Raw genomic sequence first — 72,089 nt, 5'->3', positions numbered from 1 at the left:
TCTTTCTATATATCTCAGTTCAGATATCCTGCCTAGCTTTACTTTGCTGAGCCATTGAACAAGACAGCTTTATTCATCAACCAATTAAAGCAACACATATACAGAAGGACATCCCACATCGTCTCCCCTATTCTGTCTAAATAAAAAGAAATATTTCAACTTTAATATAGTAAAATTACAAATAACAAAGTAGGTCAAGCAAAAATTACAGTTACAATATTTTTTGTGAGTCTAAAGCTTTATATCTAATTTATCCTTTATAATAACTAAGGAAAACTATAATCATAACTATCTGTTTTTCAACTCCATCAAAGACCCCAGAAGGATATTATATTACTTAAGTAAACAGGAAATGCATTATAAGCAACTTCCAAAACTCTAGAATTGACAAAGACATCTCACTGCATGGACTCAAAGTTCTTCTGTAATGTTGGGGCATCAATCTTCAGCCTACAGGCCCATAATATCCAGCAGACTTTTCCATGAATCAGGAAATCTGAAAGATTATTTATCCTATATTGTTAGTTTGTCAGTCACTTTCTTCCGTATCATGAAGAATGTCTGGCAGACTCTTTCATGAAGTATTCATGAAGGACTGTCTCACCTTATTTGGCAAGTTTAGCAGTCATTTTTCTGTGGGTCCTGCATGTCCAGCTTATACAGAATACCAACAAGAAGTACAGACAAGAGGAAGAAAGGAAGCTAAGCTATAGTGCCAGATACTGTGAGAATAAGGAAAATAATTGGAACAACAAAAAAAAAAAAAAACATGATCCAGGGTAATAAAAGGGTAGACGACAAGAGTATTGTGACAGCACAGAGGAAGGGCTTGATGTTTAGACAGAGAAACTGACTGTTTAGAGGAGTTAGATTTGGGACAAATTCTTAAAAATGAATAAAAATCTTGAGTTTGAAGAGACAGTGGTTAATAGCTTACATCACTCTTGCGGAGGACTCTGGTTCCGCTTCCAGCACCCACATCAGGAACACGCAACCATCTATAACCCAAGTTCTAATGAATCTGGTGCACCCCTCTAGACCCCATGGGCATTTGCGTGCTCATGCACAGCCCACATACATATGTGTCTACATACATACAATGGTAATGATAAATAAAATAGTTTTAATTGACCTAGATGGAAAAAAACAGGATGAGAAACTGAAGCAGAGGAGGAAATGTATGTGGGAACTCAGACAACTGACGCAGCAAACTTAAAGCAAAAGCTTCTGCATTGCTGGGTTGCAAATGCTAGCCAACTTTCAACTAGGGGGAAATGTTTTAAAATAATTAAGTAGTGTCATCCTTACTTTATCCACAACATCCTCACCTTGAACTCCACACAGACCATGGCTCCCTCCAAAAATAATCTGTTATAGTACATACAAATGGTTTGTTTTCTTCTCCTATGAATCAAGACACAGTCAATAAAGTGTCTGCATCAACATATGCAAATTATCCTTCTGTTCTTTCTCTCCTCACTCCTGCCCCTCAGACTTTATTGGCTCTTTCTTCTCTTCCAGTTCCTTACTGCAGGCATGGGGTTCGTCCCTGAGCTATACCTATGATGGGAAGTCAAGGTCTTCAAAGTGAGGGATCCACATGACAAACAGATCTTGCCAATCTTTACTGCCACTCATGCTGTCATATGACATATTGTTATTAAATTATCTGCCTTTCCAAAAAGCTCTTTTCTGTCAGTATGAGATGGAGAGGGGAAAAAGACAAGGATGTCTTTTTTAAACAGAAAGACGTTCCTTCCCATGCACTGTCTTCATGAAGCTGTATTCCTCTGCTCAATCTAAAGTGCAATAATTTATTCAATTTATTCTACATACTTATCCAGAATCCATAATTGTGTGCATTACAATGTTCTTTCTTTTAGGAAACACTGGCAAACATTGCTAATAAGATTTTAATGGTTTTCTTGGAAAATTAATAATTTCCAATCCCACATCATTATTTCCTTTTCAATATCTTTTTTGGGGAAATCCATAAATCAGAGAATTAGATAAGATTGTGTTCAGGATGTTATCTTTGGGTACTAGAGTCTGAAGATAGCCAAGTTTCTTGTTCTATAACAGAAAACATGGGCAAAGACAGAGGCAGAAATCAAAGAAGACAGTCTATATAAATACCACACACTTCCAAGGGATAAAAGGCCAGAGATAGAAAAATAGCATCTGCAGTGGTCATAGTTCTTTTTGGGTGCTTAGCATGCACCCATCTTCTCACAGATTTTTCTACAGTGATTTTTCCACACTTGTTCTGTTGCTTGTTGACCTCGTTAGGAAGGTTTCTGATTATCTTCTCTGTCAACTGGTTTCTTTCACATGCTTCTCTGACTGCTTCACTGTCCTCCCTACTCTCTGGCAAGAATATCTTCCATTTAGTCAAATCCTTCAGAGCCAGGACTATATTCCCTGTTATCGGGGGTCTAATCTATTATCTTTCTATCATTCTCTACACGTTAGGAGTCCAGAAAACTGAGGCTCATTAGTGACAACTGAGAAATATTAGTAATACAAATAATGCTTATTCTCATGCTAAGAGATATAATTTCAGATGCACCTTTGTTTTATATTAATCCACTCATTTTTAATCATAGTATTCATACTAAATAAAAGCATCTCTATATTTTCTGACTAGAGACTCTGAACAACTTAAGTGGGTACACAAACTTGTTTTAATAACTCAGTGATTATGTCCTAGTAAATTCAATTGCACTGAATCTAGGTAAAAACAAGTGGGATGTCTTTCATTTTTCTCTCTCTTTACAAGCAGATCGAAAAATGTGAGACCCATGTTTGGTGGGAGCAAAACATTATACTCAGTATTCACGGGCACAAATGAGTTTGTAATGATTCCCAGACCCACACTTAAAAAAATTTAAAATACTTTAAAGTACCAAAAATTGAAAGTCAAACTATTTAAATTCAAAATAAAAGGTGAATCTGAGAAGCATGAATCCTTTCATTTTCATGAGATTTTTAAAATGTATTTATGCTGCCATGTTGAAATTTTAGAATTAATTTAAATAACTAACACCTTAGTTTGATAAACACATGGACTATGTTCTTGTTTTTTCTAGTAAAGTACCTTAAACTTACAATAGAAAAAGGCCAAAGGAAAAGCACAGTCAGAGCATTGAGCTCACTCAGGACTCCCAGGCCTCTTAAGGCACTAGTAACTGAAGTAGTGAAGATTAAACAAGGCATCTGTTCTAACTGGATTTCAGATAACCTTTTTTGTTGAACAATAATGTTATTTTTAATTGTTGGGCAATTAAATTTCACTCAACACACCAATATAATAAGTAACACATTGTGTGGAATGTTTCCCGAAATATATATTAAGTGAAATAAATGAAGCACAACACAGCTTATGTTTACTTTTGCTTATAGAGAAAAAGCAAAATACATGAACATATGCCTTCATTATAAAACAAATACTACATTGTTACATGTAAATAGTGGATGGGAAAGGGTTACTCAGCATGTGTGGCTGAAGCGCCAGTCTTTATAGAGACCTTTGTATACAATTGCAACTTTTAGAAGGGTGTCAATCTTCTATATATTAAAGGAATCAAAATTAGCAAGGATGAAAAATATCCAGGATAAGAAATGAGATAGGACTAAAACAGAAAACTGAGAAGTTAAAATTAAAATAAGCAAATGAATACAGCTGTATTTCTGTTGAGTAAGATAACCACAGGGAACATGAGCTCAAGCACCACAATAAAGCAAGAGCAAGATGTAGATGGGAGGTCTGGCACCATTTTCCCACAGGTTCTGTTACTAGTTGCAATGGAAGCAAAGTTTGCAGTTGAGAAGTAGAGCATTGCTGTACCCAGGCGAGCAGATCAGTGAGCATCAGCAGTGAGGACCGCACAAGTCAGTGTGATTCAGGATGCATTGTCACAGACAGATGCTACCACACACTTGTGACTTCTTCAGGGACATCACATGGCCTAACTCTAATTGTGAGGGAGCATTAGTGAGCCCCAAATTAGGAAAGGTTCTAAATGTGAGATATGATGGAGGAAATCACATTCTTCAAGAATCGTAAGTTTGGAAAAATCAAAATTTATAAATAGTCCTTTAAAAAAATCAAATAGCCTCAAATACCTGATAAGACCAAGAGGTGATAATAAAGGTGCATAAGTGGCATTGATAGGTCAGTTGGCAAAGCCAGGCTATATCAATAGATTAGCAAAACTTACCATTCTTAAATTGTTCTTAGTGTTGGTATTGTCACTCTTTAAGAATAAATAATTCAACAGGCCTTTTCTTTCCACAAATTGCAGGGTTAGCTGGGTGGGGCCTTTCTCTGATGGTACCAATCCTTTTATTTCATTTCTACTTATCTCTTTCAGTACAAGGCACACCTCCAGCATTAAGTTTCCTGGTGGTTTTTTCCTCCTCAAACTATACATTTTGAAGGGAAGAAGACAAAAAATTTTCAGACCTTCGTTCTCCCTTCCTTCCTCTAAATCCCCCAGTCTCAGTTGCTACTCTGTAGAAGACTGTGGCTTCTCCTCACCCTCTGCCCCCATCCCCAGGGATCTAAGCAGATCCTGGTGGCAGATCCTGGTGGCACTCTGTGGTTTCCTCCCTCCTGTAGACCAATGCAGTACCCTCCTTCTTCCCATCTCCATCTCTTGGTGTCAGCTTTCATGCTAAGTAACCCCAGTGTTCACACCTGCAGGATCTCAGGAGCATTCCCTACCAGACAGCCCACAACCACCAAAACTCTTCTAAGAACTAAAGGGCAACTGAAACCAAAAAACAAGACACCCATCCACTAAAGGGAAGACTAGACATAATCACCTCGAATTATAATAATCTCAAATCCAGATGACAGTGTAAAAACACCATCAATAATAGTCAAGACAACATATTTCCACTAAAGCCAAAAAGCTCTACTACAGTAGACTCTGGGAAACGCAATGTAGGTATAAAACACAAGACAAGAACTTCAAAATAGGCTTTATGAATATGATAGAAGTCCTTAAAGAAGAAATGAATAAATCCATTACAGAAACCTATAAAAATGCAAACAATGAAGAACACGGCTAAAGACAGGCAAGTAGAAATAGAACCAATAAAAAAAGCAAAAGTGAGGGAAAAATGAGAATAAAAAGTTCAGGAGCTCAAATAGGAAACAGAGGCAAGCCTCACCAACAGACTACAAGAAATGGAAGAAATAATCTCAGTCATTGAAGATGTAATAGAATATATGGATACATCACACAAATAATAAAAAACAACAGGAACAAACCTCCAGGCAAAAGCAAAATCTGTAAACACTAGAAATAAAGGAAGGAGAAGAAATCCAGGTCAAAGGCACAGAAAGTATTTCCAACAACATCATAGAAGAAAATTTTCTCAACATAAAGAATATGCCTATCAAGGTACAAGAAACATACAGAAAGCCAAACAGACAGAACTAGAAATTTCCCTCTGCAAATAATAATCAAAACAATAAATACATAGAACAGAAAAGACTTTCTGAACAGAGCACTTATAGCACAGACACTAACAACAACAATTAATAACTGGAACCTCATGAAACCAAAAAGCTTTACAGCAAAGGACACCATCATTCACACAAAGAAAAAGATCCCAGTATGAACAAGAGTAGGCCCATAGGCCCTACCCTTGTCAGAGGAGCTTTTAGCAGTAAATGGTTGGTAAGGGAAAGAGTGTCTCTTTTGGAGTACAGCTACTAATGATTTGCCCATGCCTGAGCAGATGGCCCTGCCTCCATATGTGTATGAGGGAGATGCTAGGGAGAGGGAGGGACTGACGGACTGGTATGATCAAAACATCTTGTATAGATACCTGAGATTTTCAGAGGATAACTAACAAGTGTTTAATTTTTAAGTTTTATATTACTATGTGATAATGAACGACTAAGAGAGTCCTGTTCAATATTTGGCCCAACCATGGTTAGAGCACCAGGCAGTTTCTCGAATGCATCAACAGTGATCCTCAGCAAAGTGCAACTTTGACAAAAGAGTCACATAACACAGTTATGCATTCTGGAAGGACATCGGATAAGCATAAAATAGATTAGGAGTGTGTTTCAAGGATAGAAGTGAGACATCCATCTTGGAGTTTATTTTTTTAATTACATGGTAAACTGTTGTCACTAATGATTGATATTTTGACATCTGGTTGTTGAAATCTTTTAAAAATGTTTTATTAACACCTATTAGTTATATATAGTAATGGGTTTCATTATGACACTTTCAGATACATTCATCATTTATTTTAATCACATTCCCATCATTACCTTCTCTTGCCCTCTCCAACTCTCCCTTAACTACTTCTTCTAGCCACAATTCTGCTTTCATGTCTCTTTCAAAATATCATTAGAGTTATTAGGGTTGCTTACAGGACAGGGGTCAGGGGTTGCGACAGGAGCTTGTTGCCATATCTGTGGCGACTTCCCTAATGAAATGGCTTTCCCTCCTCCACCAACTTCATAAATATCCCAAGGGATAGGTAGGACCTGATACACTCTCTCCTACCCATGACAGGATGTTTATGTGCCCAATTTTGCAAAGATCTTGCAAAGATAAGCATAACTATTGTGAATGAATTCAACGGTCATATCATGCCTGGAAATCAGTGGTCTACACCACTTCCACCCCTTTGATGTTACAGTCCTTCTATCCCTTCTGTGATACCTCCTCCTAAGCTTTGACTAGGGTGTGTGTGATATATCTGTCCCATTTATGGCCTAGGCATTTACAGTCTGTTGAAATCTTTTACCACAACAATTTCATGTGTAAAAGAAATGTAACGTTTTTACAGCCACAACATGCTAAGCAGAAAGAGAGAGAGAGAGAGAGAGAGAGAGAGAGAGAGAGAGAGAGAGCAACAGAAGAGGAAGCCAGGTGCTGCATTCCTCGTGAATATGAGTGTGCTGGATTGAAAGGTGACAGTGATGATTTGTAGTGACACACACAGATGGCATGAGGTTTCCGGGAACCAGCACAAGTCTCCCACCATCTTTTCAACAGGCTGAGTAGCAACAGATAAATATGCCAAATAAATACAAATCCTCTCCAACATGAGCCTTGGGAAATAATTGGTTTCCACCCAAAGGAGCCATGAAGAATTAGTCTCCTCAAGCAAATATGAGGTAGATGAAAAGAACATGTTTGTAATGGAATTGGAACCACATAGCATATTTGCTGCATGCGGCTACTGTAGGCATAGTAGGAATCTCTGAAATAGAAAACAGGAGTCACACGATGGCTCGTACTGGGCAATGTGGTGCTACTGTCAGAAAAGAGTGACACTGGGAATTAAAGTTACAAGGATTTCATATTTTACGTGATCTCTGAGAAGAGCAGAGAAGAAAAAGGTGGAAGTTGTCCTGGAGGCACTAAGCATGGTGACTGGCAGTGCCAGAGGCCTGAGATGATGGGACCCCATACTGCCACCTCTCAACTCTCCCTTCCTTCTTATTAGGCCACAATGGTCACGTGCATTTTTATTATGTGACTTAAATGTGACATGAGAGCAGAAAGGAAGTGTGTGTCTTGGCGGAAGGAAGTGTTGTTCCGGCTCCTTCTCTTTCATCAGTGCAACAGGACACAAATTCTAGTTCCTTTGCTCTCACAGTGTCTTAGTTATGGTTTCTACTGCTGTGAAGAGACAATGTGACCACGGCAATTCTTAGGAAGGAAAACATTTAGTTGGGCAGATTGCTTACAGTTCAGAGATTCAGTCCATTATCATCATGGGTGGATCATGGTGGCATACAGGTAGACATGGTGCGGGAGAAGGAGCAGAAAGTTCTGCATCTTGATGTAAAGGCAACAGGAAGTAAACTGGGTCACTGAGGGTGGCTAGAACACATATGAGACCTCAAAGCCCACCCCCATCGGGGCACACTTCCTCCTACAAGGCCACAGCTACTAATAATGCCACTCCTTAGGAGTTTATGGAAGACAGCTACATTCAAACTACCACACAGAGCTAGGTTTAAATCCTGTATTATTAGACTTCCTAGCCCCTGCTCTTACCTACCACTGTACCATGCTATCTCTCACACCAGAAACCAGTTTGAGAAATTGCCAGGAGGAACTAACAAGCATGATGACAGCTCTCTGCAATAGTAACTTGGTGTATTTAGGCACACTCTGGAATATTTTAGAGAGCTAAAAATGTTTTAGCTAAAAAATTTTAAATAATTTTTAAAATTATACATGGTCAGGCAGTGGTGGCACATGCCTTTAATCCCAGTCTCAAAAAAATTATTTTGACCTCAAGAAACTGCTGAGCCCAAATATTTGATCTTTTTTTTCTTTGTTTTGCGGCAGAAGAATAGGGAGAGAGTGAAGTCTAGCCATACTAAAAAAACAGTTGGCAAAAAGGAAGTCTAGATAACCCCAGTCAAGGATGAGCACATCTGACTAACACATCTGGCAAGAGCTCAGACAGAGGGTTACCCTAGAGTACCTGGAGGTCACCCGAGACTCATTATAATGCTAAGATGCACACCCCTCCGTGGAGTTTTAGAACACTAATGAGGCATGCAATGCATGAAGGTCTACTTGGAACTGCATGGAATCCAGACTGTCTGAGAAAGCATTGCTATGCAATGAGCCAAAAAGCCATGTTGCGTGATACAAAAGTTCCCACATTTGTACAGTGGGTCCCTGATACTAAGAATCTCTCTTTGCTGTTTCCTGTTCCCTGCCTTGGAAGAGCATCTTTTTCCAATAAAGTGTCCTGCTTCTATAACTGTGTGCCTCTGCTCAAACCTTTGTTTCAGGACACAGAGACCTGGAACTTGCCTGGAGGTGCCCAGTATTTATGCATTTTATTCTCATGACCTGCCAGAACTATTTGCTCTTTTTTATACATGAAAGTCATTGTTGGAACCATTAAATAAATAGCCACGCAGCAAACAGAAGAACTAGCAGTGAACCTCTAGACCAAACTCACACCCCAATGCCTCGTGAAAATAATCTGGAATGTGTTAGAATTACTTTTTTGCACAGCAATTTCAGAACATGTTGTTTGGGAATAATTATGTATGCTTTTTTCTGGGAATGTATATTCAGATTTTGTCTGTTGTGAATCTCTGTTTTTGAACATTACACTTCAAAAATTGGAGACGTTTTTCTTTCTCTAAATAAAACATATATGCAGTTTGAACCTGAGATTAATTCCTCTATTGATTTTTAGTCATGTTTGACATTTATAGGCAGTGCATAAAGCAGCTTAATTTAATGAGATGGGCACAAGTTTAAGATAATATACATGGATCACCTGAGTTCTCTAAACAGCAGATTTACTGTGTGATATATTTTTAGGCATAGACTAAGCCTTAAAAATTAAAAATACCTGACTCACGATGACCAGAAACATACACTTACATATATATGAATGTATCATCAAAAGGAGCATGAATAACTCACTCTTGTTAATATTTGTGATGGCTAAACTTGGTTCTCTCTTTTTGCATGCACAGATGCACAGACACACAGACACACAGAGACACACACACACAAACACACTTCAGAAATGTGAAGAATGCACTGTGGCCCACCTAACATCCTGACCAACACATCTTGTACTCCAGCCAGCCTATTGAGTCTGCCTGACGTTACCCGGGCTCTGCCCTCCCTAGCCTCAAGACCTATTCAAGGTTCTACAACCAGGGTCTTACTGCTGAGCCTCCACTTTCACACCCATGCTGGAACTAGTTGGCACATGCTGTGTGCCGGTCCAACCTCCTATATCCATATCAGACACACAGTCAACAAAGGAAGTCCACATGTCCAGGTCTTCTTACTTTTGTAAGAAACAATATGAAAAGCCAAGACACTACCCATCCCCCACTCCAAAGCCACCAGTTTGATAGGGTTGTTGCTCAATGAGAATTACCTAAATGAGTGACAGGACACAAAAGTTTAAAAAAATTAAAAAAAAACATAAACATAAACACCAACAAATACTTCAAGGAGTTTTAAAAAGTGACAAAAAAAAAAAACAGCTCAGTGAACTTAAAGAAAGTAAACTCAGATAGGATAAATGCCTGAGTGATGCCCCCCCAAAAAAACCAAGCAAACAAAAGGCTGAAATGGTGAAGACAAATCAGGATTTGAAAACAGATTTCACTGAAGAAAAATTAAGATGGAATTGAAATGAACTTTTTGTGCTTGTTAGTCATTTTTAAATGTTAACTTAGCAAACCTGATTGAGTATGATGCATTTCTTAGCTAATCAAATTTAAAAAGTCTTAACCTGTGAAATACTATTTTTGTTCATCAAGTATTTATGAATGTAATGAATTCAGTCTCTAAACATGAGTCTATTTTAGACAAGTAAGCACTGGAAAATAGTTCCCCTTTTCCTGTAATATCAATGGCATTTTCTGAATTAACAGAAATACATAAGGTTAAAACTTTTTTTTCAAAAAAAAATCACCTAAAGTAATATTTGAAACAGCAAAGATTATTATCAGAGAATATATGTGCTGTTCTTGCTACTATATGAAAATACATGAGACTGTACAGTTTATAAAGAACGACACAAGGCTGGAAGCTAGAAAATCAGGAGCATGGTGCTGACAGGTTTGAAGTTTGGTGAGGTCTGTTCTCTGCTTGTAATGTGACACCATTTTGCTGTGTCCTCTGGAGGACAAACACTGTGCCATCCCATGATAAAAATGATGAATGTGCCAGAGAGTTCTCTGCCACCCCTGTTTTAAAAGCATTACTCTCACACATGAGGGCAGAATCCGCATGACTTAATCACTCCTTACCAATCCCATTTCTTAAAGCAATCAGGACATGGGTTCAGTTCCAACATAAATTTTAGAGGGATAAAATTATGTCTGTATTTTCACTGTATTTTAAAACATTCCACACTAAAAACTATATTTTATTGAGAAGTCCTGAAAATTCAAATGTACCAGCTTCAATTTTTCATTCTATGTAAAGTGTTTTAATGCAGGTTCTATCTGAAAGTTCTTCCCCAATCCCCAAGCCTGCTCACGCTCAGTTTTTGGAAGATTTTATAGGACCTATCATTTTTTTGTTGTCATCTCTTCAAAATAAAGTCATGGGCAACAAATGGTGTCTTGGTTTCCATCAATGATGTTAACCAAGCTTCATGATACAGCAGGATTTTGTATAGTGCTGCATTCCGATGGGTGGAGCATGGAACGGAAAACCCAGTGAAGGAAGTGACCGTCACTAGAAAGCTGCAAGGATGTTAGTGAGGCTGGTTTCTTCCAGCTTACCTACAACCATCTTGAGACTTCACAGAAACACATTAACTTCCAGGATAATTATGCAATTATTCCACTGTTGGCTATGTATGCAGTCATGACTTCAGACAGACCTTAGGAGCAGTTCCCAAGGTCTCCATAAGCATAAACACTGGCACAAAGCTGGCTGTATTTCTTACTCTATTTCTGTTCCATTAACTCTATTGACTAAATACCTGCTTGTTCTCAACTCTTTAAATTGAGGACTAGTTTAGTTACATGGATTTCCACATTTGATGCCTCTTGCAGCTTTCCAAACATGCGATAAATTTGGCATCACAAAAGAACAGGAGCTGGACAAGGTGGTTTCTGCCCATAGTACCAGTGTTTGGGAGGCAGAAGCAAGAGGACTGTCTCCACTTTGTGGCCAGACAGGGCTACAAAGTGAGCTCAGAAAAGAATGAGAGAGAAAAAAAAAACAGAAATTAATTTTGTGGTGGTCTGGGGATCCTTTCTCACCAGGCTAAAGTTCAGGTGTCCTCAGGTACTCACAAGGTCCTTCATGAAGCTCTCAGGAATATCCAATCCATACTCCCTGCAGCTTGTGGCCAGCACGCCGTCAAATGTAGGGAACTGGTTTCACTTTTAATTTTATGTTTAAGTTAGCATGTAAAAATTTTGTATATTTACGGGCCATTGTGATATTTTGACACGCATATGCATTGTGCAATGTTAAATCGCAGTAAGCATTTGTCTCTCATGAAACTTTAATCATTTCTTTGTCGGTGAAACATTCAAAGTCCTTTCTCATGGCACACTGACACATATGGTACAATTGTTACCCGGCCTCCATCCTTATGACAACACTACAGCATGCCTTGATCTTGTCTGTCACTCAGCGCCGATTCACTTTTCCCTCCTGAGTTCTTAAAAGACAACGTTAAGACTAAATGTCCGTGTATACCGGTAATTTATTCAGTGAAGAATTCCATTTAGTTAAATTGCGCCCGTGTAGTTGTTGGGACTATGCCCCAGGTCCCTTTGATAGTAAGAAAATAACAACCTAAATTGTTTCTTTCATGAGAAGTAAAGGAATTCTGGGGGTTGCTGAGACAAGGACCTGTCAGAGAACTGTGTAGAATTTCTAATGTAGAATTTCAACTTTTCCCAGTAGTATCACAAGGCTGGTAAGAAGTATCCTGTACAGGTAGTTTGACCTGAAGAAAAATAATGTGCAATGAAAACCCAAATTATAGGCCAGGCAATGGTGGTGCACTCCTTTAATCCCAGCACTTGGGAGGCAGAGGCAGGAGGATCTCTGTGAGTTCAAAGCCAGCCTGGTCTACAAAGAGAATTCCAAAACAACCAGGGCTGTTACATGGAGAAACCTTGTCTCAAAAATCCCTCCAAAAAAGGAAGAAGAAAGGCTAAAAAAGAAAGAAAACCTAAATTTTAAAGTCACCAGAGTGGATGCAGTCCAGAAACTACGAACCAAAAGGCCTTCTCCATCATACCTACAGTCAGAGGTAGAAAAAGCTCTCTTCCTAGAGGAAAAGAAAAAGAAAGGAATTACTTTTTATGAAGATAGGAAATTGTATTTGAAGCTTTATGCTGTCTCAAATCTGTTTACTCCCTGTGCCTAACTCTTTGGAACATTAAGCATCCAGCCATCCTTGATGGCGGGCAAAAGGCTGATAAAATTTCCCTCATTTGCTAGTTGCTTTTGTTGACCTTTTTTTTTTTTTGCATTCTGTAGGTGGAAGAGGAAATTGTATTATGATTAATGATGAATAATTATAAAAATGTTACTTTAATTTGTAAACTTTACCAGGCATGTATTGATGCCTACTGCATTTCAAACTAAATGCCAACAAAACTGAACTCAGAACATGTCATCTTTTCTAAGGCCCGATGGTACCCAGTTTGACCCAGTAGAAAAAAAAATTCTACACAAGATCCTCAGTGTTGTGCTACTGCCCACCTCCTCTTCTCCTCCCCATCTATCTCCCTGGCTTGCCCCTCTCTCAAATACTCCAAGACAGAATCCTGCCCAACAACTTTGATCTAGCTTGGAAGCTGCTTCTTTCTGGTAACAGATCAACTGACTACTGCACCTTCTTCAAGCCGTTTCTTAACTCTCTCTCTTACCATGAGGTCTGATCCGACTGTCCTTTACAAAACTGTACAATGGCCTCATCACGCCTCTCCAACACTCCTCATACTCTGATTTCACACTCGGAGACTTTAATTTCATATACTATCGACTGAAGGACTGGTGATTGATGAACTGACTTCTTTTTGTTGTTGTTTCTCCCAAACTCTTTGTGAACAGTATGAAGACAGGAGATGTTGACTATTCTGTTTATTGATATACTAAAGATCTCAGAGTTCAACTGAGGGCAGAACAGGCATTATTAACTGTATGTTAAGTGAATCCAAATCGAGAAAAGGATCTTTCAAGTATATTTTAATCCTTACAATAAAAATTTAAATTAGGTGCCTTTTTAAACTGATTTTTATAGATTGGATAACCTCAGAACTTTAGGAATTAAATTACCCATTCACATCAAGCAGCAAGGAAATGTGTTCAAACACAAATGTTTTTAGCACATCACGATGTGATTGCATTTTCTTTCTTTTATTTAATAATTATTTTTGAGTTGTTATGCCATAAAAGGTATCAAATTATAAAAATCATAAAGATGAGTAAGATATGGAAGCTATCCACAAGGAACTTACCATTTCCCAATCTGGTTTTTTAATGAGAGCACTTAACAACTGAAGTAGGATCAATCTGCCCAGCTAGTAAACACACAGACCTCTGTTCTTTGCCCTGCTCAACCTCTCTGAGCCCATTCTGTTATTCTTGACTGCAAGATTTCACCAAAAAGAAGATTGCCTTACAGTTTGGTTCTGCGATAATGAAACAGACAGTGACCTGCCCTAAGTTCTGTCTTTTTCTGTATTTGTCTTTTAAAGATGCATTTAAATTTTAGCTTATGTATATATGTGTATATATGTGTAACATGGAGGGAGCCTGCTTGTTTGGGTTTCTTGGTTCTGCCCAACTCCCCAGCTATTTAGTCCCAGAGAAAAATCATACTGAAATCTCTGTAAGTTATAATGCTGATTGGCCTGTTAGGTCAGGCTTCTTACTGACTAATTCTCACATCTTGATTAACCCATTTAATCTATTTTAGCCATGTGGCTCAGTACCTTTTTCAGCTGGGGCATATCACATCCTGCTGCTTCGGTGATCTGGGCAGGAGTGGGAGGAATCAACTTCCTCCTCCCCAGAATTCTCCTGCTCTCCTTGCCTCATTACCACTTCCTGTCTGGTTTCCCCGCCTACACCTCCTGCCTGACCAATCAGCGTTTATTTAAAACATGATTGACAGAATACAGACAATTCTCCCACACCATATATGAGTGTGTCTAAGTGTATGTATGTGCACCATGTACATGCACGTATGTGCAGAGGCCAGAAAAGGGTGTTGTATGCCCTAGAACTATAGTTATAGATGGTTGTGAGCTGCCTAACAGGGGTGCTAGGAACCAAACTCAGGTCCTCTGCAAGAGCAGCAAGTGCTCTGAACCATTTATCTAGTTCCTATTTATGCATGCTTTAATAAATACATATTGATTTCATATATGTATAAGGCACAGCATGGCATGTGAGTACTTCTGTATATTATCTAGAAATCAGATCAGAATAAATGGCACCTCAGACATACATAATTTCTTTGTGCTGGTAGCATTCAAAATCTTCTCTATTGACTATTCTGAAATGTACATGCGATTGTTAAAAATTTCACCTATTTTACTGTGAAAAATTAGGGGTCATTTCTTCTGTCTAACTGTACTTCTGTATCCATTTCCCATCCATTCTTTATTTGTCTCATCTTCAAAACCTTTCTAGGATCTGGTAACCACTGTTCTTTCCTCTACTATTTTGAGACAAACTTTTGTTTCCATATATAGTAGGAATTTATAGAATTTGTCTTTGTTGTGGGATTGCTTCATAACATTGTCTACAAGCTGTATCCATGTTGCTGCATGAATTTTATTTTTTAATGTTATTTTATGTATATGGGTGCTGACTGCATGTATGTCTAAGAACTAGGCCTGTAGATGAGGCCAGAAGAAGCTATCAGATGCTGTGGAGCTGACTTTACAGGTGGATGTGAACTTCCATCAGAGTGCTAGGAATTGAACCCAGATCCTTCTGAAAGAGCAGCCAGTGCTCAAAACCACTGAACTATCTGTACAAGCCCAGAGAGGAATTTATTTTATTTCATTTACTTCTGTGACTATTGCAAATACTACTGACATAGAAATGGGAGTATGCACGTTTCCCTGACAACTAATTCCATTCCCTTTGGATATACCGCTCCCTGGGGCAGCATCGATGAATGCTGTTGTAGTTCTACTTCTAGTTTTGTGAGGAACCATCTTACCAGTTGTCATAAAAACTGTAGTAATTTACATTCTCATCCATGGTGTGCCAGAGTCCACTTTCTCTGCATCTTCACACTATTTTGTCTTAAAATATTCTATAGCCCATTATTAGGAGATAGTTATGTAGTGAGAAATACTTCTGTTACCCTTACCCTATTTGCTCTACAAGGCTTAGGAGATAGCTATGCAGTGAGAAATACTTCTGTTACCCTTACCCTATTTGCTCTACAAGGCTTCTGTCAAGTGGGTTCTGATCGAGTGTATGTCTGTGTGTGCCTGTATGTGTATGTGTCCATGTGTGTGTCTGTGAATGAGTGTGTCTGTGTGTATATGTGTGTTAATACAGGAGGATAATAAATAAGAATTTAATCAAATACTTCAGGCCAAAAATCATGGATATTCTCCAGAATGGAACTCATGCTAGAGTTTTTGGAGATGCTAATGCATTAAGACAAAGCATTAAATCAAAAGATTGTTAAAACACCAGATTACTCCCCCTCAAAGAACAATGAGATTCTCCACCAGTACCCATTCTTAGTTTCTTCATAATGGATCAAGTCAAGCATGAAAAATTTTCTGTTTATGAGAAAAACGAGAAAAGGCTGAAGTGAGATGCCTCTGCAGAAGGTGTGTCACTGGCATGGGATTGTCAGTATTAGGTGTAAGAAAATGTTAATACTTTGTGTTTCACCTAGGAATCAAGGTCCTGTTTCAGCTTGTGTTGTCCACAAAAACCTAACTCACAAGCTAGATGAACTCAAAGTACAAATGAAAGAGTATACATTTATGATCACTCAAGAGTCTGGCTCAAAATGAATAAAAGAAAATTTTGCAGCTGCCTTTTGATGAGTAGAGGATCTATGTAGCACTGTAGATGAAATAGCAGTTCTGATGAAAAGTGAAAGAAAAGACACCAAAATAATCAGGAAGTAGGAAACACAAGTCAATGAGTTCTGTTAGGTTATGGCGCACTTAAGAGGAAGGCAGACTAGAGATCAAAACTAAGGAATGAAAGTATTGTTCTAGCAAGTTGAGGCTCATGGAGGGGAATGATAATATATGAACTATATGACTCAGAAATAATAGTTTAGCTTCTGTGCAAGTATTTCTATCTGTGTTGTTAATGGAAAACTAAGCAATGAAGAAAAGATATTGTGTGTGTTAGATGCCACCACTCAAACACATGAAATTATTTTATATTTGCTTTGATATTACAGATCCAAGGTGAAGAAACATGACACAATTCTGACAGAAGTTACCTACACAATATCTCCCAGATATGTGCTGCCCTCATTAGTCTGGCTTAAAATTTTCTGGAGAGTCCACCTATTGAGAAGAAATGAAACACCAGCCTAGAAGAATCTGGCCTTTTCTTAATTACACAAGTCCAATCTTGAAATGCTAGTCTTTAGCATGAATACTCGATGACATGTTAAGCTCTCACCCAACAACTGCCACTTAGACATTGACTAAAACATTTAACATCTACTAGAACACAGCTACCCTACGTCCCACCCCAGTCAGTGTCACTGGAGAATCAACCACACATCTAAGCTGAATGTAGTCAGATTTTTCTTTGAACCACAAACTCCCAAATAATGACTTGGAAACTTGTTATTAATTATCAAAGCTCAACCTTAACTTAGGCTTATCCCACTATCTCTTATAACCTAAATTAACCCATTTATTTTCATCTGTGTTCTGTCTCATGGCTCGTTCTCTCCCCTTTCTGACTGCTCATGCAGCTTCCTCAGTGTCTGGCTGGCAACTCCCTTCTTTTTCCCAGAGTCCTCTCTGCTCCTGGAAGTCCCGCCTAATCTCTTTCTAGTTATTGGCCTTTCACTTTTTATTATACCAGTCACAGCAATACATTTTCACATAGTGTATAAATATCCCACAGCAGTCAAAAATCCCCAGTTCTAACTAAATAAACATTAGTTATGATAGGGTGTTCTCCGTAATTATGAAATGATTCACTGTTACAGCCTCTCTTCCTGGCAGAGACCTCCTGGAAATCTTTTTGTCTCTTCTGTCTCTTTGCCCATTGCTACTTGTATATATGGAACACCTCTGGTTCTCTGGTCCCTACAGCTGCTGGGGCCTTGGTGACCTTCTTTCTATGTCAATTCTTCGTATACTCTCTTCTAGACCTGTGATAGTCATCAATATTTTAAATCTAGGTCACTAATAGTTTAGTGTTTCTAAAAGGATATTGGATTCTGACTCATGAGCAGATAGGTTCTTAGAGTATTGTACACCAAGAAAGGAAGAAATTCTGCTGTAGCGATATACCACCTCCATTGTCCTTTTCTCTCTCTAAACTGGGCTGAAGATAATAGGAAATGGCTTTTTATCAGTAGATCATGTGATTTCCTTGTCATCCATAATCATAGATTTTACTTGTATGAGGTTTTCCAAAGCTTTAAAATTAGTATAATCAGTCAAAAAATATTCTATTTAAATTTGAGTCAAGTTTTACCTTTTATTTTTCTAGAATTTGGAAGTAGGTGAGATGCAAATGCAATATAACAAAACCAAAACTCATATTTCTAGTCATGTTTGCATTTCTAAAACGGAAAATGATGATTCTATGGATGATGGTTTTAACTCTGGTTATAACTGCAAAGACTTTTTCAGATGATTAGCTAGAAAACACTAATAAAATCACACTGCAGCCATCTACATTTTAAAAGTAATATAATGAGACTAAAATAAGAAACAACCTTGAATTTTTTTATTTATTTTTCTTAATAGATGGCAATTAAGCTTTCTGATTGTTCCAGGCTTGATATTCTTCTGAATAATTGTCATTCTTTGCTTGTCATATTCTCTACAAGTATTATCACCCATAAAAATATTTTTACCATATAACAACAATATCAGCTTCTGAGTATTGCCCACATGAAGACCATGCAGGCCCCTTACTTGTCACTTCACAATAGTCCGGCAAAAGAGATGGCCAGCATTCACAGCATCAAAGCTGAACACAGCTCTTCCAAGCTTACATAACTGTGCATGGCAGGCTCAGGACCAAAGGTCCCTATCCTGAAGCACGAGGGGTTGACTTCTATATAGACCAAAACATGAAGCCAGTTGTTTGGTTGGCTGTTGTGTATACCAAAAGACAGGTTTACTGCTTTTGTACAAACTCACTCTTCTCCTTTGGCACATCCCCTCCTCTTTCCCCATCTGGTAGGGACATTTCTATCACAGTTCCTCTTCCCTGCACACTCTTCCTCTCCTCATTCATGGACAAAATTATTCATTGAAGTTCCCATGGAGCTCTATGAACACAAGTCAATAGAAATTAATGTCACAGTTGTCAAAACAGATAATTCTGTTTCCCCACAGGGGGCTGCAGAAACATCACTAGATAGGTGTTTTCCTAATTGCAAATTTTGAAGGGGTAGCTAGCAATGATTCTGTTTAGTCAAGCTGAGCTGAGGACTAATAGACTGATACTGACAGCCTGTGGTCATTCTTTATCACAGCAAACTTAGAAACTACTGGGTAAGCAGAACCGATGACCAATAGTCCTCACAGGCCAAGGACAAGCAGCACTCAGCTGTCCTTCCGATCACCTTTCAATACTTCCCAAACCCTAGTCCTGCTCAGACACTGGCCCAGATCAATCACTTCAGGATGTCTGAAGTGTCACCTGAGCCTCAGGACATTTTAAAAGCTCCCTGGGTAACCACATGTGCAGCCGGGGTTGAGAACCACTGCCTTGGTGATGGGAATAGGCCATCTGATTGCTTCAATTTTATCTCCTGGCTCACCTCTCTGTCCCTCCTTCTGCCTCTGGATGATGATTGCAGAGGCATCACATGACTGTAACTATATAATTATCATCTCTGGCTTGAATGTCTAAGCGACCTGTCTACTACTATTTAATTAAAGTATTTAAGCATACAAAGCTGAAGTATGGAAGAAAAAGAATTTGCCTTCATAGCTTTCATTTATCCTAGCTGATATTTAAACTGACTTTAAACATGAACTCACTTAAAGAAATATGAGTGACTTTCTATTCCTTCTTCAAAATATTTAATTTTGCCGAGAGCAGCAGTGCACACCTTTAGTCCCAGCACTCGAGAGACAGAGGAAAGCAACTCTTTATGAGTTCAAGGACAGCCTGGTCTACTTAGAGAGTTCCAGGATGGCCAGAGCTACATAGCGAGAGTCTGTCTCGAAAAAAAAAACTCAAAATAGAAAAAATATACTTTTATTTGGAGGGAGACTGGAGAGATGGCTCAGCAGGTAAGAGTACTGGCTGGTCTTGCAGAGGACTTGGGTTTTTTCCCAGCATCCACTTGGCAGCTTAGAACTGTCTATAACAGTTCTAAGGATTTTCTTCTGACTTCAGTGAGCACCAGGCATACACGTGGTGCACATATATGGTATAGGAGGTCATTCTGTCTATGTGTTGCTTTTATTGGTTCATGAATAAAGAAACTGCCTTGGCCTGTTGATAGGCAAAACTTAGGTAGGCGGGGAAGATGGAACTGAATGCTGGGAGAAGGAGGGCAGAGTCAAAGATGCCATGGAGCCGCCAGAGTCAGACATGCTGAAATTTTGTCAGTAAGCCACTGCCACATGGCGATACACAGATTAATGGACATGAGTCAAATTAAGATGTAAGAGTTAGGCAATAAGAAGCTAGAACTAATGGGCCAAACAGTGTTTTAATTAATACATTTTCTGTGTGATTATTTCGGTTTTGGGCAGCCAGAACAAACAAGTGGCCTCCTGCAACATAGATATCACATGAAGACTAAACATCCCCCTGTTCTGGTTGTTTATATCTGGGAAGAAAAAAATATTGCGTTTTTTATTAGCTTTTAATGACTTCATCTTCATCTTCATCGTCATCTTCAGCTCAGGAAGAGAGAATCATAACTGAAAAAAATATACCTCCATTGAGATTAGCCTGTAGACCAGAATGTAGGACAACTGGTTTCCCTGAACAGTCAGGGTTACACAGAGCTATCTCAAGAAGAAGAAAAAAAGTCCACAACAAAAAACTACCAGTTGTTAGAGTGATATTTTAAATTAAAAATCTGTGGTTCTTGTCAACTGGAACTGAAGAATCTATTGTGGTTAAGAAAAATTCAGCACTATTTGTCATAGCCAGAACCTGAAAACGACCTAAATGTCCCTCGACCAAAGAATGGATATGGAAAATGTGGTACATTTACACAGTGGAGTACTACACAGAAGAAAAAAATTTTGAATTTTGCAGGCAAATGGATGGAGCTAGAAAACATCATTTTGAGGGAGATAACCCAGACCCAGAAAGACAATTATCACATGTACTCACCCATAAGTAGCTTTTGAACATAAAGCAAAGAAAACCAGCCAACAAATCACAATCCCAGAGAACCTAGACAGCAATGAGGACCCTAAGAGAAATATGCATAGATCTAATCTCCATGGGAAATAGAAAAAGACAAGATCTCCTGAGTAAATTGGGAGCATGGGGACTTTGGGAGAGGGTTGGTGGGGGGAGAGACAGGGAAGGGAGCAGAGAAAAATGTGGAGCTCAATAAATATTAATAAAATTAAAAAGAAAAAGAGAAAAAGGTCAGCAGAGTTGAGGCAAAAACTTACAGGAAGTATTTCCTCAGGTCTGGGACACAGAAGCTGTGGTCCGGATAGGGCTAACGCTGTATGTACATTGTGCTGGTAGGCGATATTGGTAATGTGTAAGAGGTTTCCAGGTGAATAACTGAGGCTTGGAGCCATGTGAGGCCATTGGTTATAACCTCAGTTGCAGTAGAAACCCTAAGACTAAGGGAGTAATGGAGAGAAATTGAGGCTTCACACCGTGTGGAAGAGCCAAAGTCCCTGAAGTTATTAGTGAAGCTCAGAAGTTATTAGTGAAGCTGTAGCCCAGTTGCAAATGAGACCTCAGAATTCTGGAGATGCCAGGGCTACACCATGAACACTAAGTACCGCAGCAACTGTGGAATGGAGCCAGCCTAATGTGCAGTGTGTCTTGTGAATGGCAGACCCGGACATGGAGCCGCTCCAAGTCCACGGGAGATTGTGAGTACCGGAAGTCTTTAGTCTGTAGGACTTTGGCTGTGGTTTGTTTTGATTGTAACTGTACCCCATACTTCCTTATTGAAATAAGTTTGTAATTTATATTTTATTTCACAGGAGCCAACAGTAAGAGTCTTTGGAGTTTTGGAGAGATTTTGAACATTTAGAGACTTTGGATGTTTTAAACAGACTGAACTCTTTTTTTTTATTTTTTGTTGAGCTCTACGTTTTTCTCTGCTCCCCTCCCTGCCTCTCCCCTCCCCTTCAACCCTCTCCCAAGGTCCCCATGAACAGACTGGACTTTTAAAGGGTTTGAATGTGTAAAGTCTCTGTGACTTTTAAAAGCTGGAGGGCCCTTGAAGACCAGTGGTGTCAAATGCCCCTAACCCTAGAGTCAGAATGTGGCTCCAACAGCCGTGCACACTTTACCGCTGAACTAGCTCTCTGCCTCTGTGATTTTCTATTTCTCACTTACACGCATCTACATAAAAACTCTGAGACAGAGATTTGGAGTTTATGTAATCTTCATTAAAAATCTTGCTTAATGATTTACTCCTCCCCAAAGCAGTTACCTCGTCTGTGATCTCGGCTGTATAAGCGGCTGCTGCTAAGATGTTTCTGATTTTAAAGACGGCACGGGCAAAGCAGCAAGATTCCATTTCCAGTGCATCTTTTTTTAATTCCTGTATGTCTTTCACAACAAAATGGGTGAAAAGAAAGCAAGGCAGAATTATTAGGAGCCCTAGGCTCCAAATAGTTTTGCCTGTTTTTGTGTGTGAGAGAGAGACTAGACATACCAAAGAAGAAAAATCTCCAATGTCATTGAAGATTAGAAGTAAAAGTATTCGAGCTGGATATGACCTGTTTACATCGAACTGTGCTGTTACTCTGCTTACCACAGGGCATTGTCAGTAGACTGAGGATGATTCAGGATCCTGAGAGAGAAGAGGGGAAGCCAGCCGCTATCATTGACGGCAGAAAACATCCGGGTCAAGCAATCTGAGCTAATGAGGTAGTACCAGAAGGAAGGGTCCCGTGTTGTCAGCACCTGCTGGCATCTTTTTCTTTTCCTTCTTTCCAGGAACAGGTTTGAATACACTTTCTATCTAAAACCTACTCTTACTCCTGAATTTTTCCCTCTGAATGTGTTTGAATCTGGGCCAAGGTGCTCTCAAATCCTCTCAAGGGTTGAGCTGTTGACCCACGTTTCTGTCACTAGAACATAAAATAGGAAGGCAGCAGTCTTGTGACTGGAGAACAGAGAAAAACTGAAAATTATCTCCAGCTTATGTCTAAGTCAATTTAAGTCTGAAGACGGGCTCAAACTGAAGCAGGACAAGCTCACAGTTTTATGAGCCAATTCAAAGTGAGTTTTAAAACAAATTTAGAACCTAAAAGGCAATTTAATTCAAAATTCCTCTAGGCAGAAAACCAATGGGACTGTAAAACAGCGAAATGCAAATAACAGAGCAGAATTGGGGCTAAAAATATTTTTCAAGCTCCAATGACAAGACTAAAACTCTCTTTAAATATCAGGTAGTGGGAAACTGCTGTTCTGTTGTGTAACATAAATATGTGTGTATGTATGTGTATATATATATATTTAATTTTTTAAGCAATGAACTAGGAATTAGGAGATTCTGAGAGAGTTGCAGGTCTGCCAATAACTCATCCCTGGGTAAGACAGGTTATTTCTGTAGATAGATAGATAGATAGATAGATAGATAGATAGATAGATAGATAGATAGATAGATAGATAGATAGATAGAGATACAGATCTCTAAAAGAAAAACATGGTAAAGTTGGTCTTTTGGTCACAAAGCAATTGGTTCTATATTTACGCAAAGCCTTCAACTCCAGCCTGAAGTGAAAGACCCAAGCATTTCATTATCTAGTAAGTAACTTATTTTAAAATCAAATTTCTCCCTTATAATTTCCTGTTGCTATAACAGACAACAATCAGTCTGAGCTTGCCCTGGGTATCATATTTCACTGGATGTCATGTATTACTGGGTGTCATACCTTACTGGATGTTCTATATTACTGGATGGCAGTAATATAGCATGGGAAGGCAACATGTTTCAAAGGGTTGAAAAATGTTTCAAGGTTGGTAAAATATTCCAAAATTGTCTCTTCCTGAAGCCACATTCCTAATACTGTTCTAATAATAGTTTGTGAAACTAAGCAACTATCTCTGGCAAGGAAGAATAATTTTTCTAAGTGAAAAATGGGAACATTTGCTGAGTAGCCAGCACTCCATGTCTGCCCTCCTGCAATGCCCTTATTCTCCCTAATCCATTTCCCACCATCTTGCCTTCTAACTATAGGAGCTCCTCTCTTAGCCCTCAGGTTTTTATGCGTTTGTGATTCCTAGGATTTCTTGCCTTCTCAGTCATTTTTACTCCTTTCCTCTAATTGATGCTAATATTTGACTTTCTAGTGACCATTTCAATTATTCGTGAAATGAATTTTGGCAGTGGGACTCAGTCTTATCAGAAATGATATACTTCTAGGTATACTGTCTAACTTCATGACAACTGCCCAGTTTAAAAGAGAGTAAAGACTGCTGATTTACCATACAATTCATGGAAGCTAAAAGGTGAATCCCATAGTGAGTCTTCATTGATCTAGAGTAAAACTCAGAGAAGCTTACCATGTAATTGTGCTGCAAACGCTATTGATTTACTGCATGATATATAGAGGCTCCCGTGTAGCCCAACTGTGAGACTCTAACTCGCAAGCAACAGCATGAAACAGACCGAGTCACCTGATCTGAAACTCTGGCTTAATATGCATCCCAGTGGATATTATTATGGACCCAAACTTAAAGTTTTATTAATTCATTGTAATTTTCTTGAGAAACCCTTCCATAGCATTAGGAAACTGAGCAACTTTATGTGTCCATGGATAACGGCAAGCTGGTACTAAGAAATCATGAGAAAGGACCCTTAGACGATCATGTACCAGCTTCTGATGTGTATTACAGATTTTCCCCCTCATCAAAAAACCACTAAAAGACTAATGTTATGAAGGTAAGTATGCTAAATTGGATGGGAAATAATGCCATGACCATCTGTAGTGTTTATTCATTTTAAGGTAAGATAAATAAGGTACTTATAAAGTACCTTGAGAACGCTTGTGGAGAATTTGATTTTCCCACATTTTGTTTTCTAGTTCAAAAAGTCTATGCATCACTATTTGATCTAAAATGCTACATATGGTAGTAAAAATAAATTACTATTCTAGAGGTGCTTCATATTCAGTAGGAAATACATATCAACTTTGGCAGGATTTTCAAATCTGAATTTGTGTGGACAAAGCCTTAACATTATAAAATGTCTGAGGTTTCTGGTTCTAAATAACATTATTAACTTTGTGTTTTCATTCTAAATTTAATTATAGATATACTTCTTTAGGAGATGTTTTTATTTAAAAGGTTATCATAGTCTATTATGATTAGAAGAAGGTGACTTTACCAGAAATCTAATAAAATAAGTTTTTTAGAAAATGTCTGTCAAACATAATTTTTCTATATGCCACATTTTTGTGCTCTGTATAAATTATTCAAGTATGTCTTTTTTTAATCTTGCACATTTTTCTTCCAAGATTTCAGCTTTCCCTATTGTTTAGGGAATGCATTGTGATTTAGTATGGTAGTGAGATTCATTTTAACTTTACAGGCGGATGAAACCCTATGCTCTGCAAGATGATTCTAGAGGGTTCTACTTGGGAATGCTGGCATCCTCTCTTATATTTGCAGAGCATAATTATAAATAATGATGTTTGAGGAAATACTTAAATCTCATTAATGTTGCATTTTTCTCTCAATCACATATGAGAGTAATCCAACATACACACTAAATAATAAATTAACTCTTAAATAGCATGTGCTGGGATGGATGGTTGTTAAGATTGACAGCTGATGTTTTGATTCCCAGAATCTACTTAGTAGACAGAGAGAACTATAAGATTTCCTCTGCCCTCCACACATGCACATGTATTATGATATATATACTCACATTGTGCACACAAGAGCACACAAATAAATAACATATGCAATGAACAAATAGATGTAAAAGTTTAAAGTGCATATACTAAAAGAACAACTATTTCCTTATCCTGTCTAAAATTAACAGTAGCTGTAAGAAGGACAGAAAAGTAGAAGTCTACATGGCATAGGATTGAAAGACTGCAACTTGTCCTTGCTCTTGCTTTCTGTGTATTTTCTCCACCACGACCATTCACAAGGGAAGTTCTTTTTTCCAACCATAATCTGCAACTGGGAAAATCCTAAACTATATAGACAAAGACAAATTGAACATTGACCACCTTGTCACAGAAATAAATAATTCTGTAGTTCATTTGCAAACAGGTAATACATACTTTATAAATGCCAGGCACTATTCAAGTGGCTTTTCCCATCGTGCCTAGTCTTACCTGCTACGGTCGTATTATCATCAGAAGTCCACTAACGCAGAGACTTAACATACATCATTTAAAACCCTTCCCAGCATCTCTGAGATAGTAAACTATCGTCCTGGGACTAAAACCAGACAGCTAACTTCAGAGTCCATACTCTAGAACCCCCACCCTCAACTGTGCTTCCCCAGTAGACTTAATGACCAAACTCCTTTATTTTGCTAAAAACTGTGCCTTATGTATGAGTCTTATGTAGTGATCTAAATCTACTATAGACCATGTGTACTCGTTTCTCTCTTGAAACAAAAAGGAGAGAGAGAGAGAGAGAGAGAGAGAGAGAGAGAGAGAGAGAGAGAGAGAAAAGCACAAAGGCTAGAGGACAAACTTGCAGGAATCTACTCTCTTTTTGACTCTTTTTGATCATGTGGACTCGGGACAAACACTGGGTCTTTACCCTCTGAGCTGTCTTTTAGCGGCCCACCCCAATTCTAATCTTAAAAACATTTCAAACCAAGTAAGTCAGAAGCTATTCCATCAGAGGCCCTTTTTCATAGTGTCTTTCCAGATGGGGGTTTGTGACAAAGTGAGAACACTCCCATGTCAAGAAGCTTTTAACTGCTCCAACTGCAAAGCTGATTAATAGTCAACACAGTGGACCTAATGGCACTGCAGATAACACAGTCTTTTAAAGCCTGTAAAAAGCCATCCTCCTACATTAGGATCCTGGATGTTAGAACAGCTGTTTGACTTCTGCCACAGTTCAGAATAACAAACAAAAGCCCTGGGGCATAGGTCTTGGAAGCATGGAAAAGGCTCCAGAGCAAGCAGAGTCTTTGAGATTGCCTTTCCCTAGAATTTAAGCCTTGGGGAAGTCCCTGTGAACTGTTGGACAGGGCTCATTAGTGCTTCTCGGTCTTAGACAGGCAGAGGGACTGCCTGGTATGCTTGTGAAATTGCACACATCTGGGTCTGAGGTTCTGCCTTTATAAAGGGTGCAGAGGCTCCTGCAAGGAGACACTTGGAATTACGTTGAGCAGTGGCATCCTTGCAGTCCCTGTCATAGCTTGCCCTGCCTTGCTTCCTCGGTATTGGCGTCTTTCTTTCAAACACACGAGGCTGAGAAACAGCCCTGAAAATACAGAACATGCAAAAACAACCTTCTCCTAATCAAAGGGATCAGAAATATTCTTTTAGATCACTCTGTGCAATACAAAACTTACCTGACACAGGGCGTGAGCTTGAAAAATGAAGTGTCCTTGATGCGGGGAGTGTTTTTAGTCTTGTCTCCACAAGGCTCTACTGTGGCAGATAAACCTACCAGCTAAAACTTTGGTTGTTACGCGATACTGATAGCATTAAAGATTTAATGCACTATGCATGAGGAATACAATTCATATACACTGCAGATTTCAGTCAAAAGCTCCTTAACCTCCACCTACCTTTAAGTTTCCATTAATCTAATTTAGAAAAAAATTTTCACTTGGAGTGTTAGATTAAATCGGACTAATATCTAATGTGATATTTTTAAAAGAATGTCCAAAGCAATGGTTCTCAACATGTGGGTCACAACCTCTTTAGGGTCAGCTAAGACTATCAGGCTTGATGCAGCAGATGGCCAAAAATTGGACACAGGGAATTCTAAAGAGAGGCCAATGAAAGAAAACAATAGAAGAGGAGTAATGTGTAAGTGTTTTAGTTTGAAAGAGGCCACAAATTACACACTAGATGTGTTGAGCACACAAAGTCTGTGGAATATTCAAGTGGAGGTGTGTTTTTGAGAAACTAACCTAGCAATCATTTGCCTGGCATCATAAACTCAAGATATGGGACTGACCATCGGCACCTCCTGGCTCTTCGTCTCATAAGGATTCCTCCTACTTGGAGTACTCATTATAGAGATGACAGCTTTGTGGAAGAAGAGTGTGAACATTTCCCAACCTAAACCGAAAATTTAGAGAATGTGAGTTCAACTTCATACACATGGCATGTAATCTTAAAGGATACATATTTGAGCTGCTATTTTTGCACACATTTCCTTTTTCATTTCTACCTTTTATTACAGAGAATAATTTAATTTTTCATCATTTATGTTACTTTACAGCAACTTTGCAATTAACTAATGTAATAGAATAAGCTACATTTTAATGCTAACTTCATCTATCAAGTGAAAATGTAGATCTTCTATTTTTGTATCCACCATGCTTTCTGTTACCAAGTTCTGAGTCTCCATGCCTGAGGATGTTAGCACACATTTTCTATCATGCAGAGAAAGCAACAAACAGAACCAACATATACAAAACAAGAGACAGCATGACAGCGGCATAGAAGTGAGCCTGGGGAGAAGATTGTGCAGGGTTGCCTACCACGCTTCGGTCGCCACTGAGATCCATGTCTCATTCTCCTGCATCTAAAGTCTAGGATCTTTCAATAACATTTTAAAAAATCCACAAATTTAATCAAGTCTAATTTAGTTTCTAGTCTAACCAAGAGTCTTGAACACTGAAAATTAATGCTATTCATACTTACAAGAACACTTTTTTAATTAAGAAGAGGATTAAAAGAGGAAGGATCCTAAACAGTAATCAACATTAAGTTTCAGAAGAAAGAAAGGTGATGTAGGAGGGTCGTCTGTCTATGTGTTACTTTCAAAAGGAAACGAAGGAAGATGAGAAAGGTAAACCTACACCATAGTAGTTTGCAAATCAAGAGACAACCATGTCAATAAAGAGGCAGAAAGCAATCATGTGCTGTCCTACTACTTATGAAACAGAGAGGAGGAGCTGTGGCCAGGGGCTAACAGGAAGATGGTCGCTATTAGATTCAGGGGCAGCTGGTTTGTGTTGGTAGGGAAAGAGCAAGAGTATTTGGAGTCCATGTTGAGAAGCTGTGTGTAGTTATAGAGTAGAAAGAACAAGACTGCATTAGCACAACAGTAAATTTTAAAGAGAGGAAATTGGATAAGGTTGCATGAAGCTGTAATAGACATGGATTTGAGTGCAGGTGTGGGGGCATGTGTGATATACACATTAGAAAGACGTCAAAATGCTAAACTGTAGGTAGGTAAGGATATCAAGAGATGGACATACCACAGAGCAAAGCATCTGGTGCACAATTAATAAAAGCTCAGAGACAGATAGTGGCGTTCAGTCAAAAGGTCAGAAAAGCAAAGCAGCCAGTCACTGGCTCTTACCTCTATCTCAGTCTGAAATGGTGATCCTGCCTCCAAGAATCTCAGAATGGGACTGAGACTGAGAGCTGTCTCCTCCAGTGTTATAATTCCCTCTAGTTTGGGCATTAAAGTGTACACCACTGCTACCTGGTTTCTATGGCAAACTAGTGTGGCTACTGGGATTAAAGGTATATGTCATTGCTGCCTGGTCTGTAAGGCTGGTCAGTGGGGCTGTTTTACTTCCCCAATCCCCAGGCAAGTTCTATTTATTAAAATACAAATGAAATGCCACTACAGGCATCTGAGGAGCCAAGAGGGGCTTGATGCTGAGTAGACCTGAGGAACGTAGTGAGGCTGAGGGAAGATGGCAGTTCCACGGATGGGAACTGAGGAAGCAGTTGCCTGGCTGCTACAGCCCTGCTCTTCCTTCTTCAAGTCCACAAGTCATGGGCTTTGGTTGACCCCTGCCATTCAGGAGGAAATATGGTGGAGTCAGGGAAATCTATAACCCAGGAAAGGCCTTAGTGTCATTCGATCGAAGATGCCTCTACACTGTTTTCTCTACCTTCTAACATATAAGCTCTGAGCTGTTTCAACATACAGGCTCATAATTCAATTCATTTAAATGAAAACCCAGCTAGGGAAAAGTAATATCCATGTTTTTCTATCATCTTTTCCACATCTTAGGTGGGAAATATTAAATGATAAAATGTTTTTAGATTGGTAGAATAAAAATAGTCCTTTCCAGACCTAGGTGTTCCACATCCAGTGCAAATTCACCCAGAACTTAAAAAACATGGGTTAACATCAAAACATCATGTAATTCAACTAGCATTTCTGTGGTTTCTTATTTTTAATATCTCTTGAATATGCCCTGAACTATCTCTGATACCATAACCTTTCATTGCTACTGTTTCTTTCTCTTGTTGTATGTATTTAATATCTATTAAGCACAATGTATTCAGAAGCGAGTCACGTGACTGGAAGTTTCTTTATGGTGTTAGACCACCTAATACATTTTTCCGTTTTCATTCATTAAAGATTTGCTTGCTTTCACATTTTTTATATATTAAGCTTTGTGAGGATTGTTTAACAGTACATTACTGCCCTCTAGCGTAAGTTTGAAAATTAGCGTGCAACCATTTGTTCAACAGGTTTTCGCCCAAGCCTCGTGAATTGATAACAATTGCTTTTTAACTGAATTACAACTTAGCACTTGCATAGAACTGAATGTTTTGGGTTATGGATTAATGTCCTCTCTAGATTAAATTAACATGGTCAACTGAAAAAATCTAGGAAAGAGAGCACCTCTCCTAGCCTCTTTTTTGAATGAGTGGCAACCACCCCCCAACACACACACACACACACACACACACACACACACTTTAATTTACATGCTCCCCCTTCCTTTAGGCTATGATCGAAATTTTGTGTCCTCTCCTCGCCTTTTTGTTGGGTAGTAGCCCCACTTCCCCAACTCCTGATTTTAATATACTTTCCCCCTTCAATTAGACTATTATTGAAATTCCGTGAATATTCCTTTTTATTTTTTTTTAATTTTTCACTTTTTTTATTTGTTCACTTGCTCATTTATTTTGGATGAGGACACTGGCACACTGTCCTGGCTCACATGGAAACCAGAGACTAACCTAGCAGCTTGTGACAGTCCATTTTCTTGTTCCTCCACGCAGGTTGTAAGGCCAAGCTGATGCTCTCAACCTTGGCAGCAAATGCCTTCGCTGAGCCATTTGGTTGGCCCCTTAGTAAACGACCTCATCTATCACTCCTTAAACAGTCAGACAGAAGATTCGGATCATTTGTGCTCTCAATGAGTACTGAGCATTTGCTTAAGATTATTTCTAATGATGAAGACCTAATTGAAATTGAATCAATTCAAATCCTAAAAGCTGTCAGAAATTTCAGCAAGGTAATTTTATGTTCAAACAGTTATACAATTATTTGAGACATGAATTTCTATTCTTTGAGAGATGTGTGAAATGTTTCCATAGCATGTTGTTCTTCTGTGATGGGCTTTCAGTCCTAGAGGGTTACCAGGCCGAGAAGAACTTACTGGGCAGCTCCATTTCTTTTAGAGTCTAGCATATTGGTGAAAGCCAGGGAACCCGCATTTAACTGGAGAGTATATTAATAAGGAGAGGTTCAGTTATTTAAGTATCTGCCTGTGCGTGGTGTTTAGAACCTTAAAATTGACATAAGACCCTCAGGGTAATATTTAGCACTGCTTGCACTGCGTAGTCAATGGCATTTTAGAATTCCACAAAGATCAAGAAACAGACAGAATGGACATGAGAATTTAGTTCCGATTCTTCCAACCTCCCCTGAGCCTTACAGTTTAACTTCAAACACATACGCATACATTCCTCATAAAACTGTAGGACCAATGAAGGAGAAAGCACTTAGATGACAAATATATCCTCAGAACTAATAGAACTTCATTTATTCTGAATCTTGAGTGAGCATTAAATTATTCCTTGTCTTCTGATTAATGAGCATTCTTTGCTTCTTGCAACTCCCTTTAGAAACTATGCTTCAGGATATATATTTGAGATACCTTAAATAGGAAGGAACATATCCTTTAAAATAGTCAATAATTCAGTCGGGTGGAAGTAGCACATGCCTTTAATCTACACTCGGGAGGCAGAGGCAGGCAGAGCTCTGTGAGTTGGAGGCCAGCCTGATCTACAAGAGCTAGTTCCAGGACAGTTAGGGCTGTTACAAAGAGAAACTCTGTCTCAAAAAATAAATGATGAGAGAGAGAGAGAGAGAGAGAGAGAGAGAGAGAGAGAGAGAGAGAGAGAAATAAATATAAATAAATAATTTGTAGAGCCTGAAAGGCCCAGAAATGCAGGTTTGGAAGTTATGTTTGATGTTGCAGTGAGATCCACAGAAACCATCACTGGCCAGTTGCACCACCTGGTGTCAGCGCCATAATTCGTCAATACTCTGATGCCTGTCACTCGTGCATCACCCAAGCCTACTAACGGTGGGGTTTACATAGGCTCCATGTCTGCACCTGACATGGCAGTTTCATACCATGGCTGCAAAAGAAACTAAAAAGGTGGGGTTCTGATTTCTGTTCTGAGAGACAGAATCAATAGGGAGGCATTGCACAAAGTAAGGAAAGCACTGAAAGTTTTCTTCCCAAAATTATGACTATTCCGCTCCAAGCATTTACTAGAATCTCCATCAAGCTAATCAAATTTAGTTTCCTCTACAGTTTCTAGAAACAGAATGGTTCTAAGGAAAAATCTGTCTCAGGGACAATAAAACCATAAACGGAAGCTTCTCATAGTTGTGTCTGTGGCTGCTTCTTCATTGTCTCTGGACATATGAACATGTACACATTGTGTGGTTCTAGATCAATAATGTGATGTGGTTTTCTTCGTGCTCTAATTGACTGACATCTCCAAGCCTAGAACTCACTTGAGAAATAAGGTTTAGAAAGACAAATATGGACAGATATGTGTTCTTCATCTGATCAGGAAATTCTATGTGAAGTCTACTTCAAGCAACAGAAGAAGGAATCATTGTTAACATATGAGATATTTAGAGACAGATCTTCTAACACCTGGAACAGGAAACCCTTTGCTAATGATTCTGACCAATAACCCTGCATTATAAACATTGCTAATACTGTTCTGGCTACCAAATGGCTGAAGGGACATCACGAGATATAACTGTTATGTGCTGCCAACACATTCAGTATTTACTGTGTGTACCTCAAGTTTTATTCAGACTGAAGTTTAGGTCTTTCATTACATTCAAAATCACCATTTCAAGCTTCACTTTTTACTTTATATTCAGACAATATAAAATGAAATTTTAGTTTATAAAGTATCTTCGAAAATGTAGCTTTTTACTATGCTACTAAGGTTTTAGGTTTTACTCTTGAAGCATGGTTTTTAATTTAGATTCTTATGTATACTCATTTAATAACCAACTTTAAATTCAGTAATCACATTTTCCCTTAAGCTTTGATTAGAACAATTATGGTAAATGAAAATAAGAAAGTAATTTCTGTAAAGAGATTCAAAAGGCATCCTTTTCAAGCCATAAAGCAGCCATATAAATAGGTTGCGTTGGGGTTTTTTTAGCATAGGGCCTACATTTAAAAAAAAAACTGTTCTCTTTAAGATATGTAGATCCCAAACTCTCTCATGGCCCACCTATTATCTCTGTGCTAGTCTCCCCTAGGACTGTAGCCGGCTTATCACACAAAAGGGCAGTCAGCACATGCTACTGCATGGATTTCTGGTCTCTCCCAGAAGACCAAGAACACCGAAGCTGCAGCAGAGCATCCCTCGTTCCACATGAGGAAATGTAGGCACAGATTAAAGAAATAGAAAGGGAATTAACTAAAAATTTATGTCTACCTGCCCCAGTTTTTCTTTGTCCTAAGCTGTGCTGGCCAATGCTCACTTTTGACCCTTTTTAATGAACCAAACAATACAACCGCACACAGCTAATGTGAGTCTCTAGAGAGGCTGCCGTACCGACACATGCTCTAAAACTGACTTGTAATATATTGTTGAATGTTTTCTGCTGACTGACTACCATCCACTTAGACTGATAACTTTCCCAATTACGTAGAGCCTTCACAACGGGACCTTACATACTGTACTTTTTAAATTATGCTGATACTGTTATAAAGACAATGAAATAAAGACTGAAAACACTGTGATTAGCAGAGTTTTTATAGCATCTTATAGACACAGTAGTAAACCCAAGAAAAACACTAGACAAGTTTCATTAAGGCCTGTGAACTGATAAAAACATTCTCTATGGCTCTATTAGAGTGAGAAATAAAACAATTTTTTGCATGAGTGGATCTCACTAATTAATTCACATCCCCACCCCCAACCTCAGAAACGAGAAGTTTTCAGAAACTATCTTTATTAGACCTTTTATCTTTATCCTTTATCCCCCAGTCCAAACACACACACACACAAACAAACAAGAAACATGGTGCCTTGTAAATTTTTCATCACTCTACCTTCTAGAAGGAATTGGCTAGCTTCATCTTCTAGGGGCCAGTCGGGAGGGAGAAAGGGTGAAAACAGAAAGGGAAAGCAAGACACCTGCTGTTGTCCTCCCCAGAACTTAGCTCCAGCTTCCATAGACAGCTTTGGCTTAGTCTCTGGCTGAATTTAATAACAGCAACACATGCAACAGAGAGGAGGCACAAATAGCCACGTTGATTCCCACTGTATCTTCCCAACTGACACCTTGAGCTTTAATTACTGAAAAAGGAGTTCTGTGTTCTGAACTTCACTTCCTTCTCGCCATGTGTTAGTGACCTCCAACCCTCATTCCATCTGTGGATTTTTATTGTTTCCAAATACCTCTTCTACTGGAAGAGAAAATAAGCTGACAGTTAGTGAAGGGCACACTGACTTTTGCCACTTACTAGATGCTAAGAACGTTAACAAGAGGACTGGAGCTAAATTCTAGTGTTCTCCTCAAGTGTCTGCCGTCTGAAGTGAGACCACAGTCAGTTTTAATTGAACCTAAAATCTCCGATTTGATCCTAAGCGGTGGAAGCGCTTTCATTTGCAAGTAAGTAGATATTGAACCTGCTCCCAAGAGATGATAAATTTCGGTGATAAGTTGCAATATTATCACAATCAAAGAAAAGCCTGGAACATTTTCTGGTCCCTGGAGAAACACCAGCCTCTGTGGCAATGTAATTAGTAATTTAAATATGTGTTGCAGCTGAAGTCAGAGTCCGAGCTATGCAGGCAGTCCCTGTCCCTCTGATGGAGACATCAAAGGGATGTCTGCTTTCGGAGAGTGGAGCAGGGCTGCCAGAGCAATCCAGGCCCCTTCCAGCCTTCCTTCATCGCGTGTTGTTTAGAGAAAGCCCTCTACCACCTTCAAGTCTGACCTCAGGATTACCTGATTCTTTACCCTGTGGTTTGATTCTAGGGAACATTAGAGCCTTGGGACCACCCCTGAGCCTTTAAAGAGGTGATGGAGAAGTGTGAAAAGCAAAGAGAGAACTTCTGGGCTTGTCGTGTCCTACTTTGTCAACTTGACATTTCTAAAACCCTAGTGATGCAAAGCCGACCATGAGGTGTTTTCATTAATACGATTTTGCTCACATATTTGTCTCCCAGGTAGGCAGAACCTACATCTGTACTTGGTTTGTTTCTTCCTCTCACCCTAGTCTTTAAAATTCCGCTTCCTAATGTTTAATTCTTTCTTTAATATGTGACTATGTGGCAGTCCCCCAAACATTACGCAGGCTAGCAACACAAAGGAAATGATAGACTGTCAGGCTGAGTAAGTTTGCGTATGCTGCTTCACCTCAAATTTATTGTTTATGTCTGAGATTAGAATCTCAACAGTCCCATTTCATTGGGGGGATGGGGGAGACAGACGCCTATCTAGTACTGTTAATTACAAAGGCTCAATCTTTTCCTTCTAATAGGTTAGCTACTTGTCACAATGTCATCTCTAAAGCCGAGAGAGTCTCATCCTATATAAAATACTCGAGGAATTTATTTCCCTCGGCATCTGTTTCTTCATTTTCCAGTTCGTACTTCTTCATGGCAACAAAATAGCGAATGAAAGTTTCTCCCAGAGCCTGCTTGAGACACTGGTCTTGCTCCAGGGCTGTGAGGGCATCTTCCATCTTCAAAGGGATCTCAGCAGGTTCTGCTTGATAGAGATCCTGGCTCTCATCTGAACTAGCGCTTTCACTGCTCTGAAGTCCATCCATGCCTGCAGCCACAGTGGCGGCCAGCACCAGGTAAGGGTTCGCGGTGGCCGAACCTAGTTTATTTTCTATCTGGGTGCCTTTTTCACCGTGACACTTAATGTTCAAGGCACAGCTGTTGTCGTTGTATCCCCACGTGGTGGGCACGCTGTCCTTCAGGTCTCGGCTGTCCTTGCAGTAGCGCCTGCGGCAGCTGACCACAGGAGCCATCAGGCAGCTGAGAGCAGCAGAGTGCTTCAGGAGACCTGCCAGCCACTTCTTCCCTGTGAGTGTGAGCCGCTCCACCCCGGAAGCACTGCAGAACATGTTTGTCTTTCCGCCGACATCCCAGACACTATGAGATAAAATTCCTGAATTGCAGAATCCGGTCTCCATAGCAAGGCTTGTTACATAGTTATATCTCCTGGCCACTTCCTTGACACCCGTTCTAAGGGTAAATGCATTATCGGCTGAGCTAATGCCAAATTCAGGGAGAAAACAGATCTCCATCTGCCCAGGTCTGGTAGAAGACGAGAAGCTCTCTACGTTGGCCCCAGTGTGATAAAGGCCGTCAACCAGCTCCTGCATGAAGGGCTGATCATGGTTACTCAGTAATGTCGAAGCAGGAAAGGAAATGGTCTTAGAATTGATCACTTCGGGCACACAAAAAATACAGAAATCATAGATGAAGGCCGACAGCAGGGAAAAGCCAGCATCCTGCAGCTGGCGCAATTGCCTCTTGGCGATGTACCTGGGGGAAGTGAGCAGAGGTTCACCCGTCACTGTGAAGGTGTCACAGATCACCCGAGCGGTCCTCTCAGCCCAGGGCAAGACTCTGAAGGTCGACAGCTCTGGCAGGAGGACGATGTCACTATTGAAGCACGTGGCTCTTATGTGATTCACCTCATTGTCCTTAGGGTTTGGCATCAGTTCCAGATAACCACGGGGCATGAAAACACCGTGGATCACTTTTTCCTGAAGAAGAAAAATATAAATGAACTAGGTTCTGAAACATGAAGACAAAACAGGGGAGAAAATCTTGGTAACAAGAAATGTAAGCTTAATAACTGTGAGTTAGTATTAACTATCAGATAAACTTTTTAAGATTCAAAATAAATATCCAAAAATTCAACACTGAAAGAAGTATTTTTCATAAAGACCTTTTTACAAGCAATTTTTAATATTTTAATACAAGATTTGATATGCTCTTAAATGTGGGAAATAACAATAATAAATGCTTTACATAGCTGTAAATAAATGCTTTAATGATGAAGAATGGGACAATATGGCAAAAGACAGGGTTTATAACATTATGGAAATATTTAAAATTATTACAGTCAAAAATATTTCTACAATGCATTTTATTTTATAGTACAGTTTCTAAGACTCAGGTAAGGCATTTCTTTGACTTGTTTTACAGAATTTTATTATTTACATAATTTAATTTTACTTTATATTTAAGGGGTATATTGTGATCATCTCATATATGTAAACAATGTTTACTGATCACATGGTTTCCATTGCCTCAGATTGCTAAGATATTTAACAGTCATTATAAACTGTGTTCACTACATACACTGTGTCAGAAAATTAAAAGTTGCAACTCCTGTGTTTGCATATTCATTAACCAGCCTTCCTCCATCTCCTCTTCCTTCTACTTTCCCAGCCTCTTGGAATTGCCATCCTATTTAGATCAACATCCTAGTATTCACATGTGAAAGGGAACATGTGGTATTTGTTTCTGTGTCTGACCTATTTCACTTAATTTAATATGTAGGCTCCAGTTTTGTCCGTTCTGCAGCAGACTTTAGGGCGAGTTCTTTTTATGTCCAAGAAATGCACTATATATATATATATATATATATATATATATATATATATATATATACACATATATATATATATATATATTTCCCCACCTTTCATCCACCAATACTAATTTAGGTTGTTTCTATGTCTAATCATTGTGAATAATGCATTGACAAATAGATCCACTATGTGATCCTGTTCTCTCGCTTCTAGGTGAACATCAAAAAATTATATCAGTCTATAAGTAAAGCCTCTGTTGTAACCTCCAGCTGACTCTCAGAATTCTACAGAAGGAATCCTACATCTTTGTTGCAGAGGAGGCTTGGGTCAGACCAATAGATCACAAAATAACTGTCTCAGATCCCAAGAGCCAGGACTTCTGGGAGATCTACTCATCTCCTCACTTGTACAATCCACGTAAGAATTATCCTCTTGATTGTCTCATGGAGCCCTAGAAAATGTTTCTGTGGCTGTGAACCGCTCCCTCCCAAGTTACAGTTTCCAAGTGTAGTGTTCAGGTCCATGTGAGTTGGATGTCAGCAGATCAGATCACTAGTTTCAACTCTTTTATTAATAGTTAGAGTAGTTAAGCAAGTTTCTGGTTGGTATGAGTCCATAATACAAGTGTTCAACTAATCACTGAGGCCCTTTCCAGAAATTTATCTCTTAGACCCAACAGACTTATTCCACATATTTAACTTGACTACATATCAGGCAACAGAGAAGGCATGAGATTATAAAGTTGGAGAGATGCATTTGAAAAAGAATTAGAAATTGTGGAAGAATCTCAATGAGGCTTCACATGAGTGGAGAAAAGTCCCTGACTATCAAAAGTAGTTTTCATAAACTCAGTGAGCACTGTGGGGTTAACACAAACACCTTAATTCTCCACAAGCGACATTAATTTGTTCACATCATCCGCAGAATCCAAAAGAAAGACTACTGTCCAGGACCCGCAACTCTGCAAGATGTATGAACTGGCTCCTTCATGGCCTGTCACCTTTACATACTCTCTCAAGGACCACTTTGGCCTAACTAATATATGTCTGTGCTTTTTCCCTGCTCTTTTCTTTCTTTTTTTTTGGGGGGGGGGGTGGTTAAGACAAGATCTCACCCAAGCCCAGGCTTGCCTTGAATGCATTGTGCTGCTAGTCTAGAAGTACATAGTCCCATTGCCTCTGCCTCCCGAGTGCTGAGATTACAGGTGGGCACCACCATATCCAGTCCCCAAATTTGCTTTTACCAATGATAAAGAAAGGACTCACACACTTTTTTGCAGTTCTACATGTAAATTTTATGCATATCCAAATGCCTGTGCACACAGGCTCACAACTTCCACATTGTGAGATTTCTATATGGAATATTTTAACACTAAATTTCACTGAAAAAAATAATGTTATTTCCCTATTTGATTATTATTATTTCAAAAGTCTATATGGTAGTTGTGTGTACCTAAAATGAAGGGTAATGTATTTTATTCATGAAACCTCTGGGAGATCACACAATCCAAATCTGTATTGTATTCCCTTTGCAGTGAGTCGTGGGGAGTAGCTGGTCACCACTGGACTCCAGTGGTCCTTTGCAAACTAGAATAATAGTAAAAAGTCATGCTTTGTTCTTTAGGCTGTCTAATTGTGAGGTTCAGAACACTCTCTTTAATATACATACATTCTCTTTTCTTTATACATTTTTGGACATGCATCAGGATTTAAACCATTCTCCATTAGCTGTGGGATATATTTAAACTTCTGTTTGAATGGCTTTGTTCAATACAGTAAATTATCTTAAATTATATATATAGTACTGAAGCACTGAAATGGCTACATGCTTCAAGATGGATCTCTCTGAACTTGATAGAAATTCTTGCAGATTAAGTTAAAAAAAAAAACCTATGACAGCTCTTATATGGAGCACAATGAAGGCTACCTTATGAAACAACTGACAAATTGGTTATGAGATCTATAGTAATATTTCATATTTATATTAAATCTAGGCTAGAACCCACATTATCCACATATAATTTAAACCACATAAGCCCTTTGATAGATCAAGACTCTGTAAGTTTGTTGGAAGGTTGAAGGTGCTAAAGTCTGTAGGGCATTTTGTTCAGTGTCAGGCACATGGGGACCTTTCCAACCAGTGGAGATGCCCTTGAATCATAGGTCACCTCTTTGACCCTTTGATACCAGCCTTTGCCTCAGTTCTCAGTATAAGATCTGAATTTTTGTTTTTATAAAATCAATGCTTGCATTTAAAATAGGAAGAACTATTTAGTTCAGATAAAGGATAACAGGAGGATTAAAGCTGTGTTGGAGGCAGTAGATACAGAAAAAATGGCTTCACTGAACCGTTAAGTGATGGGTCCCGGGCTCATGTCTCAGCAACCTCAGGCACTGAGGTTGCCTGGCTGGTTTAGTTTGAGAAAAAATTTCTCTATATTATTCCACAAATAAAGACAGATTATGTTGTCGCCGCTAGTCATTCATAGTCTAGCTTAATAATTTCAATTTAGCACTTTATTTACACAAATAAAAATGACTTAAATGTATACTTAAAATCCCAGTGCTGAGCAGGGGATGTGAACATGGACTGCCATCCCTAACCAAGATGTTATCTGAAATTGACACCCACTTGCAAAGAAAAAATTAGGTTTTTTTTCTTGCGTTTCTCTAAGTATATTACCCATGCGTCAGGGCAGACTCCATCTTAAGCACTATAAGCCCAACAAAAAGGAACTCAAAGAGACTTTTGTAGATATTATTTGTCTCCAATTTCTTTATTTGGGAGGGTTTTTTTTTTTCCTGTCTGACTGGTCTTTTGCTTGTGTTTCATGGTTTTCATTTTTAGTGTGTGTATGAGAGAGAAAGGGTTTCTTGCTTTCTTGGTTTGGCTTTGTTTTCTTATTTATTTTGTTCTTTAAAGAGGGATAGAAAAGACATGGAACATGGAGAGGGGAGGGGGATCTAGAAGGTGTTGGGGGAGGAGTGAAGCATGATCAGAACAGATTATATAAAAAATTCGATAAAAATCTGTTACTTTTTTTATAAAGCCACATATAAGGTATTAATTTCATATTTTCGCCAAAGAAATTTCTCATACATAATTTTATTTATATATGTATGCATTTATATATATATATGTGGGTGTATACATATATATGAAATTATATATGTATAGTTAAGATTACCTTGTAGAAATGAACTTATATGTTCACAACAACATATCCAAAATAAATTATCTAGCCTTAGATCATTAATATTTGTGATAAAAGTACTCATGGTTTATACTTTCAAAAGTTCCAACATCAATTTAGAGAGTTTTATTTCACAATACATGCTCTATGATTATAAAATTAGAATAAAAGAACAATGAACTAAGGCTCTAATAAAGAAAATTATTTGGAAATGGAGGCTAAGAATAAGCAAGCCAATGAAAAGGACGTGTGTTGACTTGCATCAAATTCTCAGGGTAAAATAGTTCTTTCCAAGATGAGGCAGGAAGAAAAAGTCTTTCGATATGTGGAATATTGAACAAGAAAATTAACGAAAATTTCAACCGCAGTTTCAAATGCAGACATTTTCTTCTATGTCAATGAAATCAATCTTCAGCCAATGTAAACTGAAGGATCAGCTCTGTTTGGGGGAAGGGTGTTTCACAGAAGCACTAGAGTAGTGCTCTAAGTGTTTAGTTTTCTAGAATCACTAGTGAAATAGAAGATTAGAATTTGGTGAAAACAGAATAGCAAACAGGTTTATGTTCAGGCCAGTGTCTAAAAAGCCAATTGTGTTTTATCACTGGTTAAAGGAAATTCACAGGAATTATCAAATTATCTTCTGGTCCTACCCATAGCAATTTCACATTTTCTTGTAAGAATTAACTAATGTGTAGAGTTCTTAATTGAGTGTAGAAGAAGCACTATCTATAGGATATTTACAGACAAGACCAAATACTTTTAAAAATCATTGATTAATTGATTAATTGATCAGTTGATTGATCATGTGTGTATTGTGCAAGCATATGTGTGAAGGGGTGGTCAGAGGACAACCTGTGAGAATCAGTTCTCCACTTCCACCACGCAGTTTTGAGAGATAGAACTAGAGTTTTTAGTGGCAAGCTCCTTTATCTTTTGACATGCCTTGCTGGCTTCCAAAGAGCTTTTTAAGAAAGAAATTTAAACTGTTGAAATTTTTAAAAAAACTACTTTAAAAATAACCCCTTTCACCAACACCGAGAAAATATACAATTTGATATTAAAGCAAAAAGATATGACATATTATAGAAATAACTGTAAAGTCCAGTGGCATGAGTCTCTAATCTAAGCTACCTGGAAAGATGAGACAAGCGCATCATGAGGTCTAGGTCAGTCAGGACTGTACAAAAAGATCCTTTATTTTTATATGCATACAAATGTGTGTAAATAAACAAATAAATATAATTCCAATATGCTTTAATTTTATATTTTCTTAAATATTGGTACCAGAAGGTACCCTTCCTTATAAACTTGATGTTTAATAATTCCAACAAGTCAGTCACTAGAATAAACACATGCTATAAGCTAAGCAAAACAACACTAGAGAAATCCTTAAAGGTATCCACAAATGCAATTTTTCTTGATATCACTATTTTCAAAACCTAATATTCATTAAGTCATCTAAGGACAATTGGAGATTTTCATATCTGAATTACTGCTGAATGGATATGATTTTTATCTAACAAATCATTTCTCCTTAATTATTTCTACCTTTCATGTTTGCTCTTGGGTCTTGGGTTGCAATTTCCTCATGTCAAATAAAATATAATCTTTATAATTGCAAAATGAAAAGAAAAGAGAGTTCTGTAGAGTAAAATTATTCAAGGCAGAAGCACTGAAATAACCAGCCTTAATTAGTTTCCTATTTCTATTGGATATAGGAATTGCTATTGTGTGCTCATCTCCTTGGGGAGCAGTAATGTGGGGAGGGACAAGGAAAACAGCAAAACAAATTATTGCTTTTCAGCTCAAATTACTGTGTAGATTACAAGAAACACAGATGAGTCATAAAGAGTGTTTGCTTGCAACTGGTCATGAAATCACGCTCCTCATCACTGGAAAACTTACTTGAAAAAACTGTGCAGGAATGCTCTTTGATCTGGAGACACCGTGCAAGTCCGTTGCTTCAAAGCATACAAACTGGAGGTGATTTTTGGCCATTTCTTGTTTAATATGTTTCATTCTCGAAGAGAGTTGAGGTGGGGTCGTAATCGGAGCACTGTCCCTGGTGTTGTCTGTGGAGTGATAATCTGAAGTCACTAGATCAGGATGGACCGAAACCACAGGATAGACATGGTGCGTAGTCACACGGTTACAAACACGAGAAACATATGCCGATTATGTGGATCATAGCTTCACACAATGATCTCACCTCTTTTTTACCTGCTTTAGAGTAATCCCAAGAGCACTGTCTAAGTGTCTAAGTACTCTCAGAAAGTGTTTGTTCATCAGTTAGGATGTGTCAGCCAAAGAAGATGGGGCTATCTCAGTGCTTGCTGAAAACAATTGCTCATGGAAAACAGCAAAAAAAAAATACTGAAAAACAAAACAAAATAAAAAGCAAACAAACAAACAAAAAAGCAACCTTTGCTTATGAAGACAATGGACATCCTGACAGCATTGGAGACATATGAGTTGCCTGTAGATGCCTCTCCATTAAATCTCTGGGGCTTCTTGTATTAACCTGTAATACCTAAACTGTAAGTCCCTATGTACTTGGAAGTAAAATCACATGTTTATTTCCTGATGTGTTGGCTCCTTTTTCCTTTACTTTACTTTTTTCCTTCTCTTTCCCTCTGTTTTCCAGTGGTTCCCTTCTGTCTTTGTTATGATATGTGAGTCTTGGAGGTGCGCCGCACTGAGAAAGAATAGAAAGTGTAGATAAAAACTTGAGACAATGTGGTCGATTTTTAAGTCAGAAATACAATAAAATGAATTAAAGATAATCTGAAAATTCTAAAACTGTAAAGCTAGGAAAGACTTTGGAGTTAGTGTAGCCAATCCATCAGCCTGAGTCCCAGAGAGACATACAAAGTGGGAACTCAAGTCTCTCTCCTCTCCTCTCTCTCTCTCTCTCTCTCTCTCTCTCTCTCTCTCTCATTCTCTCTCTGTGTGTGTCTCTCTCTCTCATTCTCTCTCTGTGTCTCTCTCTGTCTCTGTCTCTCTCTGTCTCTGTCTCTCTCTCTCTCTCTGTCTCTCTCTCTCTCACACACACACACACACACACACTGTCAATACGGAAGCTAGAATCTAGTTTTTGGGTTCCCCATAGGTGTCTTGTTAACAGGGCATGAATGAACAATAGCCCACAGACAGAATGGCTGGGCCCACAGTATGCATTATAAATGCCACCCTCAGGACTTTGGGGGAGGGTGACAGAACACAGAGACTCAGCACAAATAAAGACCCCCATATCCTTCCTTTGAGGCCTGGCAACCTTCCCACCCACTCCGTGTCTCTGCTTCTCCTTTTATAAAATATTACCGACTTTGTGGGCTTGTTATGAGGATTAAACAAGGTATTTAACAGTACTGTGAGCCAATAAGCACCACGTAAGTGCTACTTAAACACACAAGGTATGAGCCTAATTACATTAACTCCAGTAAATAGTCCCGTGATCCTGCCCGCATTTGAACACCCATCAATCTGTCTCACCATTTACATCAAACAGCTGTAATTTTTAAGTGATAACTGGGTATCAGTTTTCAAGATATAATTAGGCTTTAAAATAAGCATAAAGATTGACAGTGTAAAAACACAGATTGAACAGATTTTAAATACACGAAGCATGAGGAAAACAAATTACTGGTTCTGCCTATGCACATATATTAGATAAAGTGTCCTGTCACTGATACGACTGACTACTCTGGGACTCATGAGGGTTTATAACTGCCTTCCATTTAATACAAACAATTAAGCTGTAGCAATTAGAATGTTATAGGCTTAATTAGCAGTTGGTATGTTCTCACCTCACTCTGAAACATTGGGTGTTTAGCCAAAGTTGAATAAAGCTGCTTATATAAAACTCAAAAGCAATTTACAATAGAAGGTGTTCAAACAACCAGTATTTCAGACCTCATACACAACTCTGTATATGCTACCAACCAGACTCTTCTCTCCTGCAAGAGAAAAGAGGTCATTCCATTGTCACACCAGTGATGGGATGGCAGGAAGTCTTACTGGCTATTCGCCGTATCTGAATCTTCTAAACGTCCTAAAATAATGTATTGCTTTATATGTTTTCCTTGACTTCCGTTTTTAATTTCTAAGCATACAAGCTAACAGGTTTCATTGTGACCTTTTCTTCTTTAGACAGAGTTTCTCTATGCAGCCCTGGTTATCCTGGAAAGACTGGCCTTGAACTCAGAGATCCAACTGACTCTACCTCCCAAGGACTGGCATTAAAGGTGTGGGCCACCACTGCCCAGCTCATTGTGACATTTTTTGGTCATATGTGTCATTGCCCTCTGCTCTGTTCACTGACTTCTTCCTGTGTCTGCCTAATCCCTTCCTTCCCTTGAAACGTCCCCTCTTTTATTTTACAGTGAAATAAAATATTCATCCACTTACAGGCAGGTAATCTGTCTACATCTGTGTAATATGTGTAATCTGTGTAATATCTACACTCAAGGTAGATACTTTCATCACCACCTACTTTTCAAACTGGTTCTATATCTAAGTAGTCAGAAAGAGCCCTGCCCTCAAAAATACCTTCAATTACAATATGGGGGAACTATAGGCATTAAACATGCCATCCGAGAGAAAGGTGAGGTAGCTTGGTGAGATGAGGAACTGCAAAGACTAAAGCATAGTCATCTGGAATAGTCATGAAACATGACTGCACTGTAGACATGTCACCCCCAGATTCATGGGGAGCCCATCCATGCCTAGCGGAAGCTGAGCAATGAGCGCATGCCTTCACGTTCTAGGGCAATCACAACTGGTGCTGACGATGAAGTGGCTTAGTAGTAATCTATATTGTTTCACTTGAAGACTAGAAGTCCCAGATCAAAGATATTTGGGGGATGTTTCTTCGGAGGCTTCTCTCTGTGACCTTGAGTTGATGATCGTCTTCAAAATCTCCCAGTGATCTCTGTTCAAGTCCATGTCTTAATATTTCCTTATGAGTACGGCAGTGACACTGGGTACATTTTACCTCAATTGCCCGTTTAAAGATCTTGACTTCAAACGCAGTCTAAGGTGCTGAGGGTTAGACCTATGAGAATTGTAGAGAGGTATATTCCAGCTAACTGTATTATCCCCCTTCCATATTCTTTAGCGCCTGTCTTGTCATGCGCTTGCCGTGTTTCAGAGTCACCTGTTGCTAGCCAGCTGTCATCCTTTTGCATATCACCCCACGAGAGCGGGACTTAGTTCTGCCTGCTGCCACAGCTTCAGTCCCTACAGAGATATCAGCCACAACAGGCATTGAGTAAACACGCCTTCAGTGACTGAGCATGTGCGTGAATGAATAAATTAATAAGTATATCCTGCATGATACAACCTTGTATAATGATTAAGTAAAAACTGACATCATATATTTTAGAATGTATAGCGTTAGTAAAAATTTTTTTCATTTAAAAGGTCACTTCTTTCACAAAATAGGAGAGCCTGATCTAACCTAATTTCATTTTCAAAGCAACAACTCATCTTGCTGCATCATAGTCTGAATTTCTTCCCTTCTAATAAATCATATTTGTTACTCCCAATTAAGCCTTTCGGTCAGTCTTTCTCAGCTGTACATGATGAATAGCAGGCAGATAATTACCAGTTCAGGGGCTCATTTGTTTTTCTTCCAGTGTGATTTCTGGAAGGTGTTCTCCTATCCTATCCCCTCAGAGGACTAATAAATTACATCAATGCGCTTTTATAGAGGAAGTTTTGGTGCTTTGTTTAGAGGAGAAATAGAAAAATAAAATGAATGAAAGGAAACCTCAGTGCTCAAGAGTGTCTCAAAGGCCTTGGAGAAGTGTCATCTGCATTCTGAGATGATGAGGGTATATTCACTTCCCAAGAAAGCTACCATGGCTTATAAGAGATGGATTGAACAGGAATGTGGGCTTCCAGAAATACCAGATTTGGGGTTGGCTTGGTGGGTAAAGACGCTTGCAGTATAGCATGATGTGAGTTTGATCCCTCTACCCCAGGATGGAAGGAGAGAACCGACTCCCAAAAGCTGTCCTTTGACCTCCACATGTGTTCCGCGAACTTACGTGGACACACATATCATATAACACACACTAATGTTATAATTACTATTTATTTAAACAAAACATAAATACAAATTCAGAAATGGGGGCCAACGCCTATAAAATGCACTCTGTAACGTGGGCAGCTTGTTCCTGGGATTCTGCCCACCCTATCTGGAGCCCGTGGGCCTTCAGTCATGTGGAAGTCATGTGCATGACCGCCATGAGAATACCTAGTTAGGGTGATGAAGCCCCATCCTTCAGGCACAATGTCAGCCACAAACAGTGCTGCAGAGTCCTGGTAGCACGCTAACCAGGTGCAAGTCACAGAAAGGTGAGCAAATAAATAAAGGGCAAAATAAAATGGGAGTGAAGAGGCTAGTCTTTAAAACCTGAGTTATTTTTGGAAAAAATCTCAAAGCAGTTGAAAAACGACTTACCAAAATTGCTTGTACTTATCTGAGGGAATGGTTTTCACATTTATCTTTATGTGATATATTGGTGGTTTGTTTGGAACTCTAGGCTGTAAAAGCTGAATCCATCCTGTCCAATAATGGTGCCCACCCTCCTAGTCACAGCTATGGACAGAGGGAGTGGGTTTCGGTTTAAGATTAAAATGGCTAAATTCCATCTTTATTTCTCTGTCTGAACCTAGAGCATAAAAATCAAAATATGCAAAAACATATAAAACATGCATCATAGAGGCAACATGGCCACCATGCTTCTAAACATCTTCCCAATGTTTAGAACCCTATTTGAATCTATTGGAAATATTTACTTATTTTGAAATTTTATGTAATAAAATGTTGAGTTTAAACTTTCCTTAAACAAGATCTGGCAATGCTTGAACACTTCACCACTGGCTGGAGCCCTGAGATAGCCTGAGTGACACAACCATCTTCTACCTCATGGGGCAACAAAGAGCTACCAAACTCTCATTTTAGTCAAAAGTAGCCACATGCAACACGTATTTGCAAAAAAGCATCCATTAAGATGAATCTAGCTGATGAGCTATAATTTGTTGCACACCTCATGTTCTTACCCCAGCCCTCCACTCTGTCATTGATATTGTTTGTTCCTAGTATGCCATGATGGCAAACTGAATTTTCCTCGCTCCCTAGAGTGCACAAAACAAGGCACAGAGAACATGAGGGTTGAGAATTGGGTGACAAAGAGTTGTTGTCCTTAAAACGGGGAAGTATATTTAGCGTTATCAAGGCAAGCTGTTAGAAGCTTGAGAACTTTCTCCAGCTGGAGGTAAATTAGACGGTAAATTGGACGTGAGAACAAAGGGAAATTCAGACCAATTCCAAACAGAAGAAGCATCCAGGGCATTGCTGCTCCCTCAGAGGTAAAGCCAGAGAAACACTTCTGAGAGGAAGGAACCCCATTTTACAGGGAAGCAACCTAACAAGGACCTGGGTTCTCTCCACATCTTCAGTGAAATTGGATGTGAATCTGTGATTTTTATAATGCTGTTTGTAATCATGAGTGATGTGAATAAAGGGTAACTAATACAGATGGACTCTCATCTTGCTCATTTCCTCTTGGGTCCTGTGTGCAATAAAGAAAGGGAGGAGGGAAGGGTGAAGAGCAGTCTGTGTGCTTGTCCCCTGGAAGTTCACCTCACTCCACAGTTTGTAGAAGGATTCACCTATCGTTAATTTATGTATTTATCTATAAGTTGTTTGTGTTTCATGCCAGGAAGTCAAACAGTGTCATTTGTGATGATGACTTTGTACATAGCCCAAAATAACCCTCAGAAGGACTGGAAACAGAGTTCAGTCACATGGTAGGTACACCATGTTCCAGTAAAGTCCCTGGATATTTATACTAAAATGAATTTACCTAGTCAGCCAAACACATTGACCAGTGATGGTGTTGTGTCTGCTTCCGCTAGGAGAGAACAAACCATAGCCATGTTTAGTACCTAGAGTTTATCTCACAGATGGTTTCAGTCCTTTGTGTTATAAAAGTTTTTATGTTATAAGAAAAAGTGGCTGTGAATATAACAGTTTTCATGGCTTCTATCTGTGCTCTTAGAGAACCTAAAATTAATCATGAAAAACTCTACCACTGGTAATTGTCATCAGAAGTGAGAACAATGTGTTACACCCCATTTCTCTAACTTCATACCCCATTGTATTCCTACTTTTCCAAATCCTATTTCTTTAACCTTTTCTTTAGAGGTTTTCTCATATAATAAATACCTCTTTTTAATCAGTTTCTATCTCTTTCATCCAAGAGGCTGCTAAACAACACACTCATGCACCAGAATAATTATCCAGAAACTCAGAGACTTTGAATGACAGAATTTCAAGTTTAATGAAGACTTGCGTGCTCTCCCATGACAGACCCCTAATTTTCTAGATCCATAGCATAAAGGGTAATGAAGCTGCAGAGAGCTTTATAAACACAGATGTAGAAATTCTCTTGTCTTGTATCCTGTCACATTACTGAAGGTATTTATCAGCTGTAGAAGTTCCCTGGTAGAGTTTTTGGGGTCACATATAAGCTATCATATCATTTGCAAATAATGAAAGTTTGATTTCTTCCTTTCCAATTTGAATCCCCTTGATTTCCTTTGCTGTCTTATTGCTCTAGCCAGAACTTCAAGAACTATGTTGAACAGATATGGAGAGAGTGAACAGGCTTGTCTTGTTTCTGATTTTAGTGGGATCGCTTTGAATTTCTCTCCATTTAATTTGATGTTGACTGTCAGCTTACCGCATATTGTTTTTATTATGCTTAGATATGTTCCTTGTATCCCTGATTTCTCCAAGACCTTTATCATAAAGGGGTGTTGGATTTTTCAGCAGTAGAAAACAATGACATCTTGAAATTTGCATGCAAATGATTGAAACTAGAAAAAAAAATTCGGAGAGAGGTAACCCAGACCCAGAAAGATGAACATGGTATGTACTCACTCATAAGTGGATACTATCTGTAAAGCAAAGGCTATTGAGCCTATAGTTCATGATCTTAAAGAAGCTAAGTAACAAGGTGAACCCTAAGACAAACATACATAGATTCACCTGGAAGGAGGAAACAGACAAGATTGCCTGACAAAATTGGGAACATGGGGGTGAAGGAGTAGGGAGGACGGAAGGGGAAGAGGAGGGGAGAACGGGAGGGAGGAGAAGAACTTGAGGGAGCAGGATAGTAGATATGGAGGAAGAACAGAGATGGAGAGCAAGGAAAGAGATATTTTGGTTGAGGGAGCCGTCATGGGGCTAGCAAGAAACCTGGCACTAGAGAAATTCCCAGGAATCCACAAGGATGACCCCAGCTAAGACCCTAAACAATAGAGGAGAGGGTGCCCGAACGGGCCTTGCTCTGTAGTCAGACTGATGAAAATCTTAAATATCACCATAGAACCTTCATCCAGCAACTAATGGAAAGAAACAGAGGCAGAGACCAGCATCAGAGCACTGGACTAAGCTCCCAAAGTCCAACTGAAGAGTGGGAGGGGTGAGAATATGAGCAAAGAGGTCAAGATCATGATGGGTATACCCAATGAAACAGTCTAACTGAGCTAATGGGAGCTCACCAACTCCATTTGGACAGGGAAGGAAACAGTGTATAAGTCTAAAGTAGTCCCTCTGAATGTGGGTGACAGTTGTATGGCTGGGACAGATGACAGGGCCACTGGCAGTGGCACCAGGATTTATCTCTACTGCATGTACTGGCTTTCTTGGAACCTGTTCTCTTTGGATGGATACGTTGCTCTGCCTAGATATAGTATGGAGGGCCTTGGACCTTCCCCCAAAGCAATGTGCCTTACCCTCTCTGAGGAATGGATGAAAGGAGAGGTGGGTAAGTGGAGAGACTAGGAGAAGGGGAGGAAGTGAGAACTGGGATTGGTATGTAAAATGAAAAAAGATTGTTTTCTTTAAAAAATAAAATAAAATTTTAAAAAAAGAAATCCTCTTGTCCTGACTCTGAGGCTGGCATTTTCAACATCAGCACATCGTCTCGACTGCAAAGTTAGACTTGGAAACTGTGGCCACAAATCTTTCCCTGTTCCCTCCAGAATCCTTCCAGGTAACAGCTTACCAGCATTGGTGTTGAACTCGGCATCACGAACACTGGCTGAGTTGCTGGCAAGTGATGGTTTTACCACTGGCATCTGATCCGGGGCATCTTTGTCATTGTGGGAGGAACAAGACTCAGAAGAGCCAGGTTTGCTGAGATCTGATGTTTGGTTTCCAGACCTTTCTATGGTGATAATGGGAAATGTCAAAACATGTTAGAATTGTTTTCAACTGTTTTTAACCCAGCTTGGAAAGAAATGATAGAAAGGATACCATTTCCTACACAGTGACATGCCAGACAAGGACCCTAGGTGCGGTCTGTCCTAGATGCAGACTGTAAGGAAGCATAAGGTCTGCAATTAAAAAAAAAATTGAAACAAAAATAAAACCTGTTAAAGTCTGCTTTTTATTGTTACATGGGCTGACAATTCCTTTTGTCTCTTCTTTGGAACACCAGGAGCGACCTTATTTATACTGAGCTCCATTTAACACTATTTTAGATCTATTAGAGTATTGTTGGAATCTCAACCTGTGGAAAGAAACTCTCCTGACCTTTCCTGCAGTCTCGCAGGTCCTTAGCCATAATCTTCACATTCCTTCTCAGTGCAGAAGAAAGCTTCTCTCCCCCTCTGCTTTGCATCTCCCACCCTACACCCCTCTCTTGGATTCTAAATACTTTGATTGGCTATTTCTATGCAGTTGGTATAAGTTATATTTGCCATCCTTCATGTAGCAATACTTTGCATCTTTCTGTCCTTTTGCTTCCCTAGAAGACGAGAAATGTTTTATAGAAATGAACATGAAACAGAAACTGGCCACACCACTCATGGAAGGTCACAGTAGCCACATACCATTGGAATTGGCCATGGTGGTTTCTCCCCCATCCGCTGAACAAAGATGTGGCTTGGTGACTCTTTTCCTTGTCCTTCTCAACTTGTTCATCCTGCTGCCTTCAGCTTCAGTACCTTCATCTTTTGCTGTGTCCTGTTGTAATTAGTAGATAAAGACCCACATAGCATTCCTTGCAAACAGCTGAACCACATGTCAAAGGTGTGTGCCAGTTGGACAGTTGGGTTTAAATTGAGCACAAGACAATCTTTAGAGGAAGTAAACTGTCACTTCCTTATCCCTTCCAGTGACTCAAAGGAACTGAATTGGCTCTATTGCCTCTAAAAATCGTTAAATAAGTTAGGCTCTTGTCTAACTATTCAGTGTGTCTTATTTATACTTCAGAATGTTTTCAATTGCTTAGTCCTTAATAGCTGGTTAAAAAATCTATTTCTTTTTTTTAAAAAAAAATCTTATACTTATTAACTCTATGTTTTCCAATCTTTGTTTTTTGCCAAAAGAACAGGACCTGAAATCTTTGGATTCTCCTCCTTTCCCTCAGCCTCTCACACCCTCCCTCAGCCTCCTGGCACCACTGTTTACTTTGATTTAAAAAGGAGTTTCATTCACTTAGGCCTTTTTTGAAACTTGAATTTTTAAACGTTTTTCATTAGAGCATGCAAGTGAGCTTCACCGTGACATTCTCATACATGTACATAATGCACCTTGTCCAGGTGCCACCGTGACATTCTCATACATATACATAATGCACCTTGTCCAGGTGCCACCGTGACATTCTCATACATGTACATAATGCACCTTGTCCAGGTGCCACCGTGACATTCTCATACATGTACATAATGCACCTTGTCCAGGTGCCACCGTGACATTCTCATACATGAACATAATATACTTTGTCCACATGCTACCGTGACATTCTCATACATGTACATGATACACCTTGTCCAGGTGCCACCATGACATTCTCATACATGTACATAATGCACCTTGTCCAGGTGCACCCCACTGCTGCCCCTCTTGGCTTCTGTTCCTCTGCTCTTGGGACTGATTTTAAATGTGTTAGAAAGTCTCACTTATGTTACTTCAAAGCTGGATAAAAACCTAAAATACATCAAAAGGAAAATAGCCAAAATAATCTACTTATCACTGTTATCAAGAATTTTCAGGCAGGGAGTTAGGCAGTGGGCAAGGTTGGGGAGGGTACCCCATTGCTGGCAGAAGAAACAATCACCCCTTCAGGCATGGAATACAAAAGTGGCCACTGAAAAGGGAATTTTAATCTAGTGTTTTGTTTTAGGATGTGTGTGTGTGTGTGTGTGTGTGTGTGTGTGTGTGTGTGTGTGTGTGTTTGGCTTGAAGGGCAAGGAAAGCGACAAAGTCAAAGCAACGACTATTCTAAACGTTTTGAGCCATTGTCTCTTTAGAGAGCAGGTTCGGAAGGGCTCATATCTGGGGGAACGTCGTATGCATACATATCCAGAGCAGTTGCACGCAGAGCTGTACCAATTTATCATAAAACCAATTCAGTCTCTGAAAACAAAAGAGGAATTTTCTCTGGTGGGATGTAACTATGATGCATTATGATTATTGTTATCGGGTGAGGTATACTTCATGAAGCAGTCTTTTTACTTTATTAATTTTTAGGTTAGCATACAAAGAAATGAGCTTTATAGATTGTGTTTTCTTGTAATTTTATGACATCAGAAAACTGTAGTCTTTTCACTTCAGATAGTCTTATATTTGATTGTATAGGACGTATTAGGATAATTTATTTTTCCTAATACTTAAGGATGTTATTTAAATATTACCATAAATTTCCTAGTATGTTTTTGATAAGATCAAGCAGTAATATTGGGCATGCACTTATTTCCAAAATTGCATAGCTAGAGATATACTATTCTATTTCTGAATGTCTTCACATGAACATATCTCAGATATTTACAGAAGTGCTGTTTTTAAAAATGTGCCTGTATCGCTGGATTTTGATCTGGCTGACATTTGTCTTAGTCTGAGCTTCTCAGAAATTCTCTCAATTTATAGATTGAAGGAATTATGCAAGACAAAGGTTAAGACACCTCCAGCTCCAAACTCCGATGTTAACTGAATAAACACACCAGTGTCACAGCGTGTTAAGTTATACATATTGTCGTACAAATTTCCGGGCATAATCCTTGAGATAAGGATTCTCCGGTTTAAAAATGTTCAAGGCCACAATAGTCCATGGAAGGTGACATTCTCATGAAAGTATTCTTGTTTTTCCAGTTCCGTTCTTTTTCCATGTCAAAGGCTCCAACCAATTCTCGCCCTTGCATGAGCCGACCAAGAGGGAAGTTTTGTGACAAAAGCAGGAATAATTAATGAGGTCCCAACTTGAGGAATTCAGCAGTAAGAGTCCAAATCCCAAACACTGAAGTGTGGGATCATACTTAAGAAGCTTCTCTTTTTAAAGGGGGGGAATTGGTCCTAATAAAAAATACACTCCATTCTCTCTTTTAAATTTTCTCTTCTATGCTAGGTAGATTGACCATTGCCATAATAGCTGAAACAAATGTACTAGACCCCCAGGCTGTCTCACTACAGTACAATATTTTTATTCTTAATCTTGGATTTGTACTCAGCTACAGTACGAATGATGACTTGGTGAAAAAAAAAACTTACCAATACATAGTCCTTACAATATGACCAGGAGAACATCAGTTATTATCTTTATCACAAGAACACAAGGATTAGGTGATGTTTTTTCTCAAGGTCATTGTGATAGACAAGTAAGAATTCAAACCTAAGCCACTCTCTTTGGGGTGCTTTCCTCAATGTCACAGTCAAACATATGAACTAAATCAAATTCCATCTCTATTGCATAATATTACCTATTGAATTCATAAAAATGCTTTATTTATTTATTATATAGACTCCTTCAGTAGTAGTTTAAAGTATTGTTTCCCATGTAACAATTGAAACCTTCTTAATTCTTGTCACCAGAAGCTCTGAAGAGCAGCGACTCAGCCTGCTATGGATAAGGCAAAATCAAAGATGTAAAAATAAAATATGATTCACAAAGACTCTTGCAGTGCAGTTCAGGCATTAAAATGTTTTCATAGAGCAGTTGAAGTCCTTTATAATATGTATAATGAGGTATTCTTAGGTCACCGTAGGTCAGGGACAGCAAACTCTAACGCCGTGATAACAGACAGAACCAGTGGACCGGGACTGAACAAAGGCAGATGCTCCCTCTAGGAAGGAGCTGACACTGGCTCTGTCTGCCCAGTGCCTGTCAAAGTATTGTCCCAGAACTGTCAATCCTACACATTGCCAAAGCATTCCAAAAACAAGAGTTCAGTTAGTATTTTTATCTAGTATAGAAAACACTCAGTTTTGTCCTGATGCTTTAATGTATATATAGCTTTGTACCGTGCTCATATTCACCCCTACTTCCTTCCCCATCTCTTCTCCCCCCCCATTTTGCAGAAAAACATGGATTTATTTCCATTATAATTTTCATGATTTCTAAATGTTGGGAATTAATTTAACATGAAAGACAAGGGAGGAAGAAGAAAAGTTTCTCAACTCTCTCACAACTGGAGAATGTGTGACTACTGGGCTTCTGGTTACAACTGGATGGTGGTAGCCCTGTCTCTCTCTCTCTCTCTCTCTCTCTCTCTCTCTCTCTCTCTCCCAGAAACTTTACTTAGTGTGACACTGAAGGACAAGCAAGACTCAAATACCTCATAAACGCATGAGTGGTAATAGTTTAGGAACACATTACAGGGCTGGAGGAGTTGGTTCAGCAATTAGGAGAACTCAAGAAACTAGACATCGAAAAAAACAATTAAAAATGGGGTGCATAGCTAAACATAATTCTCAATAAAAGAATCTCAAATGGCAGAGAAACACATAAAAAATGTTTGACATCCTTAGCCATCAGGAAAATGTAAATCTAAACAACTCTGAGATTCTGTCTTACACCTGTCAAAACGGCTAAGATCAAAAACACAAATTACAACTTCTGCTGGAGAAGATGTAGAGGAAGAAGAAACACCCCTCCGTTGCTGATGGGAGTGTAAACTTATATAGTCACTTTGGAAATAAATATGGAGGTTTCCCAGAAAACTGGAAATCATTATTCCACAAGACCCAGCTATACCATTCTTGGGTATGTATGCAAAGGATGCTCAATCATACCACAAGGACATTTACTCAACTATGTTCATAGCAGCATTATTCAAAATAGCCAGAGCCTGGAGACAACCTATATGCCCCTCAATTGAAGAATGCATAAAGAAAAATGAGGTATATTGTCACAATGTAGTATTATTCAGCTGTTAAAAACAATGACATCAGAATGGGAAAAGATCTTCACCAACCCCACATCAGAGGACTTATCTCCAAAATATGCAAAGAACTCAAGAAATTGGTCATCAAAAGAACAAATAATGCAGTAAAAAAAAAAATGAAGTACAAACCTCAACAGATAACTTTCAACAGAGGAATCTAAAATGGCTGAAAGACACTTAAGGAAATGTTCAACATCCTTAGTCATCAGAGAAATGCACATAAAAACAACTCTGAAATTCCATCTTACACCTGAAAGAATGGCCAAGATCAAAAACACTGATGACAACTTATGCTGGAGAGATTGTGGGGAAAAGGGAATACTTCTGCATTGCTGGTGGGAGTGCAAGCTGGTGCAGCCCCTACAGTCCCTTTGGATATTAGTATGGCGATTTCTCAGAAAATTAGGAGACAACCCTCCTCAAGACCCAATAATACCACTTTTAGGCATATACCCAAAGATGTTCAATCGTGCGACAAGGACTTGTGCTCAGCTCAGTAACATTGTTTATCATAGCCAGAACCTGGAAACAACCTAACTGCCCCTCAACTGAAGAATGGAGTACCACACAGCAGAAAAATATAGTGACATCTTGAAACTTTCAGGCAAATGAATGGATCTAGAAAACATGATATTGAGTGAGGTAACCCAGACCCAGAAAGACAGTTATCACATGTACTCATTCATAAGTGGTTTTAAAACATAAAACAAAGAAAAACAGCCCTCAAATCACAATCACAGAGAACCTAGACAACAATGAGACCCATAAGAGAGACATATATGGATCTAATCTCCATTGGAAGTAGAAAAAGACAATCTCTTGAGTAAATTGAGAGCATGGGAACCTTGGGAAGGGGTTAAAGGGGAGGAGAGAGGTAAGGAGGAGAGCAGAGAAAAATGTAGAGTTCAATAAAATCAATTAAAAAATTTAAAATTGACATCAGGAAATTAGAAAGTATTAGATAGAAGAAAAAAATAATCATTCTGAGTGAGATAACCCAGACTCAGAAAGACAAACATGGTATGTACTCACTCATAAGTGGATATTAACTATAAAGTAAAGGATAACCATGCTATAATCCACAGACCAGAGAGGGTAGGTAACAAGGAGGGCCCAAGTGAGACAAATGGACCTCCCTGCGATGGGAATATAGAAAAGATTTCCTGGGTGGTCTGGGGACAGGTGGACATGGCAACTTGAGGGATCTGGTTGGAAGAGGGATGTGAAGGGAGAGAATTGAAAGGAATGGGGGGATATTCAGGGTCAGGTAGAAAACAGATGCGAAGGAACCTCCCATACATCTACAGGAATGACCTCAGCTAAGACTCCTAGCAATTGTGGATTCCTATCCCGAACTGACCATCTTCTGTGATCATATTGGTAACCATCCCAATTGTCATCAAAGAGCCGTCATCCAACTACTGATGGAAATAGGCACAGACACTCACAGCTAATTAGGCTGAGCTCAGGGAATCCTGCTGAAAAGAGAAAGGAAGAATTGTAGGAGCCAGAGAGGTCAAAGACATCACAAGAAACCCCACATAAATAACTAACCAGGCTCACAGGAACTCACAAAATCTGAACCATCATACCAAAGAGCTTGCATGGGACCAACTAAAGTCCTCTACATATATGTGACAGTTGTGTGGCTTGGTCTATTTATGGGACTCCTAATGATGAGCCCAAGAACTGCCCCTAACGCTTTGAAAGACTCCTGGGAACCTATTTCTCACACTGGGTTGCCTTGCCCAGCCTAAATACAAAGAAGGTGCTTAGTCTTATAGCAACTTGATACACCACGCTTTGCTGATACCCATAATAGGCCTGCGCCTGTCTGAACAAAAACAGAAAAGGAGGAGTGGATGAAGGGGGCAGCAAGGAGATGGGGGAAGAAAATAGGAGAAGAGAGAGGAGAAAAAGCAGTTGGGATGTAAAATTATTTATTTATTTATTTATTTATTTATTTATTTATTTATTTTTAAAAGAGAAACAAAAAAAAAGGTGTTTACTGTCTTTTAAGAGGACTTGAGTTAAATATTTAGTACCCACTTCAGGTGGCTCACAATCACATGTAGCTCCAGTTTCAACTAATTTGACACTCACTCCTGCTCTGCACAGGCATCAAAACACACATGTGTGCACACATATATATTTTATACACATACACCTAAATAAAAATAAAATTTTTAAAAAGGAAGAACATATACCAACTATATGCCAGTTCAAAGAAAGATGAGATTAGCCCAAGTCTCTTACCTTTTAAATGTTGATACCAAGATGTGGACCCAACTAGTAGAATATTTAACTGAAAGTAAATTAACTTTGTTGATGAGAATACAAATCTTCACTGTGGGAGTCCAGGATGCTGAGAAGCTAGAACTAGATACTAGAGAGTCTTCTACAAAGTTACTCTAGTCAATGAGTGATTGGGAGTTCCCAAAAGCCCCAGGGGACCAGAAGAACAATTGAGAAAGATTTTCAACTTTGCTTTATTTTCCTAAGAGGGGAGCCATCTCAGCTGTTCTCAGCCCAGTCCATTTAGAAGTATGTTCCTCTGATCAATTAGTTAACTACACAGTTTTCACTGATTGTGCCATTGTGTTAAACCACCAGTGACTGGTGTACATTAACTGTTGAAGAGATGGTGGCCATGGTTATCATTACCCAGATATTGTGTGTCTCCAAGGCTCTTCCTTAGAAAAGTGCTTCATTCTGTATTACCTCAGGGGCCAACCTCAGAATGGCCTTCAGTGTCCTATCTGAGCATCTCAACACAATAAGCCAACAGATCCTCTCAGAAAAGTGAGGGCATTAAAAGCAATGTCAGGATTCTCAGTGGGATTAACATGGCCAGCATACTCTTGTATGGACTCTAAAGTAATTTTGTCATTAAGTAAATGGGGACGAAAGACATATCCCAATGGTGGAACATTTTTTTCAATCATAAAAGGGGCCCTAGGTTCAATCTCTATCATCAAAACATGAGATGAGCAGATATAGTATTTTATTAGTTCAGTCATTACACAACAAGAGAACCTAGACTAAGCTTGTATAAAACTAAGCTCATTTGAGCTGACAATAAAGTATGAGGAAAACCAGATTGCAATGGCTGAACATAAGCACAGGAATGAAATTGTGTTGATTAATTGGCACAAATAGAAAATTCTAATTCATCTAAATTCAGATAGTCTCAAAATTTCACAACAGGTTGATTTGATCTTGGACATTCCCAGAAGAGCAGCCTTTCCCACTTCTGAAGTCTCTCTGATCTGGTCCATCAGTCATTTCCTTGTCTCCAATATCCATGAAGAACACTCTGTATCACAAGTCATTTATATGGGCCTTATTTTACTCATCACGGTGTCCCTTTTGAACCTCATTTCTGTGGCTTAATTTAAGTCTGCCATTGTGAGTTTCAGCTTGCTGCCTTGATCAAATTAAAGAGCCTTAACCTAAAGAAATTCTGTCAAGCATTAAATTCAAACCCTAATTGAACCTAAAAGTCTCCCTTCCAATATAGTAACCAGTGTTATTTAGGTTCTAAATATCACTGGTTTTGTTCATCTACTTCTAATTTTCTTTAATGGTTACATTTTTAATGCCAATACTCTAAAAATCCTTCTTTAAGTCCCCTGTGTAACCATCATGGTGTGAGATAAAAAATCATCAAAGCATTTACCAAGCACTCTAATTATACTGATGGTGAGTTCATGAAAAGAAAAGCAAGTTTAAAAAAAATGACTGTCAGCAAGTTGTAACCTCTGCTACAAATACTGGACTCAGAAATCAATAGTCATCAAAGTTATAAGAATATGTCACAGAGAAAAGAAAAAGATATGCCTCTAGTCACCTGAAAATGTGTTACTCAAGGAAAACGAAAAGAAAGGAAAATAGTGAAAATATTGCCTGAAGACATATTGGCAGGAACACACCATACACTATTACATCAGATGATCTAAATGTGTGTTATTGACCCAAGATTCCTACTCTACTGACTTGGTCTAATAACCTCCCCATGGAGAGTGAGTAAGTCCAGTGACAATCTCCCAGTGGAATCTTGAGAGCAGCCTAGAGCAAAACACAAAGAGTTACTGAATCATGGAGATTCTTTTCAGTGAGCTTGCTATTTAGAAACAAGTGCTTCTGCTAGACTTGGTGGTGATATGTGACTTTCATCCCAGCACTGGGGAGGCAGAGGTGGGTGGAACTCGTGAATTGGAAGCTAGCCTGATCTACATAGTGAATCCCAGGTCAGCCTATACAGCTTAGTGCGACCCCATCAATAGTAGTAGTAGTAGTAGTAATATAACAAAATTACTAAAGAAAAAGTGATCCTGTTACTCATCCTTTGTCACCTGAGTCCCCACAGTCTCTCCTCCCTGTCTCTGCAGCCAACATTGCCCTCTCCTATGACTGCTACTGCTGAACCTCCATAAATCACAATGATAATCTCACTCCTGCTTTGCTGAGGCTTCATCCATCATTCTCCAACATCTCCACCACTTTTAGAAAAATTCAGATTATTGTTCTCTGAGGCCTGGGACAATCCAGCTTCATCCGTTTTTCCAGCTTCTCCATCAGGTCCTTTACTATGTAAACCCCATCTCCATCTGTTCCAACTAGCTTTATCCTTCCTTGTGTCCATATTTCATTCTTTCCTAGGACCTTATTGGCTAGCCAGTTATCCAGCTGAGGAATGTGAACAGTTCTGGCCACGTCTAAACACTAATACTGTAGGTGGATAGCTATGTGAGGTAGCTAGTTAAGACTGGTCGGCTTGAAATACTTTACTTTCTGCCTATCTCCCTTTCTCTGACATCAGCCCTGATCATCAGCCTGCTTGCCCTGACCCTAAGTGTCTCAGTTTTGCTGATCTCCATTCTCCCCATGTGCCTGCCCACAGGCTGGATTTCTAAGCCTATTTGCTTTCTTAACCTCTAACTCAGAAAACATCACCATTTTTTCCTCCTTTCAGCCATCTCCCCACCCCTGGCAGATCTCCACCTTACTGTTCAATGTTCTCTCTGTCATTTTCACTCAAACTCCAATAAAATTTGTACCCAAGTCTCCTTCTGAGTCTGCTTTTCAATTAAAATAATTGAATTATTGAAAGTAAATTATCTATAAGACTAAGAACCTGTATTCCCTGATGACAACACTACTCAAGGATTATTAATGTGTTTATTTGGAAGGAATGCATTACAAAAGATTATGTTCAAGTCTTCTTATGAATTTAACATAACAAGTAAAATTGTATGTTGTCACCATCTACAACATAATCCTTTGATCTGTACATACACTGGAAAATGTCTAAATCAAGTCATTTAACACAAGTATTATCTAATACACACTTTGTTTTTAGACCACTTAAAAATCTACCCTGTTATTAGTCTTCAAACACACAATTATTTTTATTAACTATAGCCATCACAGTGTACAATAGGCCTCTTGAACTTATCCCTCTTGTCTATCTGAGTAGTTGTGTCTTCTAATGCTTATTCCTGAGTTCCTTTACATCCCAAACTCTGGTATCTACCATTTCAATCCCTATTCATGTAATTTCAAAATTTTAATCTCATATATAAATATTATTTGTCTTTCTGTACTTGACTTCTTACATTTATTATAATATCCTGCAGGTTTATCCTTGTTGTAACAAGTGACATGATTTCCTTTTCTTTAAGGTTAAGTGGTATTTCATGTGTATGTGTGTGCGTGTGTGTACATTTTATTTATAGTCACATATATACATATGTAAATATACATTATCCATATATGGGTTATATGTATATATACATTTTCTTTGTACACATACTCGATAATTCTTAGGTTGATTCCATATTTGGGCTCTGATTAACATGCCGCATTACGAGTCATATAAACAATAATAATAGCACCACTGTGGTAGTCTGTATGAGAATGGCCCCCATAGGCTCTTATACTTAGATGTCTGGACCACAGTTTGTGGAACTGTTTGGGGAGGATTAAAGGTGTGGTCTTTGCTGGAGGAAGTGTGTCACTCAGGTGGGCTTTGAGGTTTCAAAAGAACAGGCCATTCCGTTACCATTCTCTCTCTCTCTCTCTCTCTCTCTCTGTCTCTCTCTCTCTTTCTCTCCCTCTCCTTTCATTCTTTCTGCCTTGTGTCTGCTGATCTCAGCTACTCTCAGCTACTGCATCAACATAATGCCTGCCTGTCTGTTACCACGCTCCCTACCGTGGTGGTCATGGAATCTAACAGTCTAGAGTCATGAGTCCCCAAATTAAACACTTTCTCTTGTGAGCTGTCTTGGTGGTGGTTTTTGTTGTGGCAACAGAAAGGTAACTAAGATAGCCGTGATGAACACAGGACTGTGTTCATCCCTTCTACACCGATGCCATATTTGACTGTAAAACCCAGTAGTGGAATCACTCACTATATTAATCAAGGAGCACTATTTGAACAGGTTACCATCTATTGTTTGCTTTGTGACCTACTCATAAAACTCACAACTGCTAATTTCTTCATTTAACTGATAAACCACGTAATACCCCCTTTGGAATTCTTACCCAATTTTATTTACTAATTCTCAATATCATTAAAGCAGCTCTCTTCAACCTACATATTGGTCTACAGAAACTTGACGGCCATGATTAGTTCTGCCAACAAGCTGGTGATCAGACCACGGCATCTTTGAGAATAAAGCAAATAAAATCTCCAACAGAAAATTCTATGCCAGCTCACTGTACCTAAATATCAACTTCAACAAAGGAAAAGAAGAACTTCTCAAAGTCTGAACACTCTTGTGATTTCTCATAAGATGAAGGCAAATGGCAAAGGAAGGAAAGTAATAATGACAGCAAGAAATTCAACTAATTCCCTATACCTTTGCTGTTTTTAAAACTGTATAAGTGAAGTGAAACTTACCAAAGAAATCAAGATTTCTATAACTATGACTATATATATATAATATGTGTATATATAGTGTATATATAGTGTATATATAGTGTATATATATTGTGTGTATGTATATATATATATAGATAGATTTAAAAAAGAAAGGAAAGTGAAGTAAAGGTTTGATGGATGAACAAAAGACAGCAGATAATTTTTCACCAAATATATTTCAAAAAGCAAGAAAAGGGATCTGGAGAAACTTCTGGCTGATTAAGAGCCCTGACTGCTGTTCCAGAGGGCAGGTTTGATTCTCAGCACCCACATGGGGGCTCACAATCATCTGCAAATCCAGTTGCAGAGACCTCTTCTGGTTTCCTAGGACACCAGGCACATATATGGCATACAAACATATATGCAGGTGAAAGTTAAGAAATAATGTATAGTCAGTTGTTGTGGCGCACGCCGGTAGGATTTGCTGAAGGAAGCAGAGGCGGGAAGATCACGAGTTCAAGGCCAGCCTGGGCTACACATTTTTAAAAGAAAGAATGTATAAAGTGTAAATATGTGTGCAGTGTGTGATACATATGTATGATACTGGGCTCTGTAAGGGAGGTTGAGGAAAGAACTAAGACCGTTAGACAACGTCAGGGAGCTATCAGATAACAAGCTATTGCCATTATAAACATGGGGTCTAATCAACAGAAACGTTAAAAATGTTACAGGAGAAGACATTCCAGTCTATAAAATAAAAGCATACTACGTACATAACTGAATTATTGTCTTTAGCAGTTAAAAATAGACATGTGTTTATGCAAAGGTATGGACACACAAAGAAATGAAAATGTGTTTTTGGTATTTTTTTCTGGTCAATGCTGCTGAGAATTTGGCTTTCTGGCACCAAAACTAAGACTAACGGCAGCTTGAGCCACTGAAGATCCTGGCAGAGAGTGTTGAGATTGAAGAAGGACCCACCCTTAGGGTTTTCTCAGCGCTCGCCATCTACCCATCCGAACTGGTGGAGCCTTTGCTCAGTGACTGGAACCCAGAGCCCAGGTCAGGCAGAGAAAGCTGCCAAGCTAAGTGGGGCTCCCGCTGGCTAAGCCTGTGCCTAGGCTTCGTGCTCTGGAAGCTTTGGGGTTTCTCTCTGGTCTCTTTGTTCACGAATCTCCGCGGCCCACACAGGGTGGAGACTCCTGAAGTACTGGAGGTGGGGGAAGAAGTATGTGGGGGGCACAGTGCTGAAGACCTGACCCCGCAATTCCTTGCCCTCAGAGTCCTTTTCCTTTTTCTCCTTGAAGCGGGGGTGGGGGGGGGAGGCGGGAGGGCTGCGTCAGAGTGAGGTTTGAGAAATGCTGAGACCATTCCTTCAGCAGTAACCAAAATTTGAATAAAACATTACAGCATTCTTACTCGTCTAAAGCCTAGTGCCTGACGAAATCATTTTAAGTGATTGTTCAAACCAAGCAAAATTGGCCCGGTGAAAAGTCCAAGCCGTTCAAGTGTTAGAAACTGAGTGTGGAAAAGAAAGGGCGCTACTTGGCCAACTTCTCATAAGCAGGCCTACAGCAAGCCGCAGTGCCCTCCGCCATGCTCGGAAAATTTATACCATCATCCAACCTTCGCTGTCAATATTTTGGCAAATAATATTTTGATTATTAGCGTCCTACCTCCTGTGGAAGGTCCCCTTCATCCTTCATGGCACGCCTTTTGGTTAAATCGGCTGTGGAAATCACGCTCCCCTCAGCGATGGCTTAGGAGGGCGTTTATATGGAGAGCTCCAACAAAGGCGGCACATGACAATCCCGCGGAGAGTCTTTCCAGGGGGATCCAGCAGGTAATAAAAGATAAAACATCCCACTGTGTGGAAAATGCTCTGGAATCGCCTGATGGCAAATGCCCATGGATGCCTGAATTCCTGCAAACAAAGGGACACAAAGATTAAAATAGTGCTGGTTGACTTTTGTCCCCGTTCCAACCCAGTGGATTGTGTTATACAACAGTTGTATTCTGGGGTGAACAGTCTATTGTTGTAATCAGATGGTGAAACATTTTTTAGACAGCTCCGGTACCAAAGCCCAGACAAAAATTCAAATGGAAAAGCACGGCTGTAAGTGACCTAGATTCGTACCAAAGGCAAAGACGGTCTCCTTTGTATTTCACGCGCTGGTTTTCCATTGTGGGAACCTTCCTGCCTCCAGCTTATGCTGGCTCTTCCCTCTGTCACCGCAACTATCTTTCTTTCGCCTTTCTAACACACCCGAGGCCTCCCTCGTGTTCTCGCTGAGCAGGTTACCTGCCCCACGGAACCCTGGAAGCAGCCCTAACTCCAGCGGAATCAGTGAGGAGTGCTTTCTCTGTAGGACTCAAGAGGATAGTGCTCCCTTCCATCTATATTTCCAACTGCAAATATAGGGGTGGTTTGCTAGAGCAAACACAGGAAGTGTCTTCTGAATCAAACCAAATGCACTCATGCGCATACAGTCTCCATGGCTGAGCACTGCTGTCCAGGTCTGCTGAGCCTGGCAAAGCCTCTGTCATTCAGTCCGCCCAGAATACGACTTAAAAGCCCCCTTTCATGAGAACAAGGACCACTGTTCTTGCTTGCTCCGCAAGGCCCTGCTCTTGCCTGCTGGCAATATCTTTGTTCTGTGCTTGCAGCTCTGCACTTGGTTTTGTTTTAGGTCTAACTTTGATCGTGGAGTTTACCGGAAACAGCGTCCTGAATGTCCTCCCCTAACAGATCTCCCCGGGAAAAGCATTCCCACCTCCTATGCTATGTTTGACTTGCTCCGTTTGCCTTTCTCTCCTCCTCACCCAGAGGGTTTCATTTTCACCCAGGCTTCTTGTCAATTCTCTTCTCTAAGAACTATTTCTCCCAAGACCCAAAGTAGGCAACATTATTCAACCGGAAAATGTCTGTGAAAAATTCTACAGTGCTTCTTTATGTCAGAGAAAACAGCTGTTGAAGGGGGCTACATATTAGGGCAATCTTTTTAATATTTATCTGCTTGCTTCTGGGGATACTCATGGCACAGGGCACATGTGGTGTTCAGAGAACAGCTTGGGGGACTCTGATGTCTCCATCCACTCTGCAGGTCCCAGGATTGAACTCAGGTCCCCCTGAACTTGGTGGCAGGTGGCTTTATTCACAGAATCATCTCACAAGCTCATATCTCCTTATGAGGATACTTGCGAATCAAATCCTGTCTTTAGAGCAGTGTGCTATTTCTCCGGGGAGTTTGTTATCCTTTTTGTCATCTTTATCATATTTTAGTAATCACATCTCCCCAGTGTGGACTTATGACGGTTTTTCTCTAGCCTTTCCTGAGCTCTTGATTTCAAATCAATTACCTAATATCATTTATATCCATTTTTCAAAACTTAAATCCTAGTTTAAACAAGTTTGCATGTGATATTTTATGGAGACCCAGAACTGGATTTGTGTTTGACAACATTTTCCTATAACTGTGCAGTCATTATTTTATTTTCCTAATATCAATTCTTCTTTTTCTCTTATTTCTTTGTCTTTCCACTAGCTTCTCATTGTCTTCATTGTCAATGCTATGAATTTCTGTATCTTCTCGTTTTACCAACTGTCTTCTTTCCTTGTCCCTTTCCAGTGCTGTGTCTCCAGTCAAACAGTAAGGGCCACCAAGCAGAGAACTGACTCCCACAGGTTGTTCTCTGACCTCCACAAGAATATTATACACAGCCCGGTGGTGGTGGCGCATGCCTTTAATCCCAGCACTCACAGAGAGTCTCTGTGAGTTCAAACATACAGTTTATAATAGATCTATTCTTATCTCCAAAACTAGATATTGGGAAGGTTTTTCATTTTTTTCTTGAAACTAAATCATGCTTGTTTACTCACTGGCTTGTACTTTTTCTAATTTCATTTAAATCCTAGTAGTGATTCTCTTTGTAAATGTTATCTTTTAGCATTATTTTTGTGTATTCCCTGTGTGTGTTCACACAGGTACACATGTGTGTTGGAGCATATATAAGAATCAGGAGGAAACTTGAGAAAGTTTGTTTTCTTGCCATATGAATCCTGGGGATTAAACATAGAGCAGTAGGCTTGGTAGCAAACGTCTTTATCCACTGACTATCTGTCCAGCCTTCCTATTAGATTTTAATAACTTAATTAGTTTATAGAATTGAGATGAAATAAAAATTCATACGCAATACTTCTAGATATTTATTATAAAATTATTTAAAACACCACAGTCTAAATGCCTCTACTTCTGTTTATAACCAGACCTTTTTCTTTAATCCTCCAAACAATATTCAAGTTTGAAATTTCTAGTATTGAAGACAGTAGAGGCAAGTGGATCTCTGTAGTTTGAGGCTAGCCTGGTCTACAAGAGCTAGTTCCAAAGAGAAATCTTGTCTCAAAAAAAAAAAAAGACAGTAGACTTAATTTAAGACACAGAGCTTATGTATTCTAGCCAATAAAGCATGTTAGCCGTCAGAATTTGCTACATTGCTTCTTTATTTGTAGTAAGGAGCTGCGGGCAGGCCTGCTTTTCGCCTCACCCGGCTCCCGCACGGCTAGCTTAGTCCCAGAAATAACAACATACAAATTGTGTTCATTTAAGCACTGCCTGGCCCATTATCTCTAGAGAGTTAGTTACTGACTAACTCTCATATCTTGATATTAACCCATTTCTAATAATCTGTATAGCACCACGAGGTGTGGCTTACCGGGAAAGATTCAGCATGTCCGACCTGGTGGCTGGCTCCATGGCTTCTGCCTCATTGCCCTCTTCCCAGCATTCTGTTCTGTTTACTCCGCCTACCTAATTTTCTGTCCTATCAAGGGGCCAAGGCAGTCTCTTTATTGACCAATGAAAATAACACAATAGACAGATAACCCTCCTCCATCATTTATTCCTTACAAGAACTTTCAGGCCACATGCAGAGCGCTTGCCACTGCACAGGTGACTCCACAATCACACATCACACGTTAGAGAGGTCTTAGCTCAGCTGTTCCCATGGTCAGTTGCAGCATCCTCCCTGGTCAAGCGGGCTTCATCACTTCTACCCACCTGAGAAACTGTCGTCTTCAGTCTAGTCCTGGTTATATGCAGACTTGCCCCTCAATCTGCATCGCAGATTATTTTAATAGCAGCCTCCTCCATGTCCACTCCGTGTCCATTTCCACTAGCTAAGCCATATAACTCCTGAAAGCAAACTGTCTTTTCCAAAATTGTTGATCTCAATCGCAGCAGTTATTCTAATGTGCAGTCAAATGAAAATGTATTGCGTTCTGATGAACTGGAACTTTTGATGGACTCCATAACCAGAGTTAATAATATGCCCTGAAGTCACTTGAGACTAAAGACTGCTCTCCCACTATGTACTCAGCTATTTGTTTAATCTGCCTTTAAGAGAATAATCTGACAACTTGTTGTACTTACCTTGGACTTCCCAAGCAATCAGCTTTTGCAACATGACCTCATCCACATTGTAATCTTAAGGTATGATCTCCCGTGCCCCTGAGCCAGGCTAACACAGGCCTCTTTTAATAATTATTTACTGAGAAAGGAAAAATAGAGATTAAAATCAAATTAATACTTCTAAAATTAATACCCACATAAATATTGAGCCCAACATTTGGGTATCAGTATTATCATTTATAGTATTGTTTATTGTGTAGGTCAGTCAGAATTGGTGATTCAATTCCTTTTAAAACTCTATTAAAGATTTCTGTAAAGTATCCCACTCTTTCCTCATGTGATACTTTCTGTGATGTTCAATAGGGACAGGACAAATCCCAGAGCCCTTTGTGAGGGACAGACACATGTAGGAACAGATTCACAAGACAGCCCTCAGACAGGCACAGTTTCAGACTCATACAACAGACAGACATAGGATAGAAGACACTGGGGCCGATCATAAAGTCCAGAATTCAAGTTTGGACTCATTCTTGGTTACATGACACCAGGGGGGAAATGTTTTGGTTTAATTCCTTAATTTGACACATTATTGTTGACTCAGAGTTAATCACAAATGTGCTTAATCCACATATTTTTTCCAAGTGGTATTATTTCTTCAAAACTAAGCCCAATGTCTTAGAAGAGGTGAAAGCTGTACATGCCTAATATTTTTTGTAATATAATTTGGATGAGGCTACTATGAAGAACTAAGAAAAGTTATTAAAATGTTATTAAAACAGGATTATTTTAAAATAATCTTTAAGAAAAAATAATAATCTTTAAGATCCTGTTTCCAAAAAAAAGGTGAATTTTAGTGCACTATAGTAGTAGATTTTACAACAAAGATAACTGGGATTCGGGTCAGTGGGTGTGGGGGTTTCTGCAAACACCACAGTGTTAATCGGGGTGAGACAAGAAAGTATCTTATTCCACAGGACTCAGTAACCAATGTTGATTCAAACTCCAAGAGTCTGACATGGAGTAGTCGTTTATTTCAGGCATATTTAAGCACAGCACAGTTGGGGGGGGTGGTTCTTGGTGATAATTAATTCAATCCATGTGACAACAAAGATTAAGACATGATTACATGGAAATTTTTATAAAGTATAATGACATTTTCTGTCTCTGGGAGAACAACACTATAGATTGAAATAAATTTTAAGAGTCTGGGAAAGCTGACATGTCCCACCCTACTGGGTGGAAACAGGTTGTACATCTCTCCCTTTGAAGAGACTTCTCTGAATGTTTAACATTCCTGGTTTCCCGGGTGCTTATCTACGAGCACAAGGACTTCCGTGCCTCCTACAAGTGGGCGTCTGTGAATCAGCCAATTGCCTTCTAGCCACTAGGGTAAGATAAGAAGGAATTCAGGTTTTAAAATTCAGCATCAGGGTAGCAGAGATAATTTAGCAATTAAGAGCCCCTGCTGCTTGTACAAGAAGGATAGAGTTTGGTTCCTAGTACCTAGGTCAGCAGCTCAGAGCCATTCCTTACTCCAGCATCCTCCTCTGGCTTCTGAGGGCACGGCACTCACGTGAGCAAACCCACACTCAGATACATAATCAAAGCAAAATGCACCATGTAAGAATATGTGGATTTGGCTACAGTGGAGAGTTCTGTTAATTCTTGTGCCTTAGCTTGTGAGAGCCTAGAAAGTAGCTCGTGGATTTTAAGACGCTCTTCATTGCCCTGCATTGTCCGAGCTGAATGAAGAACACGCGTGGCCACTTGCAGCAAAATTGTCCACCTCTTGTAGAAGGGCACAGATGATTTCAAGTTTTCAAGGTCTGGGATTCATAGCGCGGAATTAGCACTGTGAAATACTGAAGTCATCGGGTGCTCAGTCTGTGTGAGAAATTGGATGGATCTTTACTCAATAGAGAGTGAGTGGCAGTTGAAGGCTTGAGGGTGGAGGAAATGTTAGCTGGTGGCACAAACAGAACCTTGTGGAGAAAATGCATCCCACACAGTGCTGTCTCTTCTCTCCCAGACACTGCTCATTTCACACTTTCCTCAATTTTCAAGGAGAGAAAAAAAGCCACCTTCAAGAAATACTTAAGACAAATATTGGAGGACGGCTTGCAACCTGAACTCCTAGTCAAGAAAGAGGCAGCAACCTTTGTCTGGAAAGGCCAGTATAAGTATTGTGCATTTCATGGTCATACCATCTCCATTTGAGGAACCTGCCCTGTCACAGCCCAGGAGGACAGTCACAGGCAGCAGGTGAACATATGGCAGTTTCACTCAAACTCTAGCCAAGTGGACACTTCGCAGAGGCCTCTAAATTTACCCCAACAAAGAGGATTTGGTCAACAAGTGCACATGCTTACACTGTGTTGTCTTCCTCAAAGGATGTCTTTGTTAGTGTTGGTGATGAGACCCCAGGCTCTGCACATGCTAGGTGAGTAGTGCTCTAATGCAGAATGACACCCCCAGCCCTATTTACAGCGCATATGAATGGAAAAATGTGTGGTCAGGTGTCTCGTACATATTACTTAGTACTTGAAAACAAAGGGAAAGCATTTAAAGAAGTCAAACAAATAAATAACTTACATTTTAAAAATTTTTCACTGCCTAGTATGGTGGCACACACCTTTAATTCGGGAGGCAGAGACAGGAGGATCGCTGTGAGTTTGAGGCCAGCCTGGTCTACAGAGAGTTCCAGGACAGGCACCAAAGCTACACAAAGAAACCCTACCCGAAAAAACAAAACAAAACAAAAATTTCCATTCATCAAGTCCACATGTATTCTTATTTACCTGCATGTCATATATTCTCATTAGAGTCAAGAAAAGAAGGAATAAATTAAGTCTCTTTAAAGCAGTTTGCTTCTTTCTGATAGGTTTTGAGTGTTTCATAAGGTAAACGCATATTCCCATAAATTATTTATATTTTTTTCTTTAAAATACAGATTAAGAATCCAGCAAATTAGGCTGGAGAGATAGTTCAGCAGTTAAGAGCACTAGGTGCTCTTTCAGAGAACCAGGTTCAATTGCCAGCACCCAGATGGTAGCTCACAACTGTCTGTAACTCCAATTCCAGGGGATTCAACACCATCACACAGACATACGTGTGGACAAAGCACCAATCCACATAAGAACAAAAAATAATTCAGTAAACCAAGTTAATATTTTAGTGCAACTGTATTTTGAAATATAGAATTCTACTTTTTCAGGTATTTATGTGACTGGAGAGATGGCTCAGTGACCGAGAATGCTTGCTGCTCCTATAAAGGCCCTAGGTTTGGTTCCCAGTACCTATGTAGTGGTCCATAAATGTGCTCTCCTGAACTCCTAGACATAAGGCATGCATGAGATGTTCATACATACATATGTACAGGCAGAGCACTCATATACATAAAATAGATAAACAAATCCTTCAGAAAATTAACAAAAGAAAAGATTGCATCTGCTGTGAGAATTTGTACAGGTTCAGGCTTGTAATCCCAGCTGCTTTGAAATTCTCATGTATGAATATCACAAATTCAAGACCT

The 72,089-nt window shown here is 39.3% G+C and overlaps 1 protein-coding gene across 1 annotated transcript; it reads right to left on the bottom strand.

The window, feature by feature from the left end:
• Positions 1-35,657: 35,657 nt before the first annotated feature.
• Lgsn (lengsin, lens protein with glutamine synthetase domain) lies at positions 35,658-65,065 on the bottom strand. Its single transcript, XM_048430495.3, has 5 exons — positions 64,826-65,065; positions 51,956-52,088; positions 51,127-51,288; positions 42,950-43,116; positions 35,658-37,017 (listed from the first exon to the last, which is right to left on the bottom strand). The coding sequence occupies exons 1-5, from the start codon at positions 64,853-64,855 to the stop codon at positions 35,824-35,826; spliced, it is 1,686 nt and encodes a 561-aa protein (XP_048286452.2). The 5' UTR covers positions 64,856-65,065; the 3' UTR covers positions 35,658-35,823.
• Positions 65,066-72,089: the final 7,024 nt, after the last annotated feature.

The sequence above is a fragment of the Myodes glareolus genome, chromosome 18 (assembly GCF_982192425.1).
Source record: "Myodes glareolus chromosome 18, mMyoGla1.1, whole genome shotgun sequence".
In the NCBI taxonomy this organism is placed as follows: domain Eukaryota; kingdom Metazoa; phylum Chordata; class Mammalia; order Rodentia; family Cricetidae; genus Myodes; species Myodes glareolus.
Note: the sequence above shows the minus strand (reverse complement) of the source record. Positions and strands in the feature narration are given on the sequence as shown.

Coding starts and splice junctions, on each gene's coding strand:
- Lgsn (XM_048430495.3), bottom strand. CDS start 64,855: ATGAAGGATGAAGGGGACCTTCCACAGGAG. Junction 43,117..51,126: donor CGAGTTCAACACCAATGCTG/GTAAGCTGTTAC, acceptor ATCACTCCACAG/ACAACACCAGGGACAGTGCT. Junction 37,018..42,949: donor TTCCTGCACAGTTTTTTCAA/GTAAGTTTTCCA, acceptor TTTCTTCTTCAG/GAAAAAGTGATCCACGGTGT.